Here is a 70673-nt window from a genome sequence, read left to right as displayed (position 1 = left end):
TTGCTATATGGGTGGTGAGGCACTGCAACAAGTCTTCCAGAGAAACTGTGTATGCTCCATGCTTGAAGTGTTTTAAGTGTTAGAAGGGACTTTGGGCAACCTGGTCTAGTGGGAGTTGTCCCTGTCCATGGCAAGGGGGTTAGAATTGGGTGGTCTTTATGGTTTCTTCCAACTCAAACCGTTCTGTGATCTGTGATTTTATGATTCAATGAGGTAATGTAGACATTCATGTACCAAAGGTCTTCATTTGAACAGAACATTTGAATAGAACAAGCAGCCTTGTCTTGAATGAATGTCTTAAAGCATTTTTGAAATGCTTACTCTGTATGAATCACTGAAAGAAATGTATAAAATTTATTAAAAAAAAATAAATATTATTTATAAAAGAAATTTGTAAACCACATATAAATAGGGAATTAATCTTAAATTTAGCTCAGAACACATATACACAGATCTGCTAAAGTAGTTTATTACATTAAGTGCAAAGTCATCAATCGGGATGCCATTTCTGCAGGTACATAAGGCAAAATACCCATTGTACATGAGAAACCACTGGTTTATAAGTAACTTTTTTATTTTTTATTTTTTTTCCATGTGCTGCATTTCTCAGGTGTTTTTTTGTTTGTTTTGTATTTTACACAGTTAAAACAGTAGTAACACATAAAGTAATATTAGAATCTCTTTGAGTCAGCTAGGAATCCAATACAAGTCACTTTGATCTATAAAAATTCTCATTCCTAGAGAAGAGATGAAAATAGCTAGAACACAAGCAGCAAGCTGACAGGGACAGCTTTCACGTTGGTCCATTGTGGTGTAATTGCCTGAGGTAACTAGGGAAATAAAACTAACATTCACATTTTAAAGAAAATGTACAGCATTGAAGAGGCTTTCAGGGTAGGGCATAGCTGCACTACCTGAGCGTTCCCTAGGCTTCCAACCTTAGATGCTATCCCACTGGGGAAACTTGGTGTGCTAGCTCTAAGGAACAGTACGGAACGTTGAGTGGGGTGGAGACACCACAGCTAGGCTCTGTAACCAGGTGGGGACTCTATTGTTCTTGTGCACACCGAGACCGATAAGCTGCATTTTTTGCTACCCTGAGCCAAAGAGCTGTCATGTTTTGACAAATGCTGTACCCTAGTGTACTTTTGCTCATTATAATATCATTATAATACCAAAACACACCTCCATCCCAAAAGCTACCTGCCACCAAGGTGCAACCACCCCTCACTAAGCATGCACTCTGAATTTCTCAGAGTCTATTACTTTAAACAGAGATGGGAGAACTTTTCACCAATCACAACTAAGATATGCTTGACTAGAGCCACTCAAGCTCCACTAAAAGATAGAAAATCATATAAATTGGCCTAAGAGAGGGGATGTTAGGGAAAATACCACTGTCAGGGGAGATACCATCCCGAGGAAATACAATATCCTTAGGACCTCCTGACTCCTGGGACCAGTCAATGGGCTGAGCCTCTCTTCCCCTCCCATTGGGACGCCTTTGGGTGAGATTTGAACACTTGGTTATAAATCTCTCTAGAGTCTTTGATCCTTTTAATGCATTAATTTCTAGGCTGTGCACCTGTAACACCTGTAACACCTGTGCATTTCATACATGCTAGCTTGCTTTTGCAGACAGTCACTATTGCCAGCAATCCAAAGAACCTGTGTACCTGTTGCTGCAATAAATCACACTTGATTGCATTGTTATAGCTCTCATTAAGTGCAACTAGGGTAAGGGTGGTTATACGTTATTGGTGAATCCATGACCATGATAGTTCAATGTTCTGAATCCAACCAGACCCCTAACAGTTAATGCGTTATTGGTGAATATCCGACTGGACCCCAGACGGTTAATGCGTTATTGGTGAAATCTGTGATTGTGATAGTTCAGTACCCTGAATCCGACCAGGCCCATAACGGTTAATCAGCTACATCCCTTAACGCGACACCCATGTGTTGTCACTTGCACATCATCAGTGCACCCATGTAAAAGTAGTAAGATGTCAGAGAACAAATACATTTTCAACACCAAGTTTTACTGTTCTAAAAAACATGGAAAAAAAAAAAAAAACAGGACCAGCTTAGTCAAAGAATGTGAAACAGATGGTAATGCAACTCAAGAGAAGTAGAATGTCCAATCCAAAGAGATCATTGCAAATGCTGACAGCGTTTCCTCTACTGGAGCACACCTTTGCACATCAATGACCATAATTCAATTTCAGAGAAAATTATGACATCTTTCCCTACATAAGGCTGAACCAAAAGCTAAAAGGGTAATAGTATCATTAGGTACCAAAGGGTAAAAGTTATCATTACTGTCTATTACTAAACATGAATATCAGGGAAGGTACAAAACACTCTTTTTATGAAATACTAAGTTATAATAAAATATAAAGAAAATAGGTGTCCTTGTTTCAGCTGCAACAGAGTTAATTTTCTTCATAGTGGCTGGTATGGTGTTGTGTTTTGGGTTCAGGAGGAAAAAAATGTTGATAGTACACTGATGTCCAGTTGTTGCAAAACAGTCTTACACACAGCCAATAACTTCCCAGATTCTTGTGCTATTCCATCAGTGAGGAGGCTGGGAGGGGACACAGCCAGGACAGCTGACCCCAGCTGGCCAAGGGGATGTCCCATAGCATGTGGTGTCATGAGGCACAATAACACTGGGGGATTGGCTGGGGTAGGGGGCTACTGCTTGAGGCCAGGCTAGGCATCAGTCAGTTGGTGGTGAACAATTATGTTGTGCATCACTTGTGTATTCTTTTGTGTATTTTTATTTATCTATTAATTATTTATTTCCCCCTATTTCCTGTAATTTTCTTTCCTATTAAACTGTCTTTATTTCAACTCCCACGTTTTTACATTATTTTTTTTCCTGATCCTATCCTCCATCATTGTGGTGAGCAAATGGCTGTGTGGTGCTTAGCTGCCTGCTGGGTTAAACCACAACAGTCCTTTTTGGCACCCAGTGTGGCTCATGAAGGGCTGAGATAACAATAGATCTGACCAGAGTGTGCTAGAGCAAAATTGTATATAATTTGTTACAAGCATTATACATGTATATATATTTTTAATAGTAGGAAGTCACAATGTTGATATATTTGTTCTCAACATTTATTTATTTGCTCACCAGATTATTTTATGTCACCCCTCTCTTGCTGTTTATCACATCTGAGGGCTGGCTTAAGGTTGTTTTTGGTTGTATCACTTTGTGTGTTAAATATATTACATTCACTTACATTACATCAGCTGTGAGCTTAATTTGGTATTTGTACTCACCAGTGCCATTCATCCTTGTACTTCAGGAACCACTTTGTGGGAAGTATTACCAAGTAAATTTCTTACCTTTTCTATGCAAGAACCCAACACATGCAGGACAACTTTCCTCTTCAGCATCCCTTTCCCATTACCTTTCCTCTCTCCTTTTCTCTTATCATTCTCCTTCAAGATAGTTCCAACAGCTCTTGAGAATTTTGAATATCCCTGGGATGCTCAAATAAACATGATCCTATTGTTAAGTCTCCTGAATGTGTTTCAGGTTTTGTTTAAGGTTAGACAACTATTTAAGAATATCACCCAGAGATCTTTCCTGAGGCTGGATAGTTATGAGTGGCAGTGACTGTGAGATAGTATGGGCAGAAACCTGGAACAGTGGGTACCTCCAGTGTTTTGGAACTTCACTCCTGAACAAGTGCAGAATCCTGAAAAACTGGTAAAATGCTTGAAAAAGGTATACCATCACCCTGGCAATTCCATAGAGAGACAAATCACTGCAACTTGCAGGGGCCTGGCCCATGCCTATCAAGACCTCTTCAGCAGTATTCAGCATCCTCAAGGAGAAAGGAAGGTCTGGATCCAATGACAAAATGGATGTTGCAACTATTACAACCCCCACAGCAGACATTGTGGCTAATCCAACTGCTGCAACAGGTGCTGCAGCTAATCTAGCTTTGGCAACAGACATGATGGTTGCTCAAACTCTTGCACAGACATGGCTGGGTTAAGCAACAATAGAGGAGGTGAGCTGCACTGCAACCCTGCTTTTATGGATATCCCTTTTATCCCACAACCATCCATGAAGAACAAATAGTGAAAAAAACACATGGTGAGATGTCAAGGAGATAATTATCTACTTCACATGACATAAAGGGATTATTAATCTTTATTGTTTCCATACAGGAAGACAATTTCTAATGTTATTGTTTCAATCTCTTCTGTTAAATATAAAGTTTACTTAGTCTTTATTACTCCTAATCACCTCAGTGCATCTTCAGAGCTAGGTAAGAATGAAAAGGTACAGTTAGACCAGTTCTGCAGAAAACTGAAATCCTGCACTACTGATCCCATTTGATGTGAAATACTTAAGGTTAGGTATCAAAAATACCATATTCATGCAAAATAATAATCACTATCATTGGACTGTTAAACAAAAAGCCAAAAAGGCTTAAATATTATGCACTAACTAGAGACAGATTGCAAAGTCTCACTGTGGCATAGCATCAAACTTTTGAGTCCAGTATCTAGAAATATTCAATAGCATATTAAATGGCAAAATTAAACACTCATCCAATACAATTAATTAAAAAAATGATAAATGCCAGAGGTACAAACTGTATCTTCCTTAGGGATTATGGTAAGATTTTTTTTCCTCTCTATCAAAAACATTCAGAAGTTCATGCTTCTCATCTCTAAATATATTGAAAGGGTAGGAGTCACTTGCTTCCATCAATTTAGAATAGAAATGCCTTGAGATGTGTGAGGGGAAGATGCCAATTATCCATAATATTCTGTGAGGAATGTTTTAACAATTCGTGTCCATAAAGAACAATTCTGTTTGAATCCTGTCTGCCTCTGGGCCCTGCACTGGCAATTTAATTCTTGAACCACAGATGCAGTGTGTCCCAGTCTCCCCCTCATTCTAGTCAATTTATCACTTCTTAAATTTATGAACCTGTTTGCTTTTGTTATTCCGGACTTCTATTTCTAACACTGCTAGAGATGTGTCTGTGAATGGCTGGGGAAGAATGTTTTAATTACACAGAATCACAGAATCACAGAATTTCTAGGTTGGAAGAGACCTCAAGGTCATCAAGTCCAACCTCTGACCTAACGCTAACAGTCCCCACTAAACCATTTCCCTAAGCTCTACATCTAAACGTCTTTTAAAGACTTCCAGGGATGGTGACTCCACCACTTCCCTGGGCAGCCTGTTCCAGTGCCTCACAACCCTTTCAGTGAAGAAGTTCTTCCTAACATCTAACCTAAAACTCCCCTGGCTCAACTTAAGCCCATTCCCCCTCGTCCTGTCACCAGGCACGTGGGAGAACAGGCCAACCCCCACCTCGCTACAGCCTCCCTTGAGGTACCTAAAAAGAGCGATAAGGTCGCCCCTGAGCCTCCTCTTCTCCAGGCTGAACAAGCCCAGCTCCCTCAGCCGCTCCTCGTAGGACTTGTTCTCCAGGCCCCTCACCAGCTTCGTCGCCCTTCTCTGCACCCGCTCAAGCACCTCCATGTCCTTCTTGTAGCGAGGGGCCCAAAACTGAACACAGTACTCGAGGTGCGGCCTAACCAGAGCTGATTACAGGGGGACGATCACCTCCCTAGCCCTGCTGGTCACACTGTTCCTGATACAAGCCAGGATGCCGTTGGCCTTCTTGGCCACCTGAGCACACTGCTGGCTCATATTCAGCCGACTATCCACCATCACTCCCAGGTCCTTCTCTGCCTGGCAGCTTTCCAACCATTCCTCTCCCAGCCTGTAGCTCTGCTTGGGGTTATTGCGCCCCAGGTGCAGGACCCGGCACTTGGCCTTGTTAAACTTCATGCAGCTGACCTCAGCCCATCGGTGCAGCCTATCCAGGTCCTCCTGCAGAGCTTTTCTACCCTCAAGCAGATCGACACACGCACCTAACTTGGTGTCATCTGCGAACTTACTGAGGGTGCACTCGATGCCCTCGTCCAGATCATCGATGAAGATATTAAAGAGGACCGGCCCCAGCACCGAGCCCTGGGGGACGCCACTAGTGACTGGCCTCCAACTGGACTTGGCTCCATTCACCACGACTCTTTGGGCCCGGCTATCCAGCCAGTTTCTAACCCAACGAAGCGTGCGCCAGTCCAAGCCAAGAGCAGCCAGTTTCTTGAGGAGAATGCTGTGGGAGACGGTGTCAAAAGCCTTGCTGAAGTCAAGGTAGACCACATCCACAGCCTTTCCCTCATCCACCCAGCGCGTCACTCTGTCATAGAAGGAGATCAGGTTTGTCAGGCATGACCTGCCTTTCATAAACCCATGCTGACTGGGCCTGATCGCCTGCTTGCCCTGCAAGTGCTGCATGATGACTCTCAGGAGGATCTGCTCCATGAGCTTTCCTGGCACTGAGGTCAAACTGACAGGCCTGTAGTTTCCTGGGTCTGCCCTCCGGCCCTTCTTGTAGATGGGCGTCACGTTTGCTAGCCGCCAGTCGATTGGGACCTCCCCCGATAGCCAGGACTGCTGATAAATGATGGATAGTGGCTTGGCCAGCTCCTCTGCCAGTTCCCTCAGTACCCTTGGGTGGATCCCATCCGGCCCCATCGACTTGTGCACATCCAAATGCCGTAGCAGGTCACCAACCAGTTCTTCATGGATAGTGAGGGCCACATCCTGCTCCCCATCCCCTTCCACCAGCTCAGGGTACTGGGTATCCAGAGAACAACCGGTATTGCCGCTAAAGACTGAGGCAAAGAAGGCATTAAGCACCTCCGCCTTTTCCTCATCTCTTGTAACTAAGTTTCCCCCCGCATCCAGTAAAGGATGGAGATTCTCCTTAGTCCTCCTTTTTGTGTTGATGTATTTATAGAAACGTTTTTTGTTATCTTTAACGGCAGTAGCCAGATTGAGCTCCAGATGAGCTTTGGCCTTCCTAATTTTGTCCCTGCACAGCCTCACTACTTCTTTAAAGTCCTCCTTAGTGGCCTGCCCACTTTTCCAAAGATTATAAACCCTCTTTTTCCTCCTAAGATCAAGCCACAATTCTCTGTTGAGCCAGGCTGGTCTTCTTCCCCGCCAGCTCGTCTTTGGGCATGTGGGGACAGACCGTTCCTACGCCATTAAGACTTCCCTCTTGAAGAGCGCCCAGCCTTCCTGAACCCCTCTGCCCTTCAGAACCGCCTCCCAAGGGACTCCACCAACTAGTGTCCTGAGCAGCTCAAAGTCAGCCCTCCGAAAGTCCAATACAGCGGTTTTACTGGTCCCCTTCCTGGCCTCGCCAAGAATAGTGAACTCTACCATTGCGTGGTCACTCTGCCCGAGACAGCTCCCGACGATCACGTCCTCCACCAGTCCTTCTCTGTTTGTGAAGAGAAGGTCTAGCGGGGCACCTCCCCTGGTAGGCTCACTAACCAGCTGCGTCAGGAAGCTATCTTCCACGCTCTCCAGAAACCTCCTAGACTGCTTTCTCAGGGCTGTGTTGTGCTTCCAGGATATGTCAGGGAAGTTGAAGTCCCCCACGAGTACAAGAGCTGACGATTTTGCAACCTCTGTCAGCTGCCTGTAGAACTCCTCATCCGTCTCCTCATCCTGGTTCGGCGGTCTATAGCAGACCCCGACCAGGACACTAGCCTTGTTGTCCCTGCCGATCCTAACCCAAAGGGACTCGACCTTGTCATTCCCAACCTCGAGTTCTACAACCTCGAAAGACTCTCTAATATAGAGAGCCACACCACCACCCCTTCTGTGCTGCCTGTCCCTTCTGAAGAGCTTATAGCCAGGCATTGCAGCACTCCAGTCATGAGACTGGTCCCACCACGTCTCCGTGATGGCAACCAAGTCGTAGCCTGCCTGCCGCACGATGGCTTCCAGCTCCTCCTGTTTGTTACCCATGCTGCGTGCATTGGTGTAGATGCACTTCAGCTGGGCCATTGCCTTATCCTCCGGCCTTGCCATTGTTCCCCCTGGCACAGCCCCAACAATCCTAGCCTCAGCCCCATCCCCCTTCCTACCTAGTTTAAAGCCCTCTCAATGAGCCCTTCCAGGTCCTGGCCCAGGATCCTTTTTCCCCTAAAAGATAGGGACCCGTCTGCGGCCATCAGGCCAGGTGCTGAGTAAAGTGCCCCATGATCAAAAAAAACAAGATTTCTGCGTTGGCACCAGTCCCGGAGCCACGTGTTTAACAGGTGGGCTTTCCGTGTCCTCTCTGAACCCCTCCCTGCCACCATAGGGATGGACGAAAACACCACCTGCACTCCCGCTCCATCCACTAACCGACCCAGTCCCCTAAAGTCCCTTTTGATAGCCTTGAGGCTTCTCTCTTCGATGTTATCACTGCCCACCTGGACTATCAAAAGGGGGTAATAGTCAGAGGGGCGTACCAGGTTAGGAAGCTTCCTGGCAACGTCCCTGACCCTGGCCCCAGAGAGACAGCAGACTTCCCTACGGGTAGGGTCAGGCCGACAAATAGGGCCCTCTGTTCCCCTAAGAATCGAGTCACCAACAACAATAACCCTCCTGTCTTTCTTGGTGGAGGCAGTCCTGAGGCACGGAGTCGACCTCCTCGCCCCAGGCATCCTCCTGGGAACATTTGCTACCTCTTCCTCACACACCGGCCTCTCAATCTCTAGGGCCTCAAACCTGTTGCGTAAGGGCACCTGGGAAGGTGGGGCCGGAAGGGGAGAGCATCGCCTGCGATGTCGAGCAGGGACCTGTTTCCATTCCTCCTCAGCTCCCAGATCCCCTCCCTCTGCCCGACGCGGACAGGGCAGGGGGTCCGCCCCCATTTGAGGAGTCTCACCTCGGCACCTCCCCTTGAGGCCCTGTAGGGAGTTACTCCAGAAGTCTACCTCCCGCTCACACTCCCTGATGGCCCTCAACCTCTCCACCTCCTCCTTGAGCTCCGCCACCATGCGGACCAGATCATCCACCTGCTCGCACCTCACGCACGCAGTTTCTCTGCCTCCCGCCGATGGCAGCAACAGGCTCAGACACTCCTTGCATCCGGTGACCTGAACTGCGGCATTTTTTAACGGGTAGTCGGTCTGCGTGTGTACCGACTTTCTGGAGAGCGCGCCGTGCCTGGTGGCGACCATTATCGCCTAGTTACGGCTGTTGTTAACGAGGTGTTGTTTGTGTGTAGGGGGAGCGCTCTGCCCTGCCTGCGTGAACTGCCGCGCTAACTCGTGTGTCTGGGAGTTTCAGAACAACTGATAACAACTAGTGACTGTTACGGGATACTATGTGGATCTTTGGTATCTGGCTAGGGGGGGCCGAGAGATAAAGAGGAAGGAGAAAGAAGCTGAAGGACGACTGGGAGACAAGACTTGAAGAGGATGTTCTATAAACTTGGTATGGTGCCCAGTAAGTACAAAGGGGGAGAGGAAGACTACGAGCCTTCAGCATGAAAGACCCCTAGAGACCCCCAGAAGAGACCCCAGAGGAGACTGTGCATGCTCCAGTAGGAGGGACTGCACCCCGGAAGCTAATTTTAATAATCTATTTTTTTTAGAAGTAGTAATGAATATGTATTAGTCTAGGAGCATAAAAATCAGCTGCTTGATGTAACTGGTGTGCGTCCTGGTGGAGCGGAGACTCCCGGTGCACCCAGCACTGTTTGCTTACCTCTATTCCTTTATATTCTTTCAATAAATCCTATTTTTTTATTTAATCCTAATTTGAATCCTGAGCCATTTATAACATATTCCAAAATATGTGTTTACACATATTCCAAAATATGTGTTTACAGCCCATAATTCAGTTCCAGTTTTCATAATAGCATGCTCACTAACATATATTTTATTTTTTTTCTCCTTACTTTTCCTAAAACAATTGCTCTTTTCATGAACACCTGTTGAACTTAGATTCAACATTCAACAAATTTTGGCTTGGCAGATAACTGTAACACTGGATAAAACCTTACTGGGTTGCTCCAGCATTTTCATTACCCTTATATACCAGGAAAAATGACAACCAAGGTAAGTACTATTATGACTTACAGATCATGTTCAGAGATCTTTAAATGATGAAATGCCTACACTCCAACACCAAATAGATCAGCAAAGCAACACACTGTTATTATGATAAATAAATAATATGATTTATGAAAGGAGAAAAAGAACAAAAGAAAACAAATATTGAGAACTTTTAAACCTCAGAGCAGTCTTTCTCACACTCATCCCATCACACTCACAAGTGATTTCTGTGCTGTCTTTAAAGTAATGAAATCCTGTGCAATTCAATAAAGCCGAGTGCCAATAGTGAAGTCACAGGTTATGTGTCACTTACTCTAAATTTATTATTACACAAGAATACTTGTTTGCCTTTCTGTCTAGTTTCAATGAAGAACTAATAAAGACATATATACTGTGATTATCAGTTATGTTATTATACCAAGGATGAGTATTTTTGAATAAACCTGCATGAGACACTTTTCAGCATACTAAAATAAAGTTGTATATCAGGGTCTTCATAGTCAAAGAAAATCAGATGATATATGAAGAGATCAAAAAAGGTGTGCAAGAAGATATCTACTCTTCTGTAAACAGAAAGTTGGGTCTATATCTTATAGAGAGATAATTTTAATGTAGTTAAAGCATTGTATACTAAGATTTAACAGTAAATTTAAACCTGTATCTGAATTTCATAATAAATATCTGTCTTTAATATTGGAACATCAGTAGAGTGAAACAGTTTGAAACAAGGCCAGCTACATTGCAAATGTAAGTTAAGTAATTTATGTGTTAACGAAGTCATTACATAGACATATGTTGCTACATAGAAGCTGTAGGTATATCATGTCATGCATTTCTACATTTCTTCATTTTAAAACTTGTTAAAATGTATGAGCATTTTTTCAAAAACGCATACATTTTAATTTTTCTCAGACTTTCAATATGTGGAGAGAATTCAATGCATAATACCACTCTTATGCTTTCCATTCATTTTTAGGAGGAATACTTTTAAAAGGTGTTAAGTGGAATTGTGTTTTGTAGGTAAAGCAGTCTACTAGAAACTAAATTTAGATGACTAGGTAATTTGCTAAGGACCCCCAGATAGCTATCACTTTTTAAGATGCCGTGTCTTAAAGCTCACTGACATTTTAGTTACTAGATTGTGTTTCTAAAATTTCCTCCATTTAGAAAGAGATTAGAATTTACTAAGTGAAAACTATAAAAAGTAAAAAGGACCTTGACAGTATTTTTCCTTCCTCAGGAAGAAAAATACCAGTGAAACAATTTATACTGCTATTTGTGTTTTGGAAGCAAAATTCAAGGTCTAAAGTTTCTTGATATTTTTCTTACATTAAAGTACCCACTTTCTCTTTCTGAAAACATTTTTATAAAGAATGAAATATTTAAAGTCTGCATGACAAATCACTTCATCAGAGATATACATGTATATTTACATAGTTCTCCTTACAAGATTCCAGTAAAAGCATAATGTTCTAAATAATTAGTATCAGTGAAAAGAGATTAGAATTTTAAAATCCTAGTATAGTACTATAATCTATTTCCTTTTACTAGTCAGATTAATAAGTGCTTCAAAAGTAGAGAGTTAATATTTCAAAATGTATTTACCATTCTAACAATAAAGTAATAGGCCTGCTAAACTCTTCCAAAATACAGGAAACACACAAAAAAGAATTATTTCTTTAAATTCTCAGTAAAATCATATAGCCATTTTCAGAATAGCAGTCACTTATCTTAAAGGTTATTCAGTTTTTCAGCCTGTGTCCTGGTTTCAGTTAGGACAGAGTTAATTTTCCTCCTAGTAGCTGGTAGAATACTGTGTTTTCGATTAGGATGAGAATAGTGTTGATAACACCCTGGTGTTTTAATTGTTGTAGAGAAGTGCTTATACCAAGCCAAGGACATTTCAAATTCTCACTCTGTCCTGTCAACGGGCAGGCTGGGGGTGCAGCAGGAGCTGGGAGGGGACAGACCCAGGACAGGTGACCCAAACTAGCCAAAGGGGTATTCTATACCATCTGACGTCATGCTAAATATATAGGGGTGGCTAGCTGGGGGAGGAGGGCCGGATTGCTTGGGGTTAGGCTCGACATCGGTCAGTGGGTGGTGAGCAATTGCATCGTGCATCACTTGTTTTGTACATATTATTATTATTATTATTATTATTATTATTATTATTATTATTATTATTATTATTATCTTCCAGTCTTAATAAACTGTCTTTATCTCAACTCACAGGCTTCACTTTCCTATTTCTCTCCCCCATCCCAGAGAGGGAGGGGGCAGAGTGAGCAAACAGCTGTGTGGTGTTTAGCGGCCGACCAGGTTAAACCACAACAGCTTGTCATCTATCTGTACTTCTGCAAGGCCTTTGACAAGGTCCCACATGACATCCTGGTCTCAAAACTGGAGAGAGATGGATTAGAATGGTGGACCATTCACTGGATAAGGAGTTGGCTTGAAAGTCACACCCAGAGAGTGGTGGTCAATGGTTCTATGTCCAAGTGGAGGCCAGTGATGAGTGGTGTCCCTCAGGGGTCTGTCCTGGGACTATCACTGTTTAATATCTTTACCACATCATAGACAGCAGGATTGAGTGAACCCTCAGCAAGTCCGCAAATGACACCAAGCTGAATGGTGCAGTTGATTCAACATAAGGAAGGGATGCCATCCAAAGGGACGTGGACAAACTGAAGAAGTGGGCCCACATGAAGCTATTGAGGTTCAACAAGACCAAGTGCAATGTGCTGCACCTGGGCTGGGGGGCAATCATGTACATGAGTACAGACTGGGTGAAGAACTCAGTGAGAGCAGCACTGCAGAGAAAGACTTGAGGGTTCTGGTGGATGAAAAGCTCAACATGAGCCAGCAGCACGAGCTTGCACCCCAGATGGCCAACTGCATCCTGGGATGCATCAACAGATCTGCGGCCAGCAGATAGAGGGAGGTGATTTTCCCCCTCTACTCTGCCCTCGCGAGGCCCCACTTGGAGTACTGCATCCAGGTCTGAAGTGTCCAGCACAAGAAAGATGTTAGAGCTTGTGGCGTATGGTTCTTCATGTCCCTGTTCAGGTGCCATCTGTGGCAAAATGTTCTTCATGTCCCTGTTCAGGCACCGTTTGTGGTATGATGACCACATGGAGGCCAGGGTTCTTTAAGGATCCGTAACTTCTACTTCTTTATTGATAACATAACTTCAACTCCCTACTTGAGGGTATAACTTTGACTCCTTATTGAGGACAGGTTCCTGTCTCATACCATATGCTCTACAGAAATACTTTTTCACTATTCATTGGTCAACAACTTTGCCCAGCAACAGCAAGCACCCAGCAACTTCCATTGGAAGAACAAGACAGAGAACTGCTGGAGAACAAGTAGTCCGAGACAGCAAGGCATATTGTGAATCACCCTTCTTTGTTTCTTCTAAACTCACAGAATCACAGAATCACAGAATTTTCTAGGTTGGAAGAGACCTCAAGGTCATCGAGTCCAACCTCCAACCTAACGCTAACAGCCCTCCACTAAACCATATCCCTAAGCTCTACATCTAAACGTCTTTTGAAGACTTCCAAGGATGGTGACTCCACCACTTCCCTGGGCAGCCTGTTCCAGTGCCTCACAACCCTTTCAGTGAAGAAGTTCTTCCTAACATCTAGCCTAAAACTCCCCTGGCTCAACTTAAGCCCATTCCCCCTCGTCCTGTCACCAGCCACGTGGGAGAACAGGCCAACCCCCACCTCGCTACAGCCTCCCTTGAGGTACCTAAAAAGAGCGATAAGGTCGCCCCTGAGCCTCCTCTTCTCCAGGCTGAACAAGCCCAGCTCCCTCAGCCGCTCCTCGTAGGACTTCTTCTCCAGGCCCCTCACCAGCTTCGTCGCCCTTCTCTGCACCCGCTCAAGCACCTCGATGTCCTTCTTGTAGCGAGGGGCCCAAAACTGAACACAGTACTCGAGGTGCGGCCTCACCAGAGCTGAGTACAGGGGGACGATCACCTCCCTAGCCCTGCTGGTCACGCTGTTCCTAATACAAGCCAGGATGCCGTTGGCCTTCTTGGCCACCTGAGCACACTGCTGGCTCATATTCAGCCGACTGTCCACCATCACTCCCAGGTCCTTCTCTGCCTGGCAGCTTTCCAACCATTCCTCTCCCAGCCTGTAGCTCTGCTTGGGGTTATTGCGCCCCAGGTGCAGGACCCGGCACTTGGCCTTGTTAAACTTCATGCAGTTGACCTCAGCCCATCGGTCCAGCCTATCCAGATCCTCCTGCAGAGCTTTTCTACCCTCAAGCAGATCGACACACGCACCTAACTTGGTGTCATCTGCGAACTTACTGAGGGTGCACTCGATGCCCTCGTCCAGATCATCGATGAAGATATTAAAGAGGACCGGCCCCAGCACCGAGCCCTGGGGGACGCCACTAGTGACTGGCCTCCAACTGGACTTGGCTCCATTCACCACGACTCTTTGGGCCCGGCTATCCAGCCAGTTTCTAACCCAACGAAGCGTGCACCAGTCCAAGCCAAGAGCAGCCAGTTTCTTGAGGAGAATGCTGTGGGAGACGGTGTCAAAAGCCTTGCTGAAGTCAAGGTAGACAACATCCACAGCCTTTCCCTCATCCACCCAGCGCGTCACTCTGTCATAGAAGGAGATCAGGTTCGTCAGGCATGACCTGCCTTTCATAAACCCATGCTGACTGGGCCTGATCGCCTGCTTCCCCTTCAAGTGCTGCATGATGACTCTCAGGAGGATCTGCTCCATGAGCTTTCCTGGCACTGAGGTCAAACTGACAGGCCTGTAGTTTCCTGGGTCTGCCCTCCGGCCCTTCTTGTAGATGGGCGTCACGTTTGCTAGCCGCCAGTCGATTGGGACCTCCCCCGATAGCCAGGACTGTTGATAAATGATGGACAGTGGCTTGGCCAGCTCCTCTGCCAGTTCCCTCAGTACTCTTTACATTCCTCATGGCCTCCTCATTAAGAGTCCAATGTTATCGCCAACCATGGGGCGTGTCAATCCCCATGGCAATACACTCACAAGAGCTGGTCCAGAGGATGGCCATGAAGATAATCAGAGTGCTGGAGCACCTTGCCCTCAAAGAAAGGTGGAGAGAGATGGGGCTTTTCACCCTGGAGAAGAGAAGGCTCCGGGGTGACCTCATTGAGACCTGTCAGTACTTAAAGGGTTCTCATAAAAAAGGTAGAGGGCAACTCTTTGCTCAGTCAGATAATGACAGGATGAGGGTGAATGGTTTTAAACTAAAAGAGTGGAGATTTAGATTAGAGGTTATAAGGAAATTCTTCACTCAGAGAGTGGTGAGGCACTGAAACAGGTTGCCCAGAGACCTGTGGATGCCCCATCCCTTGAGGTGTTCAATACCAGGTTAGATCATAGAATCATAGAAATACAAGGTTTAAAAGGACCTACAAGGTCATCTAGTTCAACCGTCCTTCTATCACCAATACTACCCAATAAGCTACTAAATCACATGTTGTAGCACCTCGTCCCAGTGCTTCCTGAACACCGCCAGGGACAGTGACTCCATTACCTCTCTGGGCAGGCCATTCCAGTGCCTGGCCACTCGGAGAGAAAAATATCTTCATGATATCTAATCTAAATCTTTCCAGGCTCAACTTGTGGCCATTTCCTCAAATCCTATCATCAGTTATCTGGGAGAAGAAGCCTACCACCTCCTCATTAGGAAGTTGTAGAGTGCAATGAAGTCTCCTCAAGCCTCATTTCTCCAGACTGGGCAATCCCAGCTCTCTCAGCCACTCCTCATAGGACTTGCACTCCACACCCCTCACCAGTTTTGTTGCCCTTCTCTGGTCATGTTCCAGGGTCTTGATGTCTTTCTGGTAGTGAGGGGCCCAAAACTGTACACAGTACTTGAGATGCAGCCTCACCAGAGCTGTGTACAGGGAGATGATCACTCCCCTGCTCCTGCTGACTCTAATACAGGCCAAGATGCCATTGGCCTTCTTGGCCACCTGGGCACACTGTCAACTCACGTTCAGCTAAGCATCAATCAACACTAACAGGTCCTTTTCCTCTTCATAATCTTCTAGACACTCTGTCCCAAGCCTATAGCATTGCATGGGGTTATTGTGGCCAAAGTGCAGGACCTGGCACTTGGCCTTGTTGAAACTCACCCCATTTGCCTCAGCCCAGCAGTGCAGCCTATCCAGATCCCTTTGAAGGGCCACCCTACCCTCAGGCAGATTGAGGCTACCTCCCTAGTTGGTGTTGTCTGCAAACTTACTGAGGGTACGCTCAATCCTCTCATCCAAATCATCAATAAAGATGTTAAACAAGACAGGCCCCAGTACTGACCCCTGGGGGACACTACCTGTAACAGGATGACAGCAAGACTAAACTCCATTAACCACGACCTGCTGGACCTTCAGACAGTTCTTTACCCAGAGTATACCTGCCCAGGCCACAGGCAGACAGCTTTCCCAGGAGAATACTGTGGGAGACTGTGTCAAAGGCTTTGCAGAAATCTAGGTAGACTACATCAACAGCTTTTCCCTCATCTACCAGTCTGGTCACATGGTCATAGAAGGAGATGAGGTTGGACAAGCACAACCTGTCTTTCAAGAACCCGTGATGCCTGGGCCTGATCCCCTGGATGCCATGCATGTGCCATGTGATCTCACCCAAAATGATTTGCTCTATAACTTTCCCTGGAACCAAGGCCAGGCTGACAGGCCTGTTGTTCCCCAGATCCTCCTTACTGCCCTTCTTGTAGATGGGAGTCACATCGGCAAGCCTTCAATCCTCTGAGACCTCTCCAGATAACCAGGAATGTTGATAGATGGTGGAAAGCAGCTTGGCAATCACCTCCTCCAGCTCCCTCAGCATCCTAGTGTGTCCCCAGCCTTCACATCTTCCACCAGTCCTTCTCTGTTAGTGAAGAACAGATCTAGCAGGGCACCTCCCCTGGCAGGCTCTTGTACCTACTGTATCAGGAACCTAGGTACACACTCTAGAAATCTCCTGGACTGCTTCCTCTGCGCAGTATTTTATTTCCAGCATATATTAGGGAAGTTGAAGTTTCCCATGAGAACAAGTGCTGGCAATACTGCAACTTCTTCAAACTGCTCATAGAATGTCTCATCCATCTCTTCATCCTGATTAGGCAGTCTGTAACAGACCCCCACCAAGATGTCACTCCTGCAGGTCTTCCCCCTGATCCTTATCCATAGACACTCACCTTTATCATTCCCAACCCCAAGCTCTTCAACATCAAAAGACTCTTTAATATAAACAGCCACACCACCACCCTTCCTTGTCTATCCCTTCTGAAGAGCTTGTAGTTGTCCATCATAGTATTCCAGTCTTGTGAGTGATCCCACCATGTTTCAGTTACAGCAGCTAGTTCATAGTTAGCCTGCCACACAATCATTTCTAGCTCCTCCTGTTTGTTAGCCATTGGTGTAAATGCACTTCAGATAAGATATCTTTCTCACCCCCAACTTCAGCATTGTACTTCTAGGCCCTTCTCTGGTGAGCTCTGTTTTAACCCCTTCCCGTCATAGTTAGTTTAAAGCTCTCTGAGTCCTGCTAGCTCCTGCGCTAAGATTCATTTCTCCCTTTGAGACAGGTGAGTTCCATCCATTGACAACAGACCAGGGGTCAAGTAAACTGCCCCACAGTCAAAGAACCCAAAGTTCCTGTCCCAACACCAGCCTCTCAACCAATTATTCATTACCTGTGTTTTCCTAGCCCACTCCATGTCCTTTACCACCCCAGAAGGTTTAGAGGAAATCACCACTTGCACTCCTGCTCCTTGAACTATTCACTCTAAACCTATGAAATCTCTTTTCATAGTTCAGAGGCTTCTCTGAGCGATTCCACCACTGCCCACCTGAACTATGAGTACTGGGAAGTAATCAGTGGGGTGAACAAGCTCTGGGAGTTTTCTAGTTATGTCCATGACCTGGGCCACAGGTAGGCAGCACTCTTCCTTACGGCTCAGGAATGGTCTACAAATGGGTCTCTCTGTTCCCCTCAGAAGGGAGTCACCTACCACAACCACCATTCTTTCCTGGCAGAGGCAGACTGAATGCACAGAGTCCGCTGTCTTGTCCTTGGTAACCTCTTAGGGGAACCTTCCTGCACATCCCCACTTACTACCCCTTTAACATCCAATGCTGCAAACTTATTGTTTAGGGAGACCTGGGGACGTGAGGTAGGCAGAGGGGGTGTTCACCCACGATGCTGAGCAGGGACTCTCTCTGAACCCTTCCTATTCCTCAGATCCCCCTCCTACGCCCAGCAGAGACAGGGAAGGGGGTCCACCACCAATTGTGCAGTATCTCCCTGGTGCCTATTCCTCTGGCACACCAGAGAGCTACTCCACCAGACCTGGCATCTGAAAACAAACAGAGGCAATTGGCTAGCCTCTTTCTAGGGCAATCGGCCCTTGATATCAGAAAGAAATTGTCTTAGGCTGCAGGATAAACTTACAACAGTCAGGAATGACGGGGACCAGGAGCATCTACCCTAGCAGGTCCACTAGTTGAAATAAAACTAGGAAACGAAGAGAGAGGCTTGAATTTTTTTGTTGGTTACGGGAGCTTCTTCCTCTGTGTTAATTAGTCTGTAAGTGTAATAGGAGCAACTGGCCAACAGGAAAAGGTGGTTGGTTTTTTTTGCAATACCAGAAATTTAATTTGGGAAAACTGGGGAAGAAAAGGGACTCATAGGCACTCAAGGAAAAGGGCTAATTCACCAAACTGTAGTTACTCAAATATTGCCCGCATTGAGAGGACCTAGGGAAATTGCCGTAGTACATGTCAGAGGACATCAAAAGGGAACTGGTTTCCACATAAGAGGGAATGACCTAGCAGATAAAGAAGCTAGGGAAGCAGCTCTTAGGAAGCATGATGTCGTTCTAACCCTACAGGAATCGGATAATGAAAAAGGGACACAAGAGAAAAAGTATACAGAAGCAGAAATAAAAACTATAAAGACAATAGGGGCAGAACTGAAAGAAGGAAAATGGATTCTGCCAGATGGAAGAGAAATACCGCCAAAGGAACAAGCTAGGTGTGTACTTCTACAGTTATTACTACAAACCCATTAGGGAACAACAGCATTGAGTGATCAATTTCTAAAATTTTATGGGTGTGTAGGAATACATGAGATAGCCAAACAAACTGTCCAGGAGCAAAAAACAAGCAGTAGCAGGGAAAATTCGGATTAGCAAAAGAAAACAGTGTTAGCCAGGAGGTGCTTTCACAGTGACGGCTAGCTGAGCTTTACCACACCGGTCTCTCACCCTACCCCTGCTCAAAGGAAAGTGAGGAGAAAATGTGACAAAAAAGGGGTTAGATCAGGACAGTTGACAAAGGAATAAAGAAAGGGAAAAAAATCAGAAAACAATAACACAAATAAAAGAAGCAGGTGATGCACAATGCAGCTGGTCACCACAAGCCAACTGATGCCCACCTGGTCCCAAGAGAGCAACAGTGACCTCTCCTGCCAACCCCCCCAGCGTTATTGTCCCACATGACACCACATGCTATGGGACATCCCTGTGGCCAGTTGGGGTCAGCTGTCCTGGCCGTGTCCCCTCCCACCTCCCTGTGCACCCCCAGCCTTCTCAGGTTCACCAGGAGGAAATCATGCTTGATAAACTGCTTAAAATTGCATGATGAAAGGACTGGCTTGGAAGACAAGAAGAGGGTATTGCATATAGACAGGGGGACTGATGGCTGAAGTGCAGCCCTGCAGAAAGAGAGTTGCGTACTGAGCTGAACAAATGCTCTGCTGCTACCACACTGCTATTAGTATTCAACAAGTGTGTAATTCAGAGCTTAACCCAGCCTCACAGAAGGAAGTGAAGTCCCAAATGTGTCCTCCTGAAAACTAACAGCCTAAACACAAGTGCGACATCAGGGGAAATTCAGAGAAGATGGGACCGGTGTTGTGAAGGACAGGGCAAACTAGAATAAACACAGCATACGGTAGGATCAAAGAAGGAAAAGGTTGTTCATCCCTTGAGACATAAAAATAAGATTTCAATGCGAAGAGAAAGTAAAACAGCACAGCACAAAATAAAAAAACAGCGTTATTTATTATATACCCTGCATCTTCCCTTGGAACAGCCACAGTGAGGTCCCGACTCCCCTCCCATCCCATTTTCCCTCTAACCCTTGCTGATAAGATCAGCAGATTAAGGAGATGAACAACTCTTGTCATCTTTGGTCGCTGTCTCCCAAGTAAGAAACCTGCACGCAGGCAGAGAGAGGTAAGTGTACCTCTCAGAGAAATAAATAAATAAATAAAATAAAAATAATTAAAAGAAAAAAAAAAAAAAAGAAACAACAACAGAACAAACAAACAAACGAAAAATAAAACAGCCACACTCAGTGGTATTCTACTGCAACAACACAATCTTTGTTTCTCACACTCCCCAGTCAGAAACCTGCACACAGGCAGAGACAGTCAAGTGTTTCTCTCAGAAATTGATAAATAAATTAATAAACAAAATAAAACATCCACACTCGGGCGTAAGGGACACCTGTGACAGAGAACTGGCACAGGGTGCCCAGAGAGGCTGTGGAGTCTCCCCCAACAGAGATCCTCAAAAGCAGCCTGTGCATGCTCCTCGGCAACCTGCTGTAGGTGGCCCTGCTTGAGAGGATCTAGGATTCCTCTCTGATCTATGGTTCCGCGATTCTCTTAATTTTGAAAGCAAAGAATTCACCTGAACATCAAAAGCAGCCTGAAGAAGACAGCCGTGCTCTGGAAGAACACTTTGAAGGAGCATATGCAACTAAGCTGGGCCTGACTGGCAAGGAGCCTTACTGCAGCCTCCAGCTTGTCGGGACACGGTTTGCGCAGACCCTGGCAAAACCAGGCTGTGGGTCTTGTTTTGAGCAGTGAGCTGAACAAATTCTCTACAGGCACTGCGGTGATACCTATGTTCAGCCTGCGTGGAGTTCTGAGCTCAAAGCAGCCTCACACAAGGGAGTGAAGTCCAAAATGTGTCCTCCTCACAACTGTAATTGCAATGGACGTGGGGGTGCTGGAGAGGTGGAGGCAGTATATCAAAGAAAACGGTGCGCTGGAGTAACAGGAGCATATGGTAACAAGCTGAGGTGAGAGATGGAGGCAGAGGTGTCTGCACCGCCCCCTCAGGGGCCTCCCTCTGCGCACCCCTGCCCATGCTGAGGCCAGATGTGCGTGGCCTGTGAGGTGTCGGCCCCTTCATGACATGGTGGGTGTTGTCATGGGGCTCGGTTGTAAGTGCTGTCCCCACCATGCCTGGCCACACTCCCCAGCAAGGCCTGGGAAGTGTTGGAGCTGCTCTCGCCAGCGCTACTCTGCTCCACAGGAGCTGCTCTGCCGGCAGCAGAAGGCGAGGGGAGCCTGTGGTAGAGAACGCTGGTTGGGAAGTGTTGAGGAAAAGGAGGAGGAGCCAAGGGAGTTTTGTAGCACGAAGAGCACGTCTTTCCCAGCTTCTGTAAGGCTAGGGTAAAGATGAAGCACTACCTGCTGTTCAACCCCTTGAAGCCTGAGGACCTTTCATTAATTAAGGAGCTCACCAGGAAAGGTAAGGCCCTGGGGGGCCCTTGTGGAAGCGCTGTTGTTGCAAAGATGGACATGAGCTGTGGAAAGCTTGCGGCTGGGGCTGCCGGGGGAAGGTCTTCTGAAGGGTCCTGGCGTCTGCAAGGAGAGCCCTGAGTGCATCCAATGTGCTTCCCAAAGCGCATCTAACGCCTCCCCTCCCTCCCCAGGCCTGTCCTGGGCACAGCGTGGGCGTCTTGCAAGCTGGGCAAGGTTCAGGAGCTGTGCAGCAGCTTGCCCCAGCGGTGCGAGTGCTGGTTGAGGGCCAGGCAGAGCTTGATCACACATCACTGTCACCTCTGTGGCTATGGGGGTTCAGACTTCATGGGCATTGCCAACTCACAGCATCTTGGGATCTGTCGTTTGCTTTCCAGAAATTGCCCAAGTGTGGAATAGTACATGCAGATACATCAGAAGGCAACTGCTGCAGAAGAAGGTGAGCCTTACATCCTGCCCCTTTGGACCTGGGCCACACAGCACCATCTTCAGGGCCAGCAAGTCACCCAGCAGCCTTCCAGCTCTGCCCAGCATTGCCATTGGTCCCTCTTCTTGCTTGCGTTTTCAGGCGGTGAATATTGGAATCGGGACATTTGCCGTTGTGTCAGTGAAGACCACTGGTGCGGATGGCAGGGCTACGGTTGTTCGCAAACCCATATTCAAGCCCTGCAGGTTTATGAAGATGTTTTACAAGCTCAAGTGTGCTGAGAGCAGAATTCCTAGTAAGAAGATTTTTGCTTTGCTTTCCCTCTGCAGCCCTTGCCTTTCGCTCCATGCAGTCGTCCTTGTGCCACGGCAGAGCAAAGTCTCTTGCACCATGGAGAGGCTGAGTGTGGGTGCACATACAGCATCCCAGAACATGCCCCTGCCCTGGGAGTCAGCCCCGTCTGCAGCTCATCCCACCCTCTAGCAGGATGCTCGTAGCAGGTGGCAGAGCTTCCCTTGGCCTTCTGTTCCCCATCTGCTGTGCTCTGGAGATGTGGCCAAAGCTGGCAAGGACCTTCCCCGTGGCACAGCATCGCGCGAGGGCTGGGTGCTGCACACACTTCGTCTGTGAGTTTGCTGAACTGAGTGAGGACTGACATTGTTCCTTCATGGTTGTTTTCTAGTCGAGACCCTAATTGATCCGCTGGACTTTGAGAAAATTGCCGCAGACATCTACTTCCGACCACAAATAGTAGAGCAGTGCATCCACGAGACCCTGCTTCTCTATGCTGGTGGCCTCTTGGACAAACAGGATGTGGAATTCTTCTTCAAGGGCATTGGCATTCTTACTGTGTGAAGAAGAGTGGTCACCATGAACTATTACACTGAGTTCCTGATGGAAGTGGATGACACACGCAATATGCGTGAAGCTCTTCTCACGGTGAGCGGATCATGTCTCCAGGGCAGCTTGCAGCTCTGGCAATGCTGTCAAAGCTCTCTCAGACTGCTTTCTCCTTGCCTGCCTCACCTTTGGGTGAGACAGGCTTGAGGAGCTACACAAACTGTCGGTAGCACCTTGGCCTGTTTGTGTTGGGGGCTAATGACACCAAAGGACAAAGTGGGGCAAGGATTTTGGAGAGGTAGCCACGTTCCTGAGCAGTGGGAACATTTGCTACCTTTGGGAGCAAGGAGCACATATCCTTGGCTTCTGCTGACGTGTGTCTGTCCCATTGCAGAACTCCAAGATGATGGATATGCTTGCGTTCAACGGCAAAAATAAATATACTCGTATCAGTGGAAATACTTTCCTCACGCTACCAACGTGAGTACCTTCTCTTCTATAACATCTGACTGGCCAGGGGAGCTGGTGCCCAGCTCGTGCTTTGGGTGCAGCCTCTTCTTGATGCTTCTCTCCTGCCAGAGCGAGGCAGGACCAGCTCGTTCCTGGGAGGCCTTCCAGGCTGACCCCCTGCTCAGTCCTTCTGGGCAGTGCAGATGAAGCAGCCAGTCTGCAGTTGAGGGTCCCTGAGAGCGGTGGGAGGGTGTGAGGGGACAGCGAGGAGGACTTGTGTTGGGTCTGGCAGTAAGGCATAAGAAGCACGGGAAGAAGCTGCTGGAGGCTGTGGGGCCCCTCAGCTCGCACAGGCCATTGTGTCCTCCAGAGGCTCGGCAGTGGCTCCCAAAGAACCCTGCCAGCAGCTTCTTAGTGTGGGGCACCAAGGGAACATGGTGCCTTATTTGACAACTGGTGTCTTCCTGTTTGCAGGCTTATACTTCAGGACCCACAACGCAAACCGATTTGCATCAAGCCCAGAAGAGATCCGCAGCCTTGGGGCATGGGTGGCCGAAGATGTAATGTCCCAGTGGGCTCCTGGCAGGGGGTTGCGTGTTCTCCTTTTGTCCTCGCAGGGCAGGAGAGCCAATGTTGATGTGGGGGGGATGGGAGAGAAGGCAGCTGTGTGGGATAAAATGCCCCAGGAGTGGTGGCTCCCAGCGGTGGCAATGAGTGTGGGTGGGCATGGCTGAGCAGCTCTGCTGCTGCCGCTCCCCTGCACAGACACAGAGGTGACATCGTGGTGTTGTCTTGCAGTGAGTGTGCTGGACCCGGTGGTGATGGCTCGGAGGAGGGTTTCTCTAGCCAAGAGGGCAGAGAAGAAAAGAATGGAGGATGCAAAGAAGCAGGGTGACCAAGCCAGGTGAGCCTGCTGGGGAAGTGTTGTGGCGGAGTTAGGGGACTCGCTATGCTCTTGCCTTTTGTGCCAGTGAGAAGTTTCCATAGGCTGCAGTGCCGGTGCTCATGCCAGCAGGCATTGCTCATGCCAGCAGTGCTCATGCCAGCAGGCACTGGAAACATCAAAGGGACAGGTGTTGTCCAGACGGGGCCGTGGTCTTCCTCCTGCAGAAGCACCTTGTGCTGCTGGAGCTAAGATGTGAGCTGCGAGCCCGCCTTTTAGAAACTGCCTCCCATAAGCTAAACCTGCTGTGTCTTTCTAGATCCCTGCCACCAATTCATGAGAGGTCTGAGGAGGAGCTGAAGAAACCAACACCTTCAGCTTATCCACGGTCATCCATAATCCCGGCTTGTGATAAGGACACTCCAACAATGGTATGCCATAGGCATTTGTCAGTCCCGTTTCACTTTGGGGGTTACAGAGCAGGGCAGAAGCAGCAGTTGTTGCTGCCCTCTGTCCCTGCTGGTCCACAGGCTCAAAAAGATTGAAGCTGAAATGTGGGACCAATGCTGTGTATGCATATGGAGTAGGAGCAAGGAGCATGGCATGTTTTCAGAGAGCCTAGGAAAAAATGCCCCCAGTGGGCTTTTGCCCTGCTCCTTGGGAGGGCGGGGAGCCGTGCAGGTCTCCGGCACGGCAGCGTTGCAGTCCCCACCTGGCCAGGCAGGTGCCTGCTGTCTGCCCGCTCCCCTGTGTTTTGCCATGCGGGAGGAGCTGTTGCAGTGAGCAAAGGGCAAAGCCAGCAGCGAGCTGGGCATGGGCAAGGATCTGCCGAGGGTCTGTACCGCCCTGCGGGGGATGAGTGCCCGCTGTACCTGCACCCTGAAGGCTAAAGTGAGGCTGTGCGAGGCCCCTGCCTTCACAGAAGCACACATGCAAGCAGAAAAAGCAGGCCCTGCCCTGGGCTCAGGGAGCAAGGGCTGCAGCCTTGAAAGCACTGTCTGTTGGTAGGAGACCCCATTGGAGAGCATGGCCCGCTGCTGCTCAGAGCCATTTCCTGCAGGAACGCACTGGGAGGAGCAGCCTCAGCTGCTTGCAGCAGTTCTTTAGGAGACTCTCTTCTCGTTTTGCAGAAATCCTTCTGCCAAATACTCAAGTGCACGCGAGTTCCTTCCCACATTGTGAGAAAAGTGTATGATAAGATGCTGAAGAAGAGAATAAAGGACAAGTTGAAAGGCCAAATGCCTACGAGCCAGAAGGCACCAAAGGGGTGGCAGCAAGTGCCACAGCAACCAAGGACAGCACAGAGAAAGTAAGTGTGCACCGGTCCAGCTGAGGCCTGGGAACAGCCCTGGAGGCCCTGAGCCCCTGAGCCGTGTTCTGGGGTTCCAGGCCTTGTTGTCTTCCCCTTCCTTGTGACATGGGAAGGAGCTGGGTGCGATGCCAACCCAGGGATCTCTCTGCACCCCATAACTGAGGCATGACACAGGTCCCGAGGGGAAGGCTGTGGGTGCAAAGGGCCAAGGGGGCCGTGTCTGATGGTGTGCGTCTGTGTTCGGCTTAGCAACACATCCCACAGCTAGGGGCCTGAGTGAGGCCTTGAGATGATTCTGTCCCTTCTTCCCCACACAAGTGGAGGAAGTCAGATGGTTTTGTGCCAGTGAGATGTTTCCCTTGGCTGCAGTGAATGTGCTCATGCCAAAAGGCACTGGAAACATCAAAGGGACAGCTGTTGTCCTGGTGGAATCATGGTCTTCCTCCAGCAGAAGCACCTTGTGCTGCTGGAGCTAAGCTGTGAGCTGTGAGCCCAGCTCTTAGAAACTGCCTCCAAGTGTACTCCCATAAGCTAAGCCTGCTGTGTCTTTTCAGATTCCTGCCACCAATTCATGGGAGGTCTGAGGAGGAGCTGAAGAAACCAACACCTCCAGCTTACCCAAAGCCTAGGACCCCTGAGTGCCTGGATAATCCTCAGGACCCTCCAACATCGGTACGCCATAGGCATTTCCCAGCCCCGTTTCCCCTTGGAGATTCCAGAGCAGGGCAGAAGCAGCAGCTCTGGCTGCCCACCTGTCGCTGTGCTCCTGCCTGTGCCCAAGCTCCGGAGACTAATGCTGCATGCGATTGTGTTTTCCTTACCTGCAGGGAGTGTACTATATGCGTGCTCTAAGAGAGGAAAAACGGGAACAAGCGCTGATGGCCCACAGGCTCAAAATACGTCTAGCTGAAGCATGGAATGAATATGATTCCAAGACGCAGAAGCTGCTCTTTGAACGAAGAAACGTATGACATGGATTCCGAGCCCCGAGGAAAAACAAAACGCAAGCAGGCACTTCGCTCTCTCCTTGGGAGGGAGGGGAGCAGTGCAGGTCTCCGGCACGGCAGCATTGCAGTCCCCACCTGGCCAGGCAGGTGCCTGCTGTCTGCCCACTCCCCTGCATGTTACCATGCGGGAGGAGCTGTTGCAGTGAGCAAAGGGCAAAGCCAGCAGCGAGCAGGGCATGGGCCAAGGGTCTGCCGAGGGACTGTACCTCCCTGCGAGGGATGAGTGCCCGCTGTACCTGCACTCTGAAGACTAAAGTAAGCCTGTGCGAGGCACCTGCCTCAGCAGAAGCACACACGCAAGCAGAAAAGGCAGGTCCTGCCCTGGGCTCAGGAAGTAAGGGCTGCAGCCTTGAAAGTGCTGGCTGTTGGAAAGAGACCTCATTGGAGAGGGTAGCCCACTGCTGCTCAGAGCCAGTTCCTGCAGGAGTACACTGGGAGGGGCAGCCTCAGCTCCTTTCGGAAGTTCTTTAGGAGACTCTCTTCTCGTTTTGCAGAACCCCGTCTACCCCACACAGGAGTGTGACCGACGTCCTTCGTTCCTCTTGAGAAAAGAATACGATGAGAAGCTGAAGGAGAGGATGTTGCATGTCAATGGCAAAAACCCTGCGAGCCACAAGACATCAGATGGGCATAAGGAAAAGGCACAGCTTCCCAGGAGACCTCAGACAGAGTAAGTGTGCACGAGCCCCACCGAGGCCTGGGAATAGCCCTAGAGGCCCTGAGCCCCTGCACCGTCTTCTGGGGTTCTTTCGGCTTGTCGTCGTCCCCTTCCTCGTGACACGGGAAGGAGATGGGTGCAATGCCACCCCCAGGGGCCTCTCGGCATCCCCAGGCCTTTCCACGACACAGGTCCAGAGAGGAAGGCTGTGGGTGCAAAGGGCCAAGGGGGCTGTGTCTGACGGTGTGCGTCTGCATGGGTTGTAACAAAACATCCTACAGCTAGGGGCCTCAGTGATGCCTTGGGACAATTCTGTCCCTTCTTCCCCACCCAAACTGATGGCCTTTCTTTTGGATCCTGCAGGAAAGGGGAGAAGACGAGGGTCTCGGACCACTGTGAGAAGGCCCAGGGCGTGCCGTCCACACCAGGAAACCGCAAGCGGCCCTGCAGCTTCCAGCTGCAGAGGCCGTAGCCATCAGCTCCCATACCAAAAGCTGGAGCAGGCACCGGCACCAGTACCAGGGACGCTCAAGTAGAAGCTCCCACCTCTGCTCATGGCGCTGCCCCCTTTGCAGTGTGAGAGCTGTCAGCAAGGGGTGTGAGGAGCGCCCTCCAAAGGGTGACCTGCCAAATAAAGAGTAGTGTTGCCTGCTGCCAGCTGGACTGACCGCACTGCTCCCTGCATGGCCTTTGTATTTGCACAGGAAAGGAGAAGCCCTGTGTGGAGGAATGGTTAAGTGAAGTAGGTCATGTGAATGTTGAGAAACTAGGAGGTCGCGAGCTAAAAAAGTATTGAACGCAGCTCATATGAGTCTGAGAAAGTACGTAACGTCTGGGAGCTAATCAGGCACAAGGACACGATATCTGTTGGTGGTTTGGGAAAGTACTAACTGTGTTATTTCGGTCGATGGGAGTGAGAAACTAGCTGATAAAATAGAGAAATGCACTAACCAATCATGAGCTTAGCTTTTGCAATATGTAGGAGCTAATTATATTGAATTAGATAAAAGACTACTGAGCTATCCAATAAATCCAAGTTCACTGATCACTCATATTGAGCGTCTGTGTCTTCCTTCCGTCGACAACAAATGTCCTCGCAACAGCCCTGCAACTCCCAGTACTGCTCCCGTGGTTGCAAGCCACCTCTCCTGGTGGAGGGTAGCTTGTGCAGGAGGGCCTCGGGCCCTGCGGCAGAGGGCTTCTCGCACTGCTGACGAGGACCATCTGCCACCAGGGACTTGCTGCTTTGCAACAATGGCCGGGAATGACAAGCAGGCTTCTGTCTCCGGGACACCTTCCTTGCCATCCGTTCTACCATTTGCGGGCCCACAGACCCATTCTCCTGCTTTGGGGATTCCTTTGGGGTTTTCTCCACATGCCCTCTCAGCACTTTAGACCTTCACTAGAAGTACTCTGCTTTTCCAGGTTCAACGTTCAAAAAAAGAAAAGGTGGTTTTTTAGCCGAGACACTACTTGCTCCGCTGGACTTTGAGCAGATTGCCTCAGACACCCACTTCAATATTGATCGAATTGGGCCTTCTCTTGAGATATGCTGTACCCACTTAATCCAAAAAAAAATCAACAAGTTTATAGTCCACTGAATATATATAATCTTCTTGCATAGTTGTGGCTATTAGGTCATCTACATCCTGTGCCTTTGCCTGGGAGTGAGCTCCAAGCCTCAAGCTCCTTTGCTAGCTGATTACCAAACATCGTCAGGCTATTTTAAGCCCTTGAGGTAACGCTGTCCAAGACAACTGAATCTTTCTGCCATTTAACGGATTTTCTCACACAAAAGCAAACACTTTTTGACAAAAGCAGGCATCTTTCAAGCCCAACATGGTAAATCACACGTGGTCAGTTTTGAATTTGGGGTAGATGTGCTCCAGGATTTCACTAGGCACGAGAGTACTGTTGGTACCTGTATTAACTTAAAAATTGGATTAGCTGAATCACAGAATCACAGAACTATGGGGGTTGGAAGGGACCTCGAAAGATCATCGGGTCCAACCCTTCTACCAAAGCAGGTTCCTTAGAGCAGGCTGCCCAGGGAGGCGTCCAGACGGGCCTCGAATATCTCCAGAGAAGGAGACTCCACAGCCTCCCTGGGCAGCCTGTCCCAGTGCTCCGTCACCCTCCCCGTGAAGAGGTTCTTTGGCATGTTGGTGCGGAACTTCCTGTGCTCTATCTTGTGGCCATTACTCCTTGTCCTGTCTCCACAAACCACTGAAAAGAGGTTGGCCAAATCCCTCTGTCTCCCACACCTCAGCTATTTCTACGCATTGATGAGATCCCCTCTCAGTCTTCTTTGCTCCAGGCTGAACAGACCTAGGTCTCTCAGCCTTTCCTCATAGGGAAGATAAGATAAGCTGCGTCTCTTTTACTTGGAGCTCCTTGGGCAAAACGTTATGCATGCTCCTGATTGTTTTAACAAATCTCTTCCCAATCTTATATTTAAGGAGTTGCTTTAAAAAAATCTTTCTCAGTTTGGCCAGCAGCTCCAACTACATTACCAAAATCTTTGCGATTCCGTTGTGATCTCTGGAATCGCCTTGTGAGTGTCGGTTGGAGTGGCGTTCCCGCGCTGCTGGCCCCTCCCTGCTCACAGTGGGCAGCGACAAGTCCCCACCCGCCCCGAGGCTGTTTCTAGGCAGAGTGCGAGAGTGCACATGCGCAGTCGCCGTTGCCCTGGCAACGCACACTCCCCTCAGCCTCTCTCCTGAGAGCTGGCGGCTTCAGCCTGGCCGCGCTGCTGTCCCGGGCCACCCCTGGCGAAGCAAGGGCCCGAGGTCCCTGTCACTCGTGGTCGGGCGCTGCGCCTGCGCATGTGGCTGCTCGGGCTCTGACGCGGTAGAAGCACGCCTGCCTGAGCAGAAGCACACACGCAAGCAGAAAAACCAGACCCTGCCCTGGGCTCAGGAAGCAAGGGCTGCAGCCTTGAAAGTACAACGGAGTAGTACTTTCAAGTTGGAGTACAACGTTGGAGTACAAGGAGAAGCTAATGGAGAGGATGATTCAGAATGAGAAAGGCCAGAGCGGTGCGAGCCCAAAGGCACCAGAGGGGAGGCAGGAAGAGCCACAGCCCCTGAGGAGAGCACAGACAGAGTAAGTGTGCAGCGGTCCAGCTGAGGCCTGGGAACAGCCTCACATCAACACATCCCACAGCTAGGGGACTGATAGAGGTCTTGGGACAATTCTGTCCCTTCTTCCCCACTGTCGCGTTAAGGGGTGTAGCTGATTAACCGTTACGGGCTCGGTCGGATTCAGAGTACTGAACCAGTTGGACATTCACCAAAAGCACGTTAACCGTCTGGGGGTCCCGTCAGACATTCACCATCAACGCATTAACGGTCTGGGGGTCCGTTCAGACATTCACCAAAAACGCATTAACCATCCGGGGGTCCGTTCGGACATTCACCAAAAATGCATTAACCGTCTGGGGGTCTGGTTAGATTCAGAACACTGAACTATCACGGACAACCACCCTCACCCTCGTTGCACTTAATGAGAGTTATCACAATGCAATCAAGTATGGTTTATTACAGCAACAGATAATCAGGTTCTTTTGGATTGCCGGTGATAGGGACTGTCTGCAAAAGCAAGCTAGTATGCATGCAATACACAGGTGTTATAGGTGTTACAGATGTTACAGGTGTTATAGGTGCTGTAGGTGTTACAGATGTTACAGGTGTGATAGATGTTATAGATATTACAGGTGTTATAGATGTTATAGATGTTACAGATGTTACAGGTGTTTACAGGTGTCACAGATGCCACAGGTGCGCAGCCTAGAAATAAACGCGTTAAAAGGATCAAAGACTCTGTAGAGATTTATAAGCAAGTATTCAGATCTCACCCAAAGGCGTCCCAATGGGGGGGGAAGAGAGGCTCAGCCCGTCGACTGATCCCAGGAGTCAGGAGGTCCTAAGGATGTTGTCCTTGGGATGGTATCTCCCCTGACGGTGGTATCTTCCCCAACATCCCATTTCTCTTGGGCCAATTTATATGATTTTCTATCTTTTAGGTGGAGCTTGAGTGGCTCTAGTCAAGCATATCTTAGTTATGATTGGAGTAAAGTTTTCCCGTCTCCGTTTAAAGTAATAGGCTCCGAGAAAGTCAGGGCGCATGCTCAGTGAGGGGTGGTCGCACCTTGGAGGCGGGTAGCTTTTGGGATGGAGGTGTGTTTTGGTATTATAATGATATTATAATGAGCAAAAAGTACACTAGGGTACAGCATTTGTCAAAACATGACAGCTCTTTGGCTCAGGGTGGCAAAAAGAGCAGCTTTGTGCACAAGAACAATCGAGGCCCCACCTGATTACAGAGCCTAGCCGTGGTGTCTCCACTCCACTCTACGCTCCGTGCTGTTCCTTAGAGCTAGCACACCAAGTTTCCCCAGTGCGATAGCATCTAAGGTTGGGAGCCTAGGGAACGCTCAGGTAATGCAGTTATGCCCTACCCTGAAAGCCTCTTCAATGCTGTACCTTCTCCTTAAAATGTGAACGTTAGTTTTATTTTCCTAGTTACTTCAGGCATTTACACCACACCCACCCAAACTGATGGCCTTTCTTTTGGATCCTGCAGGAAAGGGGAGAAGACGAGGCTCTCGGACCACTGTGAGAAGGCCCAGGGCGTGCCGTCCACACCAGGAAACCGCAAGCGGCCCTGCAGCTTCCAGCTGCAGAGGCCGTAGCCATCAGCTCCCATACCAAAAGCTGGAGCAGGCCTCGGCACCAGTACCAGGGACACTTGAGAAGAAGCTCCCACCTCTGCTCATGGCGCTGCCCCCTTTGCAGTGTGAGAGCTGTCAACAAGGGGTGTGAAGAGAGCCTTCCAAAGGGTGACCTGCCAAATAAAGAGTGCTGGTGCCTGCTGCCAGCTTATACTTGAGGACCCACAACACAAACCGATTTGCATCAAGCCCAAAAGAGATCCTTAGCCTTGGGGCATGGGTGGCCGAAGAGGTAATGTCCCAGTGGGCTCCTGGCAGGGGGTTGCGTGTTCTCCTTTTGTCCTCGCAGGGCAGGAGAGCCAATGTTGATGTGGGGGGGATGCGAGAGAAGGGTGGTGCCAGCGGTAGCAATGAGTGTGGGTGGGCATGGCTGAGCAGCTCTGCTGCTGCCGCTCCCCTGCACAGACACAGAGGTGACATCGTGGTGTTGTCTTGCAGTGAGTGTGCTGGACCCGGTGGTGATGGCTCGGAGGAGGGTTTCTCTAGCCAAGAGGGCAGAGAAGAAAAGAATGGAGGATGCAAAGAAGCAGGGTGACCAAGCCAGGTGAGCCTGCTGGGGAAGTGTTGTGGCGGAGTTAGGGGACTCGCTATGCTCTTGCCTTTTGTGCCAGTGAGAAGTTTCCATAGGCTGCAGTGCCGGTGCTCATGCCAGCAGGCATTGCTCATGCCAGCAGTGCTCATGCCAGCAGGCACTGGAAACATCAAAGGGACAGGTGTTGTCCAGGCGGGGCCGTGGTCTTCCTCCTGCAGAAGCACCTTGTGCTGCTGGAGCTAAGATGTGAGCTGCGAGCCCGCCTTTTAGAAACTGCCTCCCATAAGCTAAACCTGCTGTGTCTTTCTAGATCCCTGCCACCAATTCATGAGAGGTTTGAGGAGGAGCTGAAGAAACCAACACCTTCAGCTTATCGACGGTCATCCATAATCCCGGCTTGTGATAAGGACTCTCCAACAATGGTACGCCATAGGCATTTGTCAGTCCCGTTTCACTTTGGGGGTTCTAGAGCAAGGCAGAAGCAGCAGCTGTTGCTGCCCACTGTCCCTGTGCTCGTGCCTGTGCCCAGCCCCAGGAGACTAATGTTGCATGCGGTTGTGTTTCCCTTGCCTGCAGAGGTGGCGCTCTGTGCGTGCTCGGATGGCAGAAAGACAACACAGAATACTCATGGCCCACAAGCGCACCGAGCTTGAAGATGAAATTGGTGGGGAATACGATGCAATCCTACGGAGTAGGAGCAGAGAGCAAAAACAGCTATGTCACGCATTCAGAGCCCCCATGGCAGGGGGTTGGATCTAGGTGATGCTTGAGAGCCCTTCCACCCGAGCCATTCCATGATTCCTTTTTCTTGCCTAAACTAGAGGTCTTTAGGATACTTGGACTTGCTATCAACCCCGTTGGAATAAATCTCACTGCCTCTGCCTACTTCTTTTAGTAAACATGGTCAGATACTACTCCTGTTCATTAAGGCACACATGAGGGGTCCAAGAGAGTTGTCATGGAAACAAAAAAGGTGCTAACTCTTAAAACAACCTGAGTTCATGCATGAGCTCAGATAGCCAATGGGACCGCTCAGGGAACTGTCAACGATTGCATTACCCTGACCACCCCCCTCACTGAGACCCTAATCACTCTGGAAATTATGTAAATACCAAAATCTGGTTAGCTTGGGAATTGAGAATCTTTTCCAACAAGGTCCAAAAGAACCCCTATGGAATTTTCAAATTTTTGGGCCAACTTTTAAATGCAATGAAAAAAAAAAAACATGGACCTGGCATCTGAAAACAAACAGAGGCAATTGGCTAGCCTCTTTCTAGGGCAATCGGCCCTTGATATCAGAAAGAAATTGTCTTAGGCTGCAGGATAAACTTACAACAGTCAGGAATGACGGGGACCAGGAGCATCTACCCTAGCAGGTCCACTAGTTGAAATAAAACTAGGAAACGAAGAGAGAGGCTTGAATTTTTTTGTTGGTTACGGGAGCTTCTTCCTCTGTGTTAATTAGTCTGTAAGTGTAATAGGAGCAACTGGCCAACAGGAAAAGGTGGTTGTTTTTTTTTGCAATACCAGAAATTTAATTTGGGAAAACTGGGGAAGAAAAGGGACTCATAGGCACTCAAGGAAAAGGGCTAATTCACCAAACTGTAGTTACTCAAATATTGCCCGCATTGAGAGGACCTAGGGAAATTGCCGTAGTACATGTCAGAGGACATCAAAAGGGAACTGGTTTCCACATAAGAGGGAATGACCTAGCAGATAAAGAAGCTAGGGAAGCAGCTCTTAGGAAGCATGATGTCGTTCTAACCCTACAGGAATCGGATAATGAAAAAGGGACACAAGAGAAAAAGTATACAGAAGCAGAAATAAAAACTATAAAGACAATAGGGGCAGAACTGAAAGAAGGAAAATGGATTCTGCCAGATGGAAGAGAAATACCGCCAAAGGAACAAGCTAGGTGTGTACTTCTACAGTTATTACTACAAACCCATTAGGGAACAACAGCATTGAGTGATCAATTTCTAAAATTTTATGGGTGTGTAGGAATACATGAGATAGCCAAACAAACTGTCCAGGAGCAAAAAACAAGCAGTAGCAGGGAAAATTCGGATTAGCAAAAGAAAACAGTGTTAGCCAGGAGGTGCTTTCACAGTGACGGCTAGCTGAGCTTTACCACACCGGTCTCTCACCCTACCCCTGCTCAAAGGAAAGTGAGGAGAAAATGTGACAAAAAAGGGGTTAGATCAGGACAGTTGACAAAGGAATAAAGAAAGGGAAAAAAATCAGAAAACAATAACACAAATAAAAGAAGCAGGTGATGCACAATGCAGCTGGTCACCACAAGCCAACTGATGCCCACCTGGTCCCAAGAGAGCAACAGTGACCTCTCCTGCCAACCCCCCCAGTGTTATTGTCCCACATGACACCACATGCTATGGGACATCCCTGTGGCCAGTTGGGGTCAGCTGTCCTGGCCGTGTCCCCTCCCACCTCCCTGTGCACCCCCAGCCTTCTCAGGTTCACCAGGAGGAAATCATGCTTGATAAACTGCTTAAAATTGCATGATGAAAGGACTGGCTTGGAAGACAAGAAGAGGGTATTGCATATAGACAGGGGGACTGATGGCTGAAGTGCAGCCCTGCAGAAAGAGAGTTGCGTACTGAGCTGAACAAATGCTCTGCTGCTACCACACTGCTATTAGTATTCAACAAGTGTGTAATTCAGAGCTTAACCCAGCCTCACAGAAGGAAGCGAAGTCCCAAATGTGTCCTCCTGAAAACTAACAGCCTAAACACAAGTGCGACATCAGGGGAAATTCAGAGAAGATGGGACCGGTGTTGTGAAGGACAGGGCAAACTAGAATAAACACAGCATACGGTAGGATCAAAGAAGGAAAAGGTTGTTCATCCCTTGAGACATAAAAATAAGATTTCAATGCGAAGAGAAAGTAAAACAGCACAGCACAAAATAAAAAAACAGCGTTATTTATTATATACCCTGCATCTTCCCTTGGAACAGCCACAGTGAGGTCCCGACTCCCCTCCCATCCCATTTTCCCTCTAACCCTTGCTGATAAGATCAGCAGATTAAGGAGATGAACAACTCTTGTCATCTTTGGTCGCTGTCTCCCAAGTAAGAAACCTGCACGCAGGCGGAGAGAGGTAAGTGTACCTCTCAGAGAAATAAATAAATAAATAAAATAAAAATAATTAAAAGAAAAAAAAATGAAACAACAACAGAACAAACAAACAAACGAACAATAAAACAGCCACACTCAGTGGTATTCTACTGCAACAACACAATCTTTGTTTCTCACACTCCCCGGTCAGAAACCTGCACACAGGCAGAGACAGTCAAGTGTTTCTCTCAGAAATTGATAAATAAATTAATAAACAAAATAAAACATCCACACTCGGGCGTAAGGGACACCTGTGACAGAGAACTGGCACAGGGTGCCCAGAGAGGCTGTGGAGTCTCCCCCAACAGAGATCCTCAAAAGCAGCTTGTGCATGCTCCTCGGCAACCTGCTGTAGGTGGCCCTGCTTGAGAGGATCTAGGATTCCTCTCTGATCTATGGTTCCGCGATTCTCTTAATTTTGAAAGCAAAGAATTCACCTGAACATCAAAAGCAGCCTGAAGAAAACAGCCGTGCTCTGGAAGAACACTTTGAAGGAGCATATGCAACTAAGCTGGCCCTGACTGGCAAGGAGCCTTACTGCAGCCTCCAGCTTGTCGGGACACGGTTTGCGCAGACCCTGGCAAAACCAGGCTGTGGGTCTTGTTTTGAGCAGTGAGCTGAACAAATTCTCTACAGGCACTGCGGTGATACCTATGTTCAGCCTGCGTGGAGTTCTGAGCTCAAAGCAGCCTCACACAAGGGAGTGAAGTCCAAAATGTGTCCTCCTCACAACTGTAATTGCAATGGACGTGGGGGTGCTGGAGAGGTGGAGGCAGTATATCAAAGAAAACGGTGCGCTGGAGTAACAGGAGCATATGGTAACAAGCTGAGGTGAGAGATGGAGGCAGAGGTGTCTGCACCGCCCCCTCAGGGGCCTCCCTCTGCACCCCTGCCCATGCTGAGGCCAGATGTGCGTGGCCTGTGAGGTGTCGGCCCCTTCATGACATGGTGGGTGTTGTCATGGGGCTCGGTTGTAAGTGCTGTCCCCACCATGCCTGGCCACACTCCCCAGCAAGGCCTGGGAAGTGTTGGAGCTGCTCTCGCCAGCGCTACTCTGCTCCACAGGAGCTGCTCTGCCGGCAGCAGAAGGCGAGGGGAGCCTGTGGTAGAGAACGCTGGTTGGGAAGTGTTGAGGAAAAGGAGGAGGAGCCAAGGGAGTTTTGTAGCACGAAGAGCACGTCTTTCCCAGCTTCTGTAAGGCTAGGGTAAAGATGAAGCACTACCTGCTGTTCAACCCCTTGAAGCCTGAGGACCTTTCATTAATTAAGGAGCTCACCAGGAAAGGTAAGGCCCTGGGGGGCCCTTGTGGAAGCGCTGTTGTTGCAAAGATGGACATGAGCTGTGGAAAGCTTGCGGCTGGGGCTGCCGGGGGAAGGTCTTCTGAAGGGTCCTGGCGTCTGCAAGGAGAGCCCTGAGTGCATCCAATGTGCTTCCCAAAGCGCATCTAACGCCTCCCCTCCCTCCCCAGGCCTGTCCTGGGCACAGCGTGGGCGTCTTGCAAGCTGGGCAAGGTTCAGGAGCTGTGCAGCAGCTTGCCCCAGCGGTGCGAGTGCTGGTTGAGGGCCAGGCAGAGCTTGATCACACACCACTGTCACCTCTGTGGCTATGGGGGTTCAGACTTCATGGGCATTGCCAACTCACAGCATCTTGGGATCTGTCGTTTGCTTTCCAGAAATTGCCCAAGTGTGGAATAGTACATGCAGATACATCAGAAGGCAACTGCTGCAGAAGAAGGTGAGCCTTACATCCTGCCCCTTTGGACCTGGGCCACACAGCACCATCTTCAGGGCCAGCAAGTCACCCAGCAGCCTTCCAGCTCTGCCCAGCATTGCCATTGGTCCCTCTTCTTGCTTGCGTTTTCAGGCGGTGAATATTGGAATCGGGACATTTGCCGTTGTGTCAGTGAAGACCACTGGTGCGGATGGCAGGGCTACGGTTGTTCGCAAACCCATATTCAAGCCCTGCAGGTTTATGAAGATGTTTTACAAGCTCAAGTGTGCTGAGAGCAGAATTCCTAGTAAGAAGATTTTTGCTTTGCTTTCCCTCTGCAGCCCTTGCCTTTCGCTCCATGCAGTCGTCCTTGTGCCACGGCAGAGCAAAGTCTCTTGCACCATGGAGAGGCTGAGTGTGGGTGCACATACAGCATCCCAGAACATGCCCCTGCCCTGGGAGTCAGCCCCGTCTGCAGCTCATCCCACCCTCTAGCAGGATGCTCGTAGCAGGTGGCAGAGCTTCCCTTGGCCTTCTGTTCCCCATCTGCTGTGCTCTGGAGATGTGGCCAAAGCTGGCAAGGACCTTCCCCGTGGCACAGCATCGCGCGAGGGCTGGGTGCTGCACACACTTCGTCTGTGAGTTTGCTGAACTGAGTGAGGACTGACATTGTTCCTTCATGGTTGTTTTCTAGTCGAGACCCTAATTGATCCGCTGGACTTTGAGAAAATTGCCGCAGACATCTACTTCCGACCACAAATAGTAGAGCAGTGCATCCACGAGACCCTGCTTCTCTATGCTGGTGGCCTCTTGGACAAACAGGATGTGGAATTCTTCTTCAAGGGCATTGGCATTCTTACTGTGTGAAGAAGAGTGGTCACCATGAACTATTACACTGAGTTCCTGATGGAAGTGGATGACACACGCAATATGCGTGAAGCTCTTCTCACGGTGAGCGGATCATGTCTCCAGGGCAGCTTGCAGCTCTGGCAATGCTGTCAAAGCTCTCTCAGACTGCTTTCTCCTTGCCTGCCTCACCTTTGGGTGAGACAGGCTTGAGGAGCTACACAAACTGTCGGTAGCACCTTGGCCTGTTTGTGTTGGGGGCTAATGACACCAAAGGACAAAGTGGGGCAAGGATTTTGGAGAGGTAGCCACGTTCCTGAGCAGTGGGAACATTTGCTACCTTTGGGAGCAAGGAGCACATATCCTTGGCTTCTGCTGACGTGTGTCTGTCCCATTGCAGAACTCCAAGATGATGGATATGCTTGCGTTCAACGGCAAAAATAAATATACTCGTATCAGTGGAAATACTTTCCTCACGCTACCAACGTGAGTACCTTCTCTTCTATAACATCTGACTGGCCAGGGGAGCTGGTGCCCAGCTCGTGCTTTGGGTGCAGCCTCTTCTTGATGCTTCTCTCCTGCCAGAGCGAGGCAGGACCAGCTCGTTCCTGGGAGGCCTTCCAGGCTGACCCCCTGCTCAGTCCTTCTGGGCAGTGCAGATGAAGCAGCCAGTCTGCAGTTGAGGGTCCCTGAGAGCGGTGGGAGGGTGTGAGGGGACAGCGAGGAGGACTTGTGTTGGGTCTGGCAGTAAGGCATAAGAAGCACGGGAAGAAGCTGCTGGAGGCTGTGGGGCCCCTCAGCTCGCACAGGCCATTGTGTCCTCCAGAGGCTCGGCAGTGGCTCCCAAAGAACCCTGCCAGCAGCTTCTTAGTGTGGGGCACCAAGGGAACATGGTGCCTTATTTGACGACTGGTGTCTTCCTGTTTGCAGGCTTATACTTCAGGACCCACAACGCAAACCGATTTGCATCAAGCCCAGAAGAGATCCGCAGCCTTGGGGCATGGGTGGCCGAAGATGTAATGTCCCAGTGGGCTCCTGGCAGGGGGTTGCGTGTTCTCCTTTTGTCCTCGCAGGGCAGGAGAGCCAATGTTGATGTGGGGGGGATGGGAGAGAAGGCAGCTGTGTGGGATAAAATGCCCCAGGAGTGGTGGCTCCCAGCGGTGGCAATGAGTGTGGGTGGGCATGGCTGAGCAGCTCTGCTGCTGCCGCTCCCCTGCACAGACACAGAGGTGACATCGTGGTGTTGTCTTGCAGTGAGTGTGCTGGACCCGGTGGTGATGGCTCGGAGGAGGGTTTCTCTAGCCAAGAGGGCAGAGAAGAAAAGAATGGAGGATGCAAAGAAGCAGGGTGACCAAGCCAGGTGAGCCTGCTGGGGAAGTGTTGTGGCGGAGTTAGGGGACTCGCTATGCTCTTGCCTTTTGTGCCAGTGAGAAGTTTCCATAGGCTGCAGTGCCGGTGCTCATGCCAGCAGGCATTGCTCATGCCAGCAGTGCTCATGCCAGCAGGCACTGGAAACATCAAAGGGACAGGTGTTGTCCAGACGGGGCCGTGGTCTTCCTCCTGCAGAAGCACCTTGTGCTGCTGGAGCTAAGATGTGAGCTGCGAGCCCGCCTTTTAGAAACTGCCTCCCATAAGCTAAACCTGCTGTGTCTTTCTAGATCCCTGCCACCAATTCATGAGAGGTCTGAGGAGGAGCTGAAGAAACCAACACCTTCAGCTTATCCACGGTCATCCATAATCCCGGCTTGTGATAAGGACACTCCAACAATGGTATGCCATAGGCATTTGTCAGTCCCGTTTCACTTTGGGGGTTACAGAGCAGGGCAGAAGCAGCAGTTGTTGCTGCCCTCTGTCCCTGCTGGTCCACAGGCTCAAAAAGATTGAAGCTGAAATGTGGGACCAATGCTGTGTATGCATATGGAGTAGGAGCAAGGAGCATGGCATGTTTTCAGAGAGCCTAGGAAAAAATGCCCCCAGTGGGCTTTTGCCCTGCTCCTTGGGAGGGCGGGGAGCCGTGCAGGTCTCCGGCACGGCAGCGTTGCAGTCCCCACCTGGCCAGGCAGGTGCCTGCTGTCTGCCCGCTCCCCTGTGTTTTGCCATGCGGGAGGAGCTGTTGCAGTGAGCAAAGGGCAAAGCCAGCAGCGAGCTGGGCATGGGCAAGGATCTGCCGAGGGTCTGTACCGCCCTGCGGGGGATGAGTGCCCGCTGTACCTGCACCCTGAAGGCTAAAGTGAGGCTGTGCGAGGCCCCTGCCTTCACAGAAGCACACATGCAAGCAGAAAAAGCAGGCCCTGCCCTGGGCTCAGGGAGCAAGGGCTGCAGCCTTGAAAGCACTGTCTGTTGGTAGGAGACCCCATTGGAGAGCATGGCCCGCTGCTGCTCAGAGCCATTTCCTGCAGGAACGCACTGGGAGGAGCAGCCTCAGCTGCTTGCAGCAGTTCTTTAGGAGACTCTCTTCTCGTTTTGCAGAAATCCTTCTGCCAAATACTCAAGTGCACGCGAGTTCCTTCCCACATTGTGAGAAAAGTGTATGATAAGATGCTGAAGAAGAGAATAAAGGACAAGTTGAAAGGCCAAATGCCTACGAGCCAGAAGGCACCAAAGGGGTGGCAGCAAGTGCCACAGCAACCAAGGACAGCACAGAGAAAGTAAGTGTGCACCGGTCCAGCTGAGGCCTGGGAACAGCCCTGGAGGCCCTGAGCCCCTGAGCCGTGTTCTGGGGTTCCAGGCCTTGTTGTCTTCCCCTTCCTTGTGACATGGGAAGGAGCTGGGTGCGATGCCAACCCAGGGATCTCTCTGCACCCCATAACTGAGGCATGACACAGGTCCCGAGGGGAAGGCTGTGGGTGCAAAGGGCCAAGGGGGCCGTGTCTGATGGTGTGCGTCTGTGTTCGGCTTAGCAACACATCCCACAGCTAGGGGCCTGAGTGAGGCCTTGAGATGATTCTGTCCCTTCTTCCCCACACAAGTGGAGGAAGTCAGATGGTTTTGTGCCAGTGAGATGTTTCCCTTGGCTGCAGTGAATGTGCTCATGCCAAAAGGCACTGGAAACATCAAAGGGACAGCTGTTGTCCTGGTGGAATCATGGTCTTCCTCCAGCAGAAGCACCTTGTGCTGCTGGAGCTAAGCTGTGAGCTGTGAGCCCAGCTCTTAGAAACTGCCTCCAAGTGTACTCCCATAAGCTAAGCCTGCTGTGTCTTTTCAGATTCCTGCCACCAATTCATGGGAGGTCTGAGGAGGAGCTGAAGAAACCAACACCTCCAGCTTACCCAAAGCCTAGGACCCCTGAGTGCCTGGATAATCCTCAGGACCCTCCAACATCGGTACGCCATAGGCATTTCCCAGCCCCGTTTCCCCTTGGAGATTCCAGAGCAGGGCAGAAGCAGCAGCTCTGGCTGCCCACCTGTCGCTGTGCTCCTGCCTGTGCCCAAGCTCCGGAGACTAATGCTGCATGCGATTGTGTTTTCCTTACCTGCAGGGAGTGTACTATATGCGTGCTCTAAGAGAGGAAAAACGGGAACAAGCGCTGATGGCCCACAGGCTCAAAATACGTCTAGCTGAAGCATGGAATGAATATGATTCCAAGACGCAGAAGCTGCTCTTTGAACGAAGAAACGTATGACATGGATTCCGAGCCCCGAGGAAAAACAAAACGCAAGCAGGCACTTCGCTCTCTCCTTGGGAGGGAGGGGAGCAGTGCAGGTCTCCGGCACGGCAGCATTGCAGTCCCCACCTGGCCAGGCAGGTGCCTGCTGTCTGCCCACTCCCCTGCATGTTACCATGCGGGAGGAGCTGTTGCAGTGAGCAAAGGGCAAAGCCAGCAGCGAGCAGGGCATGGGCCAAGGGTCTGCCGAGGGACTGTACCTCCCTGCGAGGGATGAGTGCCCGCTGTACCTGCACTCTGAAGACTAAAGTAAGCCTGTGCGAGGCACCTGCCTCAGCAGAAGCACACACGCAAGCAGAAAAGGCAGGTCCTGCCCTGGGCTCAGGAAGTAAGGGCTGCAGCCTTGAAAGTGCTGGCTGTTGGAAAGAGACCTCATTGGAGAGGGTAGCCCACTGCTGCTCAGAGCCAGTTCCTGCAGGAGTACACTGGGAGGGGCAGCCTCAGCTCCTTTCGGAAGTTCTTTAGGAGACTCTCTTCTCGTTTTGCAGAACCCCGTCTACCCCACACAGGAGTGTGACCGACGTCCTTCGTTCCTCTTGAGAAAAGAATACGATGAGAAGCTGAAGGAGAGGATGTTGCATGTCAATGGCAAAAACCCTGCGAGCCACAAGACATCAGATGGGCATAAGGAAAAGGCACAGCTTCCCAGGAGACCTCAGACAGAGTAAGTGTGCACGAGCCCCACCGAGGCCTGGGAATAGCCCTAGAGGCCCTGAGCCCCTGCACCGTCTTCTGGGGTTCTTTCGGCTTGTCGTCGTCCCCTTCCTCGTGACACGGGAAGGAGATGGGTGCAATGCCACCCCCAGGGGCCTCTCGGCATCCCCAGGCCTTTCCACGACACAGGTCCAGAGAGGAAGGCTGTGGGTGCAAAGGGCCAAGGGGGCTGTGTCTGACGGTGTGCGTCTGCATGGGTTGTAACAAAACATCCTACAGCTAGGGGCCTCAGTGATGCCTTGGGACAATTCTGTCCCTTCTTCCCCACCCAAACTGATGGCCTTTCTTTTGGATCCTGCAGGAAAGGGGAGAAGACGAGGGTCTCGGACCACTGTGAGAAGGCCCAGGGCGTGCCGTCCACACCAGGAAACCGCAAGCGGCCCTGCAGCTTCCAGCTGCAGAGGCCGTAGCCATCAGCTCCCATACCAAAAGCTGGAGCAGGCACCGGCACCAGTACCAGGGACGCTCAAGTAGAAGCTCCCACCTCTGCTCATGGCGCTGCCCCCTTTGCAGTGTGAGAGCTGTCAGCAAGGGGTGTGAGGAGCGCCCTCCAAAGGGTGACCTGCCAAATAAAGAGTAGTGTTGCCTGCTGCCAGCTGGACTGACCGCACTGCTCCCTGCATGGCCTTTGTATTTGCACAGGAAAGGAGAAGCCCTGTGTGGAGGAATGGTTAAGTGAAGTAGGTCATGTGAATGTTGAGAAACTAGGAGGTCGCGAGCTAAAAAAGTATTGAACGCAGCTCATATGAGTCTGAGAAAGTACGTAACGTCTGGGAGCTAATCAGGCACAAGGACACGATATCTGTTGGTGGTTTGGGAAAGTACTAACTGTGTTATTTCGGTCGATGGGAGTGAGAAACTAGCTGATAAAATAGAGAAATGCACTAACCAATCATGAGCTTAGCTTTTGCAATATGTAGGAGCTAATTATATTGAATTAGATAAAAGACTACTGAGCTATCCAATAAATCCAAGTTCACTGATCACTCATATTGAGCGTCTGTGTCTTCCTTCCGTCGACAACAAATGTCCTCGCAACAGCCCTGCAACTCCCAGTACTGCTCCCGTGGTTGCAAGCCACCTCTCCTGGTGGAGGGTAGCTTGTGCAGGAGGGCCTCGGGCCCTGCGGCAGAGGGCTTCTCGCACTGCTGACGAGGACCATCTGCCACCAGGGACTTGCTGCTTTGCAACAATGGCCGGGAATGACAAGCAGGCTTCTGTCTCCGGGACACCTTCCTTGCCATCCGTTCTACCATTTGCGGGCCCACAGACCCATTCTCCTGCTTTGGGGATTCCTTTGGGGTTTTCTCCACATGCCCTCTCAGCACTTTAGACCTTCACTAGAAGTACTCTGCTTTTCCAGGTTCAACGTTCAAAAAAAGAAAAGGTGGTTTTTTAGCCGAGACACTACTTGCTCCGCTGGACTTTGAGCAGATTGCCTCAGACACCCACTTCAATATTGATCGAATTGGGCCTTCTCTTGAGATATGCTGTACCCACTTAATCCAAAAAAAAATCAACAAGTTTATAGTCCACTGAATATATATAATCTTCTTGCATAGTTGTGGCTATTAGGTCATCTACATCCTGTGCCTTTGCCTGGGAGTGAGCTCCAAGCCTCAAGCTCCTTTGCTAGCTGATTACCAAACATCGTCAGGCTATTTTAAGCCCTTGAGGTAACGCTGTCCAAGACAACTGAATCTTTCTGCCATTTAACGGATTTTCTCACACAAAAGCAAACACTTTTTGACAAAAGCAGGCATCTTTCAAGCCCAACATGGTAAATCACACGTGGTCAGTTTTGAATTTGGGGTAGATGTGCTCCAGGATTTCACTAGGCACGAGAGTACTGTTGGTACCTGTATTAACTTAAAAATTGGATTAGCTGAATCACAGAATCACAGAACTATGGGGGTTGGAAGGGACCTCGAAAGATCATCGGGTCCAACCCTTCTACCAAAGCAGGTTCCTTAGAGCAGGCTGCCCAGGGAGGCGTCCAGACGGGCCTCGAATATCTCCAGAGAAGGAGACTCCACAGCCTCCCTGGGCAGCCTGTCCCAGTGCTCCGTCACCCTCCCCGTGAAGAGGTTCTTTGGCATGTTGGTGCGGAACTTCCTGTGCTCTATCTTGTGGCCATTACTCCTTGTCCTGTCTCCACAAACCACTGAAAAGAGGTTGGCCAAATCCCTCTGTCTCCCACACCTCAGCTATTTCTACGCATTGATGAGATCCCCTCTCAGTCTTCTTTGCTCCAGGCTGAACAGACCTAGGTCTCTCAGCCTTTCCTCATAGGGAAGATAAGATAAGCTGCGTCTCTTTTACTTGGAGCTCCTTGGGCAAAACGTTATGCATGCTCCTGATTGTTTTAACAAATCTCTTCCCAATCTTATATTTAAGGAGTTGCTTTAAAAAAATCTTTCTCAGTTTGGCCAGCAGCTCCAACTACATTACCAAAATCTTTGCGATTCCGTTGTGATCTCTGGAATCGCCTTGTGAGTGTCGGTTGGAGTGGCGTTCCCGCGCTGCTGGCCCCTCCCTGCTCACAGTGGGCAGCGACAAGTCCCCACCCGCCCCGAGGCTGTTTCTAGGCAGAGTGCGAGAGTGCACATGCGCAGTCGCCGTTGCCCTGGCAACGCACACTCCCCTCAGCCTCTCTCCTGAGAGCTGGCGGCTTCAGCCTGGCCGCGCTGCTGTCCCGGGCCACCCCTGGCGAAGCAAGGGCCCGAGGTCCCTGTCACTCGTGGTCGGGCGCTGCGCCTGCGCATGTGGCTGCTCGGGCTCTGACGCGGTAGAAGCACGCCTGCCTGAGCAGAAGCACACACGCAAGCAGAAAAACCAGACCCTGCCCTGGGCTCAGGAAGCAAGGGCTGCAGCCTTGAAAGTACAACGGAGTAGTACTTTCAAGTTGGAGTACAACGTTGGAGTACAAGGAGAAGCTAATGGAGAGGATGATTCAGAATGAGAAAGGCCAGAGCGGTGCGAGCCCAAAGGCACCAGAGGGGAGGCAGGAAGAGCCACAGCCCCTGAGGAGAGCACAGACAGAGTAAGTGTGCAGCGGTCCAGCTGAGGCCTGGGAACAGCCTCACATCAACACATCCCACAGCTAGGGGACTGATAGAGGTCTTGGGACAATTCTGTCCCTTCTTCCCCACTGTCGCGTTAAGGGGTGTAGCTGATTAACCGTTACGGGCTCGGTCGGATTCAGAGTACTGAACCAGTTGGACATTCACCAAAAGCACGTTAACCGTCTGGGGGTCCCGTCAGACATTCACCATCAACGCATTAACGGTCTGGGGGTCCGTTCAGACATTCACCAAAAACGCATTAACCATCCGGGGGTCCGTTCGGACATTCACCAAAAATGCATTAACCGTCTGGGGGTCTGGTTAGATTCAGAACACTGAACTATCACGGACAACCACCCTCACCCTCGTTGCACTTAATGAGAGTTATCACAATGCAATCAAGTATGGTTTATTACAGCAACAGATAATCAGGTTCTTTTGGATTGCCGGTGATAGGGACTGTCTGCAAAAGCAAGCTAGTATGCATGCAATACACAGGTGTTATAGGTGTTACAGATGTTACAGGTGTTATAGGTGCTGTAGGTGTTACAGATGTTACAGGTGTGATAGATGTTATAGATATTACAGGTGTTATAGATGTTATAGATGTTACAGATGTTACAGGTGTTTACAGGTGTCACAGATGCCACAGGTGCGCAGCCTAGAAATAAACGCGTTAAAAGGATCAAAGACTCTGTAGAGATTTATAAGCAAGTATTCAGATCTCACCCAAAGGCGTCCCAATGGGGGGGGAAGAGAGGCTCAGCCCGTCGACTGATCCCAGGAGTCAGGAGGTCCTAAGGATGTTGTCCTTGGGATGGTATCTCCCCTGACGGTGGTATCTTCCCCAACATCCCATTTCTCTTGGGCCAATTTATATGATTTTCTATCTTTTAGGTGGAGCTTGAGTGGCTCTAGTCAAGCATATCTTAGTTATGATTGGAGTAAAGTTTTCCCGTCTCCGTTTAAAGTAATAGGCTCCGAGAAAGTCAGGGCGCATGCTCAGTGAGGGGTGGTCGCACCTTGGAGGCGGGTAGCTTTTGGGATGGAGGTGTGTTTTGGTATTATAATGATATTATAATGAGCAAAAAGTACACTAGGGTACAGCATTTGTCAAAACATGACAGCTCTTTGGCTCAGGGTGGCAAAAAGAGCAGCTTTGTGCACAAGAACAATCGAGGCCCCACCTGATTACAGAGCCTAGCCGTGGTGTCTCCACTCCACTCTACGCTCCGTGCTGTTCCTTAGAGCTAGCACACCAAGTTTCCCCAGTGCGATAGCATCTAAGGTTGGGAGCCTAGGGAACGCTCAGGTAATGCAGTTATGCCCTACCCTGAAAGCCTCTTCAATGCTGTACCTTCTCCTTAAAATGTGAACGTTAGTTTTATTTTCCTAGTTACTTCAGGCATTTACACCACACCCACCCAAACTGATGGCCTTTCTTTTGGATCCTGCAGGAAAGGGGAGAAGACGAGGCTCTCGGACCACTGTGAGAAGGCCCAGGGCGTGCCGTCCACACCAGGAAACCGCAAGCGGCCCTGCAGCTTCCAGCTGCAGAGGCCGTAGCCATCAGCTCCCATACCAAAAGCTGGAGCAGGCCTCGGCACCAGTACCAGGGACACTTGAGAAGAAGCTCCCACCTCTGCTCATGGCGCTGCCCCCTTTGCAGTGTGAGAGCTGTCAACAAGGGGTGTGAAGAGAGCCTTCCAAAGGGTGACCTGCCAAATAAAGAGTGCTGGTGCCTGCTGCCAGCTTATACTTGAGGACCCACAACACAAACCGATTTGCATCAAGCCCAAAAGAGATCCTTAGCCTTGGGGCATGGGTGGCCGAAGAGGTAATGTCCCAGTGGGCTCCTGGCAGGGGGTTGCGTGTTCTCCTTTTGTCCTCGCAGGGCAGGAGAGCCAATGTTGATGTGGGGGGGATGCGAGAGAAGGGTGGTGCCAGCGGTAGCAATGAGTGTGGGTGGGCATGGCTGAGCAGCTCTGCTGCTGCCGCTCCCCTGCACAGACACAGAGGTGACATCGTGGTGTTGTCTTGCAGTGAGTGTGCTGGACCCGGTGGTGATGGCTCGGAGGAGGGTTTCTCTAGCCAAGAGGGCAGAGAAGAAAAGAATGGAGGATGCAAAGAAGCAGGGTGACCAAGCCAGGTGAGCCTGCTGGGGAAGTGTTGTGGCGGAGTTAGGGGACTCGCTATGCTCTTGCCTTTTGTGCCAGTGAGAAGTTTCCATAGGCTGCAGTGCCGGTGCTCATGCCAGCAGGCATTGCTCATGCCAGCAGTGCTCATGCCAGCAGGCACTGGAAACATCAAAGGGACAGGTGTTGTCCAGGCGGGGCCGTGGTCTTCCTCCTGCAGAAGCACCTTGTGCTGCTGGAGCTAAGATGTGAGCTGCGAGCCCGCCTTTTAGAAACTGCCTCCCATAAGCTAAACCTGCTGTGTCTTTCTAGATCCCTGCCACCAATTCATGAGAGGTTTGAGGAGGAGCTGAAGAAACCAACACCTTCAGCTTATCGACGGTCATCCATAATCCCGGCTTGTGATAAGGACTCTCCAACAATGGTACGCCATAGGCATTTGTCAGTCCCGTTTCACTTTGGGGGTTCTAGAGCAAGGCAGAAGCAGCAGCTGTTGCTGCCCACTGTCCCTGTGCTCGTGCCTGTGCCCAGCCCCAGGAGACTAATGTTGCATGCGGTTGTGTTTCCCTTGCCTGCAGAGGTGGCGCTCTGTGCGTGCTCGGATGGCAGAAAGACAACACAGAATACTCATGGCCCACAAGCGCACCGAGCTTGAAGATGAAATTGGTGGGGAATACGATGCAATCCTACGGAGTAGGAGCAGAGAGCAAAAACAGCTATGTCACGCATTCAGAGCCCCCATGGCAGGGGGTTGGATCTAGGTGATGCTTGAGAGCCCTTCCACCCGAGCCATTCCATGATTCCTTTTTCTTGCCTAAACTAGAGGTCTTTAGGATACTTGGACTTGCTATCAACCCCGTTGGAATAAATCTCACTGCCTCTGCCTACTTCTTTTAGTAAACATGGTCAGATACTACTCCTGTTCATTAAGGCACACATGAGGGGTCCAAGAGAGTTGTCATGGAAACAAAAAAGGTGCTAACTCTTAAAACAACCTGAGTTCATGCATGAGCTCAGATAGCCAATGGGACCGCTCAGGGAACTGTCAACGATTGCATTACCCTGACCACCCCCCTCACTGAGACCCTAATCACTCTGGAAATTATGTAAATACCAAAATCTGGTTAGCTTGGGAATTGAGAATCTTTTCCAACAAGGTCCAAAAGAACCCCTATGGAATTTTCAAATTTTTGGGCCAACTTTTAAATGCAATGAAAAAAAAAAAACATGGACCTGGCATCTGAAAACAAACAGAGGCAATTGGCTAGCCTCTTTCTAGGGCAATCGGCCCTTGATATCAGAAAGAAATTGTCTTAGGCTGCAGGATAAACTTACAACAGTCAGGAATGACGGGGACCAGGAGCATCTACCCTAGCAGGTCCACTAGTTGAAATAAAACTAGGAAACGAAGAGAGAGGCTTGAATTTTTTTGTTGGTTACGGGAGCTTCTTCCTCTGTGTTAATTAGTCTGTAAGTGTAATAGGAGCAACTGGCCAACAGGAAAAGGTGGTTGTTTTTTTTTGCAATACCAGAAATTTAATTTGGGAAAACTGGGGAAGAAAAGGGACTCATAGGCACTCAAGGAAAAGGGCTAATTCACCAAACTGTAGTTACTCAAATATTGCCCGCATTGAGAGGACCTAGGGAAATTGCCGTAGTACATGTCAGAGGACATCAAAAGGGAACTGGTTTCCACATAAGAGGGAATGACCTAGCAGATAAAGAAGCTAGGGAAGCAGCTCTTAGGAAGCATGATGTCGTTCTAACCCTACAGGAATCGGATAATGAAAAAGGGACACAAGAGAAAAAGTATACAGAAGCAGAAATAAAAACTATAAAGACAATAGGGGCAGAACTGAAAGAAGGAAAATGGATTCTGCCAGATGGAAGAGAAATACCGCCAAAGGAACAAGCTAGGTGTGTACTTCTACAGTTATTACTACAAACCCATTAGGGAACAACAGCATTGAGTGATCAATTTCTAAAATTTTATGGGTGTGTAGGAATACATGAGATAGCCAAACAAACTGTCCAGGAGCAAAAAACAAGCAGTAGCAGGGAAAATTCGGATTAGCAAAAGAAAACAGTGTTAGCCAGGAGGTGCTTTCACAGTGACGGCTAGCTGAGCTTTACCACACCGGTCTCTCACCCTACCCCTGCTCAAAGGAAAGTGAGGAGAAAATGTGACAAAAAAGGGGTTAGATCAGGACAGTTGACAAAGGAATAAAGAAAGGGAAAAAAATCAGAAAACAATAACACAAATAAAAGAAGCAGGTGATGCACAATGCAGCTGGTCACCACAAGCCAACTGATGCCCACCTGGTCCCAAGAGAGCAACAGTGACCTCTCCTGCCAACCCCCCCAGTGTTATTGTCCCACATGACACCACATGCTATGGGACATCCCTGTGGCCAGTTGGGGTCAGCTGTCCTGGCCGTGTCCCCTCCCACCTCCCTGTGCACCCCCAGCCTTCTCAGGTTCACCAGGAGGAAATCATGCTTGATAAACTGCTTAAAATTGCATGATGAAAGGACTGGCTTGGAAGACAAGAAGAGGGTATTGCATATAGACAGGGGGACTGATGGCTGAAGTGCAGCCCTGCAGAAAGAGAGTTGCGTACTGAGCTGAACAAATGCTCTGCTGCTACCACACTGCTATTAGTATTCAACAAGTGTGTAATTCAGAGCTTAACCCAGCCTCACAGAAGGAAGCGAAGTCCCAAATGTGTCCTCCTGAAAACTAACAGCCTAAACACAAGTGCGACATCAGGGGAAATTCAGAGAAGATGGGACCGGTGTTGTGAAGGACAGGGCAAACTAGAATAAACACAGCATACGGTAGGATCAAAGAAGGAAAAGGTTGTTCATCCCTTGAGACATAAAAATAAGATTTCAATGCGAAGAGAAAGTAAAACAGCACAGCACAAAATAAAAAAACAGCGTTATTTATTATATACCCTGCATCTTCCCTTGGAACAGCCACAGTGAGGTCCCGACTCCCCTCCCATCCCATTTTCCCTCTAACCCTTGCTGATAAGATCAGCAGATTAAGGAGATGAACAACTCTTGTCATCTTTGGTCGCTGTCTCCCAAGTAAGAAACCTGCACGCAGGCGGAGAGAGGTAAGTGTACCTCTCAGAGAAATAAATAAATAAATAAAATAAAAATAATTAAAAGAAAAAAAAATGAAACAACAACAGAACAAACAAACAAACGAACAATAAAACAGCCACACTCAGTGGTATTCTACTGCAACAACACAATCTTTGTTTCTCACACTCCCCGGTCAGAAACCTGCACACAGGCAGAGACAGTCAAGTGTTTCTCTCAGAAATTGATAAATAAATTAATAAACAAAATAAAACATCCACACTCGGGCGTAAGGGACACCTGTGACAGAGAACTGGCACAGGGTGCCCAGAGAGGCTGTGGAGTCTCCCCCAACAGAGATCCTCAAAAGCAGCTTGTGCATGCTCCTCGGCAACCTGCTGTAGGTGGCCCTGCTTGAGAGGATCTAGGATTCCTCTCTGATCTATGGTTCCGCGATTCTCTTAATTTTGAAAGCAAAGAATTCACCTGAACATCAAAAGCAGCCTGAAGAAAACAGCCGTGCTCTGGAAGAACACTTTGAAGGAGCATATGCAACTAAGCTGGCCCTGACTGGCAAGGAGCCTTACTGCAGCCTCCAGCTTGTTAGGACACGGTTTGCGCAGACCCTGGCAAAACCAGGCTGTGGGTCTTGTTTTGAGCAGTGAGCTGAACAAATTCTCTACAGGCACTGCGGTGATACATATATTCAGCCTGTGTGGAGTTCTGAGCTCAAAGCAGCCTCACACAACGGAGTGAAGTCCAAAATGTGTCCTCCTCACAACTGTAATTGCAATGGACGTGTGGGTGCTGGAGAGGTGGAGGCAGTATATCAAAGAAAACGGTGCGCTGGAGTAACAGGAGCATATGGTAACAAGCTGAGGTGAGAGATGGAGGCAGAGGTGTCTGCACCGCCCCCTCAGGGGCCTCCCTCTGCACCCCTGCCCATGCTGAGGCCAGATGTGTGTGGCCTGTGAGGTGTCGGCCCCTTCGTGACATGGTGGGTGTTGTCATGGGGCTCGGTTGTAAGTGCTGTCCCCACCATGCCTGGCCACACTCCCCAGCAAGGCCTGGGAAGTGTTGGAGCTGCTCTCGCCAGCGCTACTCTGCTCCACAGGAGCTGCTCTGCCGGCAGCAGAAGGCGAGGGGAGCCTGTGGTAGAGAACGCTGGTTGGGAAGTGTTGAGGAAAAGGAGGAGGAGCCAAGGGAGTTTTGTAGCACGAAGAGCACGTCTTTCCCGGCTTCTGTAAGGCTAGGGTAAAGATGAAGCACTACCTGCTGTTCAACCCCTTGAAGCCTGAGGACCTTTCATTAATTAAGGAGCTCACCAGGAAAGGTAAGGCCCTGGGGGGCCCTTGTGGGAGCGCTGTTGTTGTAAAGATGGACATGAGCTGTGGAAAGCTTGCGGCTGGGGCTGCCGGGGGAAGGTCTTCTGAAGGGTCCTGGCGTCTGCAAGGAGAGCCCTGAGTGCATCCAATGTGCTTCCCAAAGCGCATCTAACGCCTCCCCTCCCTCCCCAGGCCTGTCCTGGGCACAGCGTGGGCGTCTTGCAAGCTGGGCAAGGTTCAGGAGCTGTGCAGCAGCTTGCCCCAGCGGTGCGAGTGCTGGTTGAGGGCCAGGCAGAGCTTGATCACACACCACTGTCACCTCTGTGGCTATGGGGGTTCAGACTTCATGGGCATTGCCAACTCACAGCATCTTGGGATCTGTCTTTTGCTTTCCAGAAATTGCCCAAGTGTGGAATAGTACATGCAGATACATCAGAAGGCAACTGCTGCAGAAGAAGGTGAGCCTTACATCCTGCCCCTTTGGACCTGGGCCACACAGCACCATCTTCAGGGCCAGCAAGTCACCCAGCAGCCTTCCAGCTCTGCCCAGCATTGCCATTGGTCCCTCTTCTTGCTTGCGTTTTCAGGCGGTGAATATTGGAATCGGGACATTTGCCGTTGTGTCAGTGAAGACCACTGGTGCGGATGGCAGGGCTACGGTTGTTCGCAAACCCATATTCAAGCCCTGCAGGTTTATGAAGATGTTTTACAAGCTCAAGTGTGCTGAGAGCAGAATTCCTAGTAAGAAGATTTTTGCTTTGCTTTCCCTCTGCAGCCCTTGCCTTTCGCTCCATGCAGTCGTCCTTGTGCCACGGCAGAGCAAAGTCTCTTGCACCATGGAGAGGCTGAGTGTGGGTGCACATACAGCATCCCAGAACATGCCCCTGCCCTGGGAGTCAGCCCCGTCTGCAGCTCATCCCACCCTCTAGCAGGATGCTCGTAGCAGGTGGCAGAGCTTCCCTTGGCCTTCTGTTCCCCATCTGCTGTGCTCTGGAGATGTGGCCAAAGCTGGCAAGGACCTTCCCCGTGGCACAGCATCGCGCGAGGGCTGGGTGCTGCACACACTTCGTCTGTGAGTTTGCTGAACTGAGTGAGGACTGACATTGTTCCTTCATGGTTGTTTTCTAGTCGAGACCCTAATTGATCCGCTGGACTTTGAGAAAATTGCCGCAGACATCTACTTCCGACCACAAATAGTAGAGCAGTGCATCCACGAGACCCTGCTTCTCTATGCTGGTGGCCTCTTGGACAAACAGGATGTGGAATTCTTCTTCAAGGGCATTGGCATTCTTACTGTGTGAAGAAGAGTGGTCACCATGAACTATTACACTGAGTTCCTGATGGAAGTGGATGACACACGCAATATGCGTGAAGCTCTTCTCACGGTGAGCGGATCATGTCTCCAGGGCAGCTTGCAGCTCTGGCAATGCTGTCAAAGCTCTCTCAGACTGCTTTCTCCTTGCCTGCCTCACCTTTGGGTGAGACAGGCTTGAGGAGCTACACAAACTGTCGGTAGCACCTTGGCCTGTTTGTGTTGGGGGCTAATGACACCAAAGGACAAAGTGGGGCAAGGATTTTGGAGAGGTAGCCACGTTCCTGAGCAGTGGGAACGTTTGCTACCTTTGGGAGCAAGGAGCACATATCCTTGGCTTCTGCTGACGTGTGTCTGTCCCATTGCAGAACTCCAAGATGATGGATATGCTTGCGTTCAACGGCAAAAATAAATATACTCGTATCAGTGGAAATACTTTCCTCACGCTACCAACGTGAGTACCTTCTCTTCTATAACATCTGACTGGCCAGGGGAGCTGGTGCCCAGCTCGTGCTTTGGGTGCAGCCTCTTCTTGATGCTTCTCTCCTGCCAGAGCGAGGCAGGACCAGCTCGTTCCTGGGAGGCCTTCCAGGCTGACCCCCTGCTCAGTCCTTCTGGGCAGTGCAGATGAAGCAGCCAGTCTGCAGTTGAGGGTCCCTGAGAGCGGTGGGAGGGTGTGAGGGGACAGCGAGGAGGACTTGTGTTGGGTCTGGCAGTAAGGCATAAGAAGCACGGGAAGAAGCTGCTGGAGGCTGTGGGGCCCCTCAGCTCGCACAGGCCATTGTGTCCTCCAGAGGCTCGGCAGTGGCTCCCAAAGAACCCTGCCAGCAGCTTCTTAGTGTGGGGCACCAAGGGAACATGGTGCCTTATTTGACAACTGGTGTCTTCCTGTTTGCAGGCTTATACTTCAGGACCCACAACGCAAACCGATTTGCATCAAGCCCAGAAGAGATCCGCAGCCTTGGGGCATGGGTGGCCGAAGATGTAATGTCCCAGTGGGCTCCTGGCAGGGGGTTGCGTGTTCTCCTTTTGTCCTCGCAGGGCAGGAGAGCCAATGTTGATGTGGGGGGGATGGGAGAGAAGGCAGCTGTGTGGGATAAAATGCCCCAGGAGTGGTGGCTCCCAGCGGTGGCAATGAGTGTGGGTGGGCATGGCTGAGCAGCTCTGCTGCTGCCGCTCCCCTGCACAGACACAGAGGTGACATCGTGGTGTTGTCTTGCAGTGAGTGTGCTGGACCCGGTGGTGATGGCTCGGAGGAGGGTTTCTCTAGCCAAGAGGGCAGAGAAGAAAAGAATGGAGGATGCAAAGAAGCAGGGTGACCAAGCCAGGTGAGCCTGCTGGGGAAGTGTTGTGGCGGAGTTAGGGGACTCGCTGTGCTCTTGCCTTTTGTGCCAGTGAGAAGTTTCCATAGGCTGCAGTGCCGGTGCTCATGCCAGCAGGCACTGGAAACATCAAAGGGACAGGAGTTGTCCGGGCGGGGGCGTGGTCTTCCTCCTGCAGAAGCACCTTGTGCTGCTGGAGCTAAGATGTGAGCTGCGAGCCCGCCTTTTAGAAACTGCCTCCCATAAGCTAAACCTGCTGTGTCTTTCTAGATCCCTGCCACCAATTCATGAGAGGTCTGAGGAGGAGCTGAAGAAACCAACACCTTCAGCTTATCCACGGTCATCCATAATCCCGGCTTGTGATAAGGACACTCCAACAATGGTATGCCATAGGCATTTGTCAGTCCCGTTTCACTTTGGGGGTTACAGAGCAGGGCAGAAGCAGCAGTTGTTGCTGCCCACTGTCCCTGCTGGTCCACAGGCTCAAAAAGATTGAAGCTGAAATGTGGGACCAATGCTGTGTATGCATATGGAGTAGGAGCAAGGAGCATGGCATGTTTTCAGAGAGCCTAGGAAAAAATGCCCCCAGTGGCCTTTTGCCCTGCTCCTTGGGAGGGCGGGAAGCCGTGCAGGTCTCCGGCACGGCAGCGTTGCAGTCCCCACCTGGCCAGGCAGGTGCCTGCTGTCTGCCCGCTCCCCTGTGTTTTGCCATGCGGGAGGAGCTGTTGCAGTGAGCAAAGGGCAAAGCCAGCAGCAAGCTGGGCATGGGCAAGGATCTGCCGAGGGTCTGTACCGCCCTGCGGGGGATGAGTGCCCGCTGTACCTGCACCCTGAAGGCTAAAGTGAGGCTGTGCGAGGCACCTGCCTTCACAGAAGCACACATGCAAGCAGAAAAAGCAGGCCCTGCCCTGGGCTCAGGGAGCAAGGGCTGCAGCCTTGAAAGCACTGTCTGTTGGTAGGAGACCCCATTGGAGAGCGTGGCCCGCTGCTGCTCAGAGCCATTTCCTGCAGGAACGCACTGGGAGGAGCAGCCTCAGCTGCTTGCAGCAGTTCTTTAGGAGACTCTCTTCTCGTTTTGCAGAAATCCTTCTGCCAAATACTCAAGTGCACGCGAGTTCCTTCCCACATTGTGAGAAAAGTGTATGATAAGATGCTGAAGAAGAGAATAAAGGACAAGTTGAAAGGCCAAATGCCTACGAGCCAGAAGGCACCAAAGGGGTGGCAGCAAGTGCCACAGCAACCAAGGACAGCACAGAGAAAGTAAGTGTGCACCGGTCCAGCTGAGGCCTGGGAACAGCCCTGGAGGCCCTGAGCCCCTGCACCATGTTCTGGGTTTCCAGGCCTTGTCGTCTTCCCCTTCCTCGTGACACGGGAAGGAGCTGGGTGCGATGCCAACCCAGGGACCTCTCTGCACCCCATAACTGAGGCATGACACAGGTCCCGAGGGGAAGGCTGTGGGTGCAAAGGGCCAAGGGGGCCGTGTCTGACGGTGTGCGTCTGTGTTGGACTTAGCAACACATCCTACAACTACGGGCCTGAGTGAGGCCTTGGGACAATTCTGTCCCTTCTTCCCCACACAAGTGGAGGAAGTCAGATGGTTTTGTGCCAGTGAGATGTTTGCCTTGGCTGCAGTGAATGTGCTCATGCCAAAAGGCACTGGAAACATCAAAGGGACAGCTGTTGTCCTGGTGTGGTCGTGGTCTCCCTCTTGCAGAAGCACCTTGTGGTGCTGGAGATAAGGTGTGAGCTGCGAGCCCAGCTCTGAGTAATTGCCTCCAAGTGTACTCCAATAAGCTAAGACTTCTCTGTCTTTCTAGATTACTGCCACCAATTCATAAGAGGTCTGAGGAGGAGCTGAAGAAGCCAACACCTCCAGCTCATCCACAGCCTAGGACGCCTGAGCACGGGGCTTTTGCTCAGGACACTTCAACAACGGTACGCCATAGGCATTTCCCAGCCCCGTTTCCCCTCGGAGATTCCAGAGCAGGGCAGAAGCAGCAGATGTGGCTGCCCACCGTCCCTGTGCTCCTGCCTGTGCCCAGTCCTAGGAGACTAACGCTGCATGCAGATGTGTTTTCCTTGCCTGCAGGGAGCGCGCTCTGTACGCGCTAAGATAGAAGAAAGAAGGCACCGCATACTGATGGCCCATAAGCTCAAAAATCTTGAGGCTGAAACATGGAACCAATATGACTCAACGCTGCAAAAGCTGATGATGGAGCACAAGCAGGTATGACATGCGTTCAGAGCCCCCAGGAAGAAAATGTCCCAACAGGAATTTCCCCTGCTCCTTGGGAGGGAGGGGAGCAGTGCAGGTCTCCGGCACAGCAGCATTGCAGTCCCCACCTGGCCAGGCAGGTGCCTGCTGTCTGCCCGCTCCCCTGTGTGTTGCCATGCGGGAGGAGCTGTTGCAGTGAGCAAAGGGCAAAGCCAGAAGCGAGCAGGGCATGGGCATGGGTCTGCCAAGGGACTGTACCTCCCTGCGAGGGATGAGTGCCCGCTGTACCTGCACCCTGAAGACTAAAGTGAGGCTGTGCGAGGCACCTGCCTCAGCAGAAGCACACACGCAAGCAGAAAAGGCAGGCCCTGCCCTGGGCTCAGGAAGTAAGGGCTGCAGCCTTGAGAGTGCTGGCTGTTGGAAAGAGACCCCATTGGAGAGGGTAGCCCGCAGCTGCTCAGAGCCATTTCCTGCAGCAGTGCACTGGGAGAGGCAGCCTCGGCTGCTTCCTGCAGTTCTCTAGGAGACTCTCTTCTGGTTTTGCAGAAAAACTTTCACCAGCCAATGGAGCATGACCAACGTCCTTCATTCCACGTGAGAATGGATTACAACGAGAAGCAAATGGAGAGGATGAAAAAGAATGAGAAAGGCCAGAGCGGTGCGAGCCCGAAGGCACCAGAGGGGAGGCAGGAAGAGCCACAGCCCCTGAGGAGAGCACAGTCAGAGTAAGTGTGCACCGGTCCAGCTGAGGCCTGGGAACAGCCCTGGAGGCCCTGAGCCCCTGAGCCGTGTTCTGGGGTTCCAGGCCTTGTCGTCTTCCCCTTCCTCGTGACATGGGAAGGAGCTGGGTGCGATGCCAACCCAGGGACCTCTCTGCACCCGACAACTGAGGCATGACACAGGTCCCGAGGGGAAGGCTGTGGGTGCAAAGGGCCAAGGGGGCCGTGTCTGATGGTGTGCGTCTGCGTGGGTTGTAACAACACATCCCACAGCTAGGGGCCTGAGTGAGGCCTTGGGACATTTCTGTCCCTTCTTCCCCACACAAGTGGAGGAAGTCAGATGGTTTTGTGTCATTGAGATGTTTCCCTTGGCTGCAGTGAATGTATTCATGCCAAAAGGCACTGGAAACATCAAATAGACAGCTGTTGTCCTGGTGTGGTCGTTGTCTTCCTCCTGCGGAAGCACCTTGTGCTGCTGGAGCTAAGCTGTGAGCTGTGAGCCCAGCTCTTAGAAACTGCCTCCAAGTGTACTCCCATAAGCTAAGCCTGCTGTGTCTTTTCAGATTCCTGCCACCAATTAAAGGGAGGTCTGAGAAGGAGCTGAAGAAGCCAAAACCTCCAGCTTACCCACAGACTAAACCCCATGAGCGCCTGTCTTTTGCTGCTCAGAAAACAGCAACATCGGTACGCCATAGGCATTTCCCAGCCCCGTTTCCCCTTGGAGATTCCAGAGCAGGGCAGAAGCAGCAGCTCTGGCTGCCCACCTGTCGCTGTGCTCCTGCCTGTGCCCAAGCTCCAGAGACTAATGCTGCATGCGATTGTGTTTTCCTTACCTGCAGGGAGTGTACTATATGCGTGCTCTAAGAGAGGAAAAACGGGAACAAGCGCTGATGGCCCACAGGCTCAAAATGCGTCAAGTTGAAGCATGGAATGAATATGATTCCAAGACGCAGAAGCTGCTCTTTGAACGAAGAAAGGTATGACATGGATTCCGAGCCCCGAGGAAAAACAAAACGCAAGCAGGCACTTCGCTCTCTCCTTGGGAGGGAGGGGAGCAGTGCAGGTCTCCGGCACGGCAGCATTGCAGCCCCCACCCGGCCAGGCAGGTGCCTGCTGTCTGCCCACTCCCCTGCATGTTACCATGCGGGAGGAGCTGTTGCAGTGAGCAAAGGGCAAAGCCAGCAGCGAGCAGGGCATGGGCAAGGGTCTGCCGAGGGACTGTACCTCCCTGCGAGGGATGAGTGCCCGCTGTACCTGCACTCTGAAGACTAAAGTGAGGCTGTGCGAGGCACCTGCCTCAGCAGAAGCACACATGCAAGCAGAAAAGGCAGGTCCTGCTCTGGGCTCAGGAAGTAAGGGCTGCAGCCTTGAAAGTGCTGGCTGTTGGAAAGAGACCTCATTGGAGAGCGTGGCCCGCAGCTGCTCAGAGCCAGTTCCTGCAGGAGTGCACTGGTAGGGGCAGCCTCAGCTGCTTCCTGCAGTTCTTTAGGAGACTCTCTTCTGGTTTTGTAGAACTCCGTCAACCCCTTGCAGATGTGTGACCGACGTCCTTCCTTCCACATGAGAAAAGAGTACGATGAGAAGCTGAAGGAGAGGATGATGCCTGTCAGTGGCCGATTAAAGAGTGCTGGTGCCTGCTGCCAGCTGGACTGACTGCACTGCTCCCTGCATGGCCTTTATTTTTTGCACAGAGGAGGAGAGGAGAAGCCCTGCAACTCCTGGTACTGCTCCCACGGTTGCGAGCCACCTCTCCCAGTGGAGGGTAGCTCGTGCAGTGGGGTCTCGGGCCCTGTGGCAGAGGGCTTCTCGCACTGCTGACGAGGACCATCTGCCACCAGGGACTTGCTGCTTTGCAACAGTGGCCGGGAATGACAAGCAGGCTTCTGTCTCCGGGACACCTTCCTTGCCATCCGTTCTACCATTTGTGGGCCCACAGACCCATTCTCCTGCTTTGGGGATTCCTTTGGGGTTTTCTCCACATGCCCTCTCAGCACTTTAGACCTTCACTAGAAGTACTCTGCTTTTCCTGGTTCAGTGCGCAAAAAAAAGAAAAGGTGGTTTTCTAGCCGAGACACTACTTGCTCCACTGGACTTTGAGCATATTGCCTCAGACATCCACTTCTGACCCCAAATAGTAGAGCAGTGCATCCGCGAGACCCTGCTTCTCTTCACTGGTGGCCTCTTGGACAAACAGGATGTGGAATTCTTCTTCAATGGTATTGGCATTCTTACCGTGCAAATAAAAGTGGTCGCCGTGATCTTCTTTACTGTCTGCATGCTGGAGGTGGCTGGCACTTGCAACATGCTCAAAATGCTTCTCATGGTGAATGGATCATGTCTCCGAAGAATATCAGGAGTGTGAGCGGGAGATAGCAACTTCCTGCCATGCCTGAAGGAAAGGCACCGGGGTGAGACACCCCAAAGAGTGGCGGAGCCGCTGACCTGCTGAGCAGAGGGAGCGGACCTAGGAGTTGAGGAGGAATGGAAAGAGGTCCCTGCTAGACATCGCAGGCAACCCCCTTCCCTACTGGCCCTGCCTTCCCAGGTGCCCTTACACAACAGGTTTGAGGCCCTGGAGCTTGAGAGACTGATGGGTGAGGACGAGGTGAACAGTCTACCCAGGAGGATGCCTAGGGCGAGGAAGTCAACTCCACGCTTCAGGACTGCCTCCACGAAGAAAGAAGGAAGGGTGATTGTTGTAGGTGTCTCACTTCTCAGGGGAACAGAGGGCCCTATTTGTTGACATGACCCTCCCCGTAGAGAAGTCTGCTGCCTCCCTGCGGCCTGGGTCAGGGACATTGCCAGAAAGCTTCCCAACCTGGTTCACCCCTCTGACTATTATCCTCTTTTGATAGTCCACGCTGGCAGAGATGATATTGAGGAGAGAAGCCTGAAGGCTATCAAATGGGACTTTAGGGGACTGGAACGATTAGTAGATGGAATGGGAGTACAGGTCATGCTTTCCTCCATCCCTACGATGGCAGGGAGGGGTATAGAAAGGACCCGGAAAGCCTACCTGATAAACAGGTGGCTCAGAGGCTGGTGCAGAAATTTTGTGTTTTTTTGACCATGGGGCGCTTTACTTGGCACCCGGCCTGATGGCTGCAGATGGGTCCCACCTGCAAGGGGAAAACAGACACTAGCGCAAGAGCTGGCAGGGTTCATTGAGAGGGCTTTAAGCTAGGTAGGAAGCAGATGGGGATGAAATAAGGTTTGCTGGAGGTGTGCCAGGGGGAACAATGTCCGAGCTGGGGGAGCAGGCAATGGCCCAGCTGAAGTACATCTACACTAATGCACGCAGCATGGGCAACAAACAGGAGGTCTTGGAATCATGCAGCAGGCAGGCTATGACTTTGTTGCCATCACTGAGACGTGGTGGGACCACTCCCATGACTGCAGTGCTGCAATGACTGGCTCTAGGCTGTTCAGAATGAACAGGCAGCACAGAAGGGGTGGTGGCATAGCTCTCTGTATTAGAGAGTGTTTTGATGTTTTGGAACTTGAGACTGGGAATGATAAGGTTGAGTCCCTGTGGGTTAGCATCAGCGGGAAGGCCAAGAAGGCAAGCATCCTGGTGGGGGTCTGTTACAGACCGCCAAACCAGGTTGAGGAGACGGATGAGGAATTCTACAGGCAGCTGGCACAAGTTGTGAAATCGTCAGCTCTTCTCCTTGTGGGGGACTTCAACTTCCCAGACATATCCTGGAAGTACAATACAGCTCAGAGGTAGCAGTCTAGGAGGCTTCTGGAGAGTGTGGAAGATAACTTCCTGACACAGCTGGTTAGTGAGCCTACCAAGGGAGACACCCCACTGGACCTTCTGTTCACAAAGAGAGAAGGACTGGTGGGACATGTGGTGTTTGGGAGCTGTCTTGGGCAGAGTGACCACGAAATGGTAGAGTTCTCTATTCTTGGCGAAGTCAGGAGGGGGACCACTAACACTGCTGTCTTGGACTTCCAGAGGGCTGACTTTGAGCTATTGAGGACACTGGTTGGTAGAGTCCCTTAGGAGGCAGCTCTGAAAGGCAGAGGAGTCCAGGAAGGCTAGGCACTCCTCAAGAAGGAAATCTTAATGGCTCAGGAGCGGTCTGTCCCCATGTGCCCAAAGACAAGCTGGCATAGAAGACCACCAGCCTGGCTGAACAGAGAGTTGGGGGTAGAGCTTAGAGGGTTTATGATCTTTGGAAAAGAGGGTGGGCCACGCAGAAGGATTATAAGGATGTTGTAAGGATGTGTAGGGACAAAATTAGAAAGGCCAAAGCTCATCGGGAGCTCAATCTGGCTACTGCTGTTAAGGATAACAGAAAATGTTTTTATAAATACAATAACAGAAAAAGGAGGACTCAGGAGAATCTCCATCCTTTACTGAATGTGGGGGGAAACTTTGTGACGAGAGATGAGGAAAAGGCTGAGGTGCTTAATGCCTTCTTTGCCTCAGTCTTTAGCGCAAAACCAGTTCTTCTCTGGATACCCAGTACCCTGAGCTGGTAGAAGGGGATGGGGAGCAGAATGTGGCCCTCATAATCCACCAGGAAATGTTTGGTGACCTGCTACAGCACTTGGATGTGTGCAAGTCGATTGGGCCATATGGGATCCACCCGAGGGTACTGAGAGAACTGGTGGAAGAGCTGGCCAAGCTGCTTTCCATCATTTATTGGCAGTCCTGGCTATGAGGGGAGGTCCCAGTTGACTGGCGGCTAGAAAACATGACGCCCATCTACAAGAAGGTAAATCCTGGGAAACTATAAGCCTGTCAGTTTGACCTCAGTGCCAGGGAAGCTCAAGGAGCAGATTATCTTGAGTGTCATCACACAGCACTTGCAGGGCAACCAGGCGATCAGGCCCAGTCAGCATGGGTTTATGAGAGGCAGGTCCTGACTGATGAACCTGATCACCTTCTATGACAAAGTGACGCGCTTGGTGGATGAGGGAAAGGCTTCAGTAAGGCTTTTGACACCATTTCCCACAGCATTCTCCTTAAGAAACTGGCTGCTCTTGGCTTGGACTAGCGTACGCTTTGTTGGGTTAGAAACTGTTGAGGAATTTTGGAAAGAGCAAGGAGGCCATGACTTGCTGCAGCTGAGCAAAGCAAGCTACCAGGACGCCTACGAGGAGTTGCCATAACAATGTTCTTCTGTCCCCCAATTGAGGAATTAAAAATATTGTTGCAAGCAGCTGGCACTTTCTTCGAGGACAAGGTCTACGTGACTGCTATCACAAGGGGGTTGTTTTCTTGTAGTTGTTTGTCTGAGTGCTTTTGACCAATAATCTTGTGTTAGATGTTGTACGCCCCTACTAGATTGGCATAAGAATCAGGCTATTCGGGTAATAGAGAGCATGATCTGATCATATTGGGGTATGTCATGACTTCGGCCGTTCTTCCTGCAACAAGAAACTGGCTGGGTAGCCTGGCACAAAGCGTCGTGGTGGATGGAGTTAAATGCAGTTGGAGGCCCATCACTAGTGGAGTCCCCTAGGGCTCAGCACTAGGGCCAGCTCTCTTTAATATCTTTATCGATGATCTGGATGAGGGGATCGAGTGCACCCTCCGTAAGTTTGCAGATGACACCAAGTTGGGTGCGTGTGTTGATCTGCTCGAGGGTAGGAAGGCTCTGCAGGAGGATCTGGATAGGCTGGACCGATGGGCTGAGGTCAACTGTATGAAGTTCACCAAGGCCAAGTGCCGGGTCCTGCACCTGGGGCACAACAACCCCAAGCAGAGCTACAGGCTGGGAGATGAGTGGTTGAAAAGCTGCCTGGCAGAGAAGGACCTGGGAGTGATGGTTGACAGTCGGCTGAATATGAGCCAGCAGTGTGCTCAGGTGGCCAAGAAGGCCAACGGCATCCTGGCTTGTATCAGAAGCAGCGTGGCCAGCAGGGCTAGGGAAGTGATTGTCCCTCTCTACTCGGCTCTGGTGAGGCCACACCTCGAGTACTGTGTTCAGTTTTGGGCCCCTCGCTACAAGAAGGACATGGAGGTGCTCGAGCAAGTCCAGAGAAGGGCAACAAAGCTGTTGAAGGTCTGGAGAACAAGTCTTACAAGAAGTGGCTGAGGGAGCTGGGCTTGTTCAATCTGGAAAAGAGGAGGCTCAAGGGTGACCTTATTGCTCTCTATAGGTACTTTAAAGGAGACTGTAGCAAGGTGGAGGTTGGTCTATTCTCCCAAGTGCCTGGCGACAGGACAAGGGGGAATGGGCTAAAGTTGCGCCAGGGGAGGTTTAGGTTGGATATTAGGAAGAAATTCTTTACCAAAAGAGTTGTTAGACATTGGAACAGGCTGCCCAGGGAAGTGGTGGAGTCACCATCCCTGGACGTCTTTAAAAGGCGTTTAAATGTAGAGCTTAGTGATACGGTTTAGTGGAGGAAGGGTTAGTGTTAGGTCAGAGGTTGGACTGTTTAAATATATCTCCAATCCATGTAGGCATTTAATTCATGTAAGCACTTCTTGTATGTCTCTGATATGTTTTCTTTTTTTTAAGATATTTTGTCCCAAGCTTCTGGAATTTGTCCACACTGTTTCCTCATTTTCCACCACTGGATTTACAACTAGTGTGGTTACTGTCACATTGTGATGTTGCTGCACCATGAGTAAACAGAAGTTCTCACTGCTAAACTGATTTCTGTAGCTATAAGTGGTACCCTGCATGGTGGTTTTCCAGAGTTCATTAATGAGATGAAATTTACAGTTTTCTGGTAAACATGAGCAGTTTTTATTGCAAACACACTTTATCTCTGAAGCTATCCTTCCCAATTGTTATTCATACTCACAATATTATGTAAGACAAAATGGATTTGGTGGGACAATATACTGCAGCATTTGTCTTTTCTTTTCTTTTCTTTTCTTTTCTTTTCTTTTCTTTTCTTTTCTTTTCTTTTCTTTTCTTTTCTTTTCTTTTCTTTTCTTTTCTTTTCTTTTCTTTTCTTTTCTTTTCTTTTCTTTTTTTTTTTTTTTGAGTTTGCCTTTAGACATTTCTCTGCTGCGTGCTTTTTAAACACTTGTGGGATAAAGAAACATCCCCTCCCTCACATCCTCTCCCTTCCTCCTTTCTTCCCTCTCTTATTCCCTTCTTCCCCGTCTGCCTTAGAAAACATGCCTACATTAACTACAGTTAAGATATGAATGAATCCCCCCGGAGAGAAATGTATCTTTAAGAATGCAGCTAAAATTTGGAGATACAAGTTACAATGTTGTATGCATGGGACTATGCCTGGTTCACGGTAATTTTCTTCAGTCACCTTACCATGGCTACTCCAGGCAGAAGACACAGAAATATATTTGATTTAAAAATAAAAAAAGCCAGTGATCCACATCAGATGAACTGTGTGTTGCAACAACAGAAACTTCTAAACCTATACTTAAAGGACCTCACAGGGGTGTTTTTTTGTCCCTGAAGCCCAGAAATGAGCTTTATGAGCTGATCATCTTTTCTGAAACCAGCATAATACAGACCACAGAAGCTTTTCTAATATCTCAATTGAGCACATAAGTTGTCTTTAAGTCTCCCTAGCTTCTCTTTCAGAGTATGGCACAGTAACTGTGGGATCCAGAGCATCCATGGCATCCTTAGGTAAGTTTAGGACTTAGAATTAGATACCTGCTTGGGTACTGTACGTAGGCCTTTCAAAAGAGCCTTACTGATGTGGGCGATATTTATTTCAGCTAGTTCCATTTGTTCATCACTATCATGATATGGCCTTAGAGGAAACAGATGACAATACACATTGTGTACTTTGGGTTGAGATTGTCTCTCCATGTGGAGCAGAGAGCAGTGAGGCAGTGCTGACTGCAGTCAGGCCATATTCCAAAGAAATAGCTCCCTTGGGTGATGTGAATCAGACGTAGCCTTTTGCATAAGCCTTACCAAAACTGTTTTGGCTTTCTGAGCTCATTTTGATTCCAGGCTGTAAAATCTATAAGATTAGGAAAAGCTCCCTCATTTATTTCCCACTGTTGAGCCAGTACTGTGATACGTTCAGTGGCCAGAACATCACTATGAGTCTCTGCTGTGCTTCAAAGCTAGCATCTTCACCATCCAGAGCCATCCAGTACTGGGTGAGATAATTAATCTCCCACTGTAGGAGGTCAGGTTCAAGACAAGCTAAGGAACCGGAAGGGTGCACAAGTCCATGGGGCCTGATAAGATGGATCCGGGTCCTGAGGAAATTGGCCTATACCATGTCCCTCATGATATCTTTGTCTCTAAATTTGAGAGATTTGACAGATGGACCTTGATTTGACAGATGGACCACTTGGTGGGTAAGGAATTGGCTAGATGGTTGCACTCAAAGAATTGTGGTCAACAGCTTAATATCCAGGTGGAGATCAGTAATGACTGGTCTTCCTCAGGGATCAGTATTTGGATTGGTACTGTTCAACATCTTTGTCGGTGACATGGACAGTGGGACTGAGTGCACAATCAGCAAGTTTGATGATGACACGAAGCTGTGTGGCACCGTAGACAGGCTGGAGGGAAGGGATGCCATCCAGAAGGACCCAGGCAGACCTGAGAATTGAGTTTTTGTGAACCTCATGGAGTTCAACCAGTCCAAGTGCAAGGTCCTGCAATCCCCAGCACAAATAAAAGCTGGGAGAAAAATGGATTGAGAGCAGCTCTTAGAAGAAGGACCTGGGGGTGTTGGTTGACATGAAGGTCGACATTGTCAGCAATGTGTGATTGTAGCTCAGAAAGCCATCTATATCCTGGGTTGCATCAAAAGCAGCGTGGCCATCAGGGAGAGGGAGGTGATTGTTCCCCTCTGCTCTGATCTCATGAGACCCCACCAGGAGTGCTGCGTTCAGCTCTGGGGCCTCTACCCAGCACAGGAAGGACATGGATGTATTAGAACAAGCCCAGAGGAGGTCCACAAGGATGATCAAAGGGCTGGAGTACCTCTGCTATTAGGATGTTTGGAACTTTATTGTTTGAAACCCAAACAGCTCAGTAATGTACATAACAATGATGGATGGATGTATAAGTACATTATAACTTCAAGATTCTGCTGATTCATATGTTTAAAAAATAATAAGAAGAAGAAAACAATAACAAGAATAAGAGAAGCAGGTGATGCACAATGCAGCTGGTCACCACAAGCCAACTGAGGCCCACCTTGTCCCTGAGCAATAGTGGCCTCTCCCACCAACCCCCCCAGCGTTATTGTCCCACATGACACCACATGCTATGGGACATCCCTGTGGCCAGTTGGGGTCAGCTGTCCTGGCCGTGTCCCCTCCCACCTCCCTGTGCACCCCCAGCCTTCTCGGATTCACCAGGAGGAAGTCGTGCTTGATAAACCTCTTAAAATTATATAATGAAAGGACTGGCTTGGAAGACAAGAAGAGGGCATTGGATTATGGTGGTTTTACTTGGGTGGGCAGCCGAGCTCCAGCACAACCGCTATCTCATTCCCCCTCCTCAAAGAGGAACACGGAGAAAATACGATGAAAAGGACTCAAGGGTTGAGATATGAACAAGGAGATCACACAGTAATTATTGTAACGGGCAAAACAGACTCAGCATAGGGAGATAGTAAGATTTACTGCTTATTACTAACAAGCGAGAGAAGTGAGAAACAGAGGAAAGAAACCAAAAGCACCTTCCCCCCCCTCATCCGCCCTCTTCCACCTACTCCCCCCGAGTGGTGCAGGGGAACGGGAATTGGGGTTATGGTCAGTCTGTAGCACTTCTCTGATGCTCCTTCTCGGTCACTCTTGTCCCCTGTGCTGTGGGGTCCCTCCCACGGGATGCAGTCCTTCATGAACTGATCCGGCATGGGCTTCCCACAGGCAGCAGCTCTTTCAGAACTGCTCCAGATATGGGTCCGTACCATGGGGTCCATCCCTCAGGAGCAAACTGCTCCAAGCTGGGTCCCCCACGGGCAGCAGCTCCTGTCAGGTCACCTGCTCCTGTGTGGTCTCCTCTACACAGGCTACAGGTCCAGCCCGGAATCTCTTCTCGGACCAGAATGTCTTCCACAGCCTGCAGCCTCCATCGGTGCAGGTCCAACTGCTCCACCCCGGTTTCCTCCATGGACTGTAGTGTGGAACCCTGCTCCACAGTGGTACTCCATGGGCTGCAGGGGGAAATCCTGCTCCACCATGGTCCTCACCACAGGCCGCGGGAGACTTCTGCTCTGGCACCTGGAGCACCTATCCCCCTCCTTCACTTTCACTGACCTTGGTGTTGGCAAGGCTTTTCCTCACTCCTCTCACTCTCCCAGCTGCTGTGTGGTGCAGCATTTTTCTTTCTCCTGTCTTAAATATGCTCTCACCTATACAGGCTCAAAACAACATCATAAATTGGCTTGGCTCTGGTCAACAGTGGGGCTCTTAGCAAACATGGGGCAGCTTCTAGATCCTTCTCACAGAAACCACTCCTAAGGCCTGCTGCTCCCAAAACCTTGCATGTAAACCCACTGCATGGATATAGACAGGGGGACTGATGGCTGAAGTGCAGCCCTGCAGAAAGAGAGTTGAGTACTGAGCTGCACAAATGCTCTGCTGCTACCACACTGCTATTAGTATTCAACAAGTGTGTAATTCAGAGCTTAACCCAGCCTCACAGAAGGAAGTGAAGTCCCAAATGTGTCCTCCTGAAAACTAACAGCCTAAACACGAGTGCGACATCAGGGGAAATTCAGAGAAGACGGGACCGGTGTTGTAAAGGACAAGGCAAACTAGAATAAACACAGCATATGGTAAAAATAAAATAAAATAAAATAAAATAAAATAAAATAAAATAAAATAAAATAAAATAAAATAAAATAAAATAAAATAAAATAAAATAAAATAAAATAAAATAAAATAAAATAAAATAAAATAAAATAAAATAAAATAAAATAAAATAAAACAAAATAAAACAAAACAGTAACACGCAGAGGTAACAGCCACCTGTGAGGGAGAACTGGCACAGGGTGCCCAGAGAGGCTGTGGAGTCTTGCCCAACAGAGATCCTCAAAAGCAGCCTGCACATGCTCCTCGGCAACTTGCTGTAGGTGGCCCTGCTTGAGCGGGGCAGTAGGGTGCTGTTGGACCTCCAGAAGTCCTGTCCAACCTCAACTATTCTCTGATTCATGATTCCGTGATTCTCTTAATTTTGAAAGCAAAGAATTCACCTGAACATCAAAAGCAGCTTGAAGAAAACAGCCACGCTCTGGAAGAACACTTTGAAGGAGCATATGCAACTAAGCTGGGCCTGACTGGCAAGCAGCCATACTGCAGCCTCCAATTTGTTAGGACACGGTTTGCTCAGAACTTGGAAAAAACAACACAGGCAGAGTGAGCAGGAAGGGCACCCTTACTGCTTTTTTCTAACGCTCTTTCCCAACGGTGGTTGTAACCTAATCATGAAGAGCCTGGCCATGTTATCCTTCACGCAGAAAACCTTGGCCTCCACACCTCTTGCGGCAACTCCAGACACAGTCACCAATGGGCTACCCAGACAGAGGTCTTGGGGAAACACACAGCCGTCCAGGTCTTGGGCTGCAGGGTGTATCTGAGTCTTCTGTTGGTGTCTGACCACAGAAGCAGTAGGTGTGCCTGTGGGAGGTGTGCCCAGATGGAAGAACTGCTCAGTCCAGTGGTGGAGCTTCGGGTGGAGATAACAAAGTAAGTAACAAAGATGCCTCTATCCCACTAGGCAGCCGCTACACAGAAGACAAATATTGCCATATGTGCTCCTGCCTGTCCCCAGCCCCAGGAGAATAATGCTGCATGTGATTGTGTTTTCCTTACCTGCAGGGAGTGTGCTCTGTGAGCACTCAGAGGAAAGACAGCTCCAAATACAGATGGCCCACAAGCACAAAGAGCTTGAGGCTGAAGTGTGGGGCCAGTAATATGAAGGCACCCTCTGAAGACTAAAGTGAGCCTGTGTGAGGCACTTGCCTTAACAGAAGCACACCCAGAGGCATAAATGCCAGGCCATGCCCTGGGTTCACTGAGCTAGGGCTGCAGCCTTGGCAGTGGTAGCTGTTGAAGAGACCCCATTGGAGAGGATTGCCTGATGAGGGTAGCCTGCTGATTCTAAAACCTGCAGCTCATCTACAGTCTGAGAGCCCTAAGCACCCAGCTTGTTCTCAGAAGCCTTCAGCAATGTTTCGCCATAGGCATTATCCAGCCCCGTTTCACCCTGGGGGTTCCAGAGCAGGGCAGAAGCAGCAGCTGTTGCTGCTCACCATCCCTATGCTCCTGCCTGTACCCAGTCCCAGGAGACTAACGCTGCATGTGGTTGTGTTTCCCTTGCCTGCAGGGATTGCGCTCTGTGCGTGCTCAGATGGATGAATGATAGCACTGAATACTGATGGCCCATAATATCAAAAATATTGAAGGTGAATTGTGGGACCAATACGACTCAGGCACACGGAGACAGATAATGGAGTGAAGAGAGGCATGGCATGCGTCTCTGGACTTACTTAGCTGTATGCTGGACATTTTTCTTTGAGAATGATACTGTGAGAGACAGTATTGAAAGCTTTGCTGATATCCAAAAAGATTATGTCAACTGTTTTTTCTTGGTCAACCAGGTGGTTAACATTTTCATTATTGGAAATGAAGTTCATTAAAGTGCACTTTCTCCTTTTCAACCCATTTTTGTCATGACCAATGACTGCATTGTATTTCAACTGTTTCTCAGTATCTCCCAGAAAATTTTTCTCCGTAATTTTACTGGGCACTGAAATGAGACTGACAGGCTTGTAATTGTTAGGGTCTTCTTTGTTAACCTTCTTTACAATTGGGCTATTTTGCAATTTGCAGTCAACTGGAACCTCTCCAGATTCCTAAGACAACTAAAAATTGGTTGAGAGAGAGGTCTCATAATAATGTCCACAAGCTCTTTGAATACTGTGTTTTTACAAAGAAAAAATAAAAGTAAATATATATTGTAATATTGAATATCTCCTTAACTTGAACAGAAAACTATGTGATGATGAACATGATGTTGGTAACAACAATTAAGTAATATACATTGTATGAGTTATGGAACAGGAGCTGACACAAAAAAACTGTCTTTTTTTTTTTTTCAGAATGAAATTTTGAGTTGACCGAAAAGGAGTCCTCAAACATTT

At 49.8% G+C, this 70673-nt stretch overlaps 2 protein-coding genes across 2 annotated transcripts; both read left to right on the top strand.

Annotated features, from left to right (window-relative positions):
* The first annotated feature begins 30040 nt into the window (after positions 1-30040).
* On the top strand, positions 30041-33195 carry LOC311427449 (uncharacterized protein). Its single transcript, XM_084504810.1, has 5 exons — positions 30041-30200; positions 31680-32059; positions 32266-32371; positions 32670-32781; positions 32936-33195. The coding sequence occupies exons 2-5, from the start codon at positions 32044-32046 to the stop codon at positions 33116-33118; spliced, it is 417 nt and encodes a 138-aa protein (XP_084360936.1). The 5' UTR covers positions 30041-30200; positions 31680-32043; the 3' UTR covers positions 33119-33195.
* Positions 33196-45312: 12117 nt separating this feature from the next.
* On the top strand, positions 45313-48467 carry LOC311427448 (uncharacterized protein). Its single transcript, XM_084504809.1, has 5 exons — positions 45313-45472; positions 46952-47331; positions 47538-47643; positions 47942-48053; positions 48208-48467. Exons 2-5 carry the CDS (start codon positions 47316-47318, stop codon positions 48388-48390), a joined length of 417 nt encoding a protein of 138 aa, XP_084360935.1. The 5' UTR covers positions 45313-45472; positions 46952-47315; the 3' UTR covers positions 48391-48467.
* Positions 48468-70673: the final 22206 nt, after the last annotated feature.

This window comes from Aythya ferina (genome assembly GCF_964211825.1).
Source record: "Aythya ferina genome assembly, chromosome: Z".
Classification (NCBI taxonomy): Eukaryota; Metazoa; Chordata; class Aves; order Anseriformes; family Anatidae; genus Aythya; species Aythya ferina.
Note: the sequence above shows the minus strand (reverse complement) of the source record. Positions and strands in the feature narration are given on the sequence as shown.

Bases quoted from the DNA above. Each gene is read 5' to 3' on its own strand.
- LOC311427449 (XM_084504810.1), top strand. The intron at 32,372-32,669 runs GTGAGCCTGCTG...GTGTCTTTCTAG, and splicing joins AAGCAGGGTGACCAAGCCAG to ATCCCTGCCACCAATTCATG. The intron at 32,782-32,935 runs GTACGCCATAGG...CCTTGCCTGCAG, and splicing joins ATAAGGACTCTCCAACAATG to AGGTGGCGCTCTGTGCGTGC.
- LOC311427448 (XM_084504809.1), top strand. The intron at 47,644-47,941 runs GTGAGCCTGCTG...GTGTCTTTCTAG, and splicing joins AAGCAGGGTGACCAAGCCAG to ATCCCTGCCACCAATTCATG. The intron at 48,054-48,207 runs GTACGCCATAGG...CCTTGCCTGCAG, and splicing joins ATAAGGACTCTCCAACAATG to AGGTGGCGCTCTGTGCGTGC.